Below are 70,720 nucleotides of genomic sequence, written 5' to 3'. Positions count from 1 at the left end.
CAGCTGCCCTTTCAACTCAGCTGCAAGAGTTGCCAGCTCAGCACTTAATCTTTGAAATATCCTTCCAACCTGGGTGAGATGAGTCATTACAGCTGACACCAGGTGTCACTTCTCATACAAGCACTGGTGGATGCTCCTGAGAGAGCACAGCAGGCTCCTTCATGCTGGGGATGAAAGGTGGCCTGAACCAGAGCAGCCAGACTGGTTGGCTTTCAGTGCTCCCATGTTTCCAGTGCCGCTGTATTATAGCTTTAAAGCAGGCTGTCCTTGGTGTATCTACCTCCTCGGAACTGCATCCACAGGAATGGGCTCAGAGGGAAGCAATGCCAGGTAAAATGGGAAATATCAGGAATTTTAATTGCTGGTTTAAGAAGTTCCTCTCCTGGCCGTGTTACCTACCTGATTGGAGCAGGGAACTGGAGCGTGGGTGATTCTCGGAAACACACTGACTTAAAAAATATCTCGGGGTGTCCGTGGCAGTGTGAGGGGTGTTCCCCACCACAGTGGTGTTTGGGCAAGGGAAAAGTAGAGTTTGGACCTAATGCCCTACCTTTACAGACCTGTTGCTCCTCCATTTCTGATATAGTCTCCAGAACAAATCTGCATGTTCCCAGTAACATGGGTAAGGGCTGTGGTGTTACTTCCTCGCTTGGGATGAGGCTTATTGAGGCAGGAGGGTGGTCCATGCGCTGGGGCTGGACCCAGTGCTCTTTCTGGGGTCGTTCCTCATGTTTTCTTCACTTGCTTCTGCAGCAAGCCCCCAAGAGTGAGGGGTGAGTGATAGGCACAAAATGGAGCTGGGGGGGTCCCCGAGGAGTCCCAGGGGAGGCTGATCCCTGCTCGATGGGTTTTGGGGCTCTCCCTGCTCTCTGTTTGTGAGCTGGGGGGTCCCTGGTAGCCCCCAGCCCTAGGGCTCGCCCTGTCCTCGCTGTCTCTGCGCTGCTCTTCGGTGAAGCAGGATGGCCATCAAGTGGCTGATGCTGGCACTGGCACAGGAGACTTTTCTACACCCAATTTTCTGTCTCTCTCCCCAGAGAGGATGTGAAATCCCAGTCCTGCTCTGCAAGGAGAGGCTGTCAGGCCAGCTAAGGACTGTTTCTGTTCCAATCGCTGGGTCAAACTCAATAGCTGAGTGTTGGTCTGGTTTTTAATCTCCTGTGCTTGCCCAGGAAAGCTGCTCCATCTGGGTGTAAAGCAAAGGGAGCACAACCCCTGATCAGGCTGGTCTGGTAGGTCAGTTTTGTTGAGCTCGTGTAGACTTCCATCAGCTCAAATAATTGATTAATATCTGCATATATATATATAAGTAGTTTTGGTTTTGTATTCTACTTGACTCCCCTTGGCTCCTTTGAATGCCCTGTCTTGTGTCCCATGCTAGGACCTATGGCTTGGTGTCCTGTTTGGGGCCAGCCCCAGCAAGCAGAGATGTGTCCAAGGCCTAGTGACAACTAGAAGGAGGCTGGGAGACCTTTTGTACTTTTTCTTTTAAGCCTTGTTTTCCTCCTCCAGCTCTTTTTGGGCCACAGACTGCTGGGATGGAAGGCACAAAATTGCTGAGCAAGAAGTATTCAAGGCCAGGCTGGACGAGGCTTTGAGCACCCTGCTGTAGTGGGAGGTGTCCCTGCACATGGCAGGGGGGTTGGAACTAGATGATCTTTATGGTCCCTTCCAACCAAGACCATTCTATGATTCTATAAGTTGCTGGCTGGAGTTTGAATTGCATGAACCCAGGGGTGCTGCATCCAGCTCAGTGCAGGAGGAGGATGTAACCCTCTGGGTTTCATGAAATCAGTCAGCAAACACTTCACAGGAATGCAAGGCTGGGGGTGGGAGATACTGCAGACCAACACTTGGAGGAAGGAAATCCACTTGTACCACAAACTGGGGAACACATTATTGCTCCCTTGCTAAGGGGCAAGAGTCCCAAGTTGAGCAATGTTGCTGCTGAGTGCACGGCACAGCCTTTGTCAGATGCTGAGAGCGCTAAAAGCAGGGCCACACGCATCGCAGGGACAGCGGTGGGGCTGTCAGGTAGAAGATGAACCAAGGGAAGAGCATTCAGGTGGTTTTGTGGCAGATACTTCACTGAAGAGAAGCTTGATGTTGGTCTGGCTGTATTAGAATTGGTTCCTCATTTGAGGTTCAGAGGATGTTGCTCCTTCCTGCCGCTTCCGTTTTATTTTAAATAAGTTGTTGTGATTTCACGTCTATTGTTTCTGTACTTGCACAGTTCTGAAGATAATGTGATCCTATGCCCATAGTGGGACCGCTGCTGTGACACAGAGACTAGGTAGGAGCTTTCTCCCAGGTGTGTGTGTGCCAGCATTATTTCATCAAGAATCCTTTTTTTCACATTTCTGACCTTTTTGGGGAAAAAAAAAGGATAAAGAAATTAATCCCTGAAAAGCACATGTGGAAAAAGAATAAAAAGCATCTCACATTCTAGGTGGCTTCATCTATAAATGCTCTTACATTTTACACGGGGCTGCTTCAAAGCCTTTCTACAGTAGAAACTGCAAAATAAGTCAGTAGCTACAAGAGTGCCTGGGCTGGTGTCAATGAAAAGATAAGAAGAGTGAGAGTGACTGCCCCTATCTAGGAGCGGGAGGTGGAAAGAGCTCATGGAGAGCCAAGGAATGAGGTAAGGGCAGCTCCACCTGGAAATAAGCTTTTAAGTTGCTGGTTTGGATGTGGCATGTTGACGTGGCTGCCATGTATGTTTTTCAGTGCAGTGTGTACCTTAATTATTCAACCGTGAAAGTATAAGTCCATTATCTAGATGTTGGAGAACCAACCTGGCACAACCCCTTGAGTTTTTCAGCAAGATGATCTCAAGTTGTCTGGCAGCAATACCAGTGCTGCTGGAATAACTGGTTTGTGGGTTGGGAGATACTGCCTGCCTTTGGGAAGGAGCTGGATGGGGTTGGCAGGGGCTGGAGGGGCACTGATGCCTTGGATGTGTGGAAAAATGGAGCGGGAGGGTTTGGAAGGGGGTTGCTGCCAATGGTTGAAGTCCAAAGCCACAGCTTTGCTCCTGCTCTGCCTGAATTAGGTGTTGGGACCTGGTACAGGTACGTGCCATGGTTCTTACCAGAAATAGCCTGGGCTGCCTCTACAATAAGACTAGAAAACAGTGTCTGGAGGGGCTTGATCAGCAGCTCTGATGTCTGAAAAGGGGGAGAGGTTTGATCTCCCCTTTCATCAGTCCTTCAGCTAACTGGTTTAATGGCTCTTGAAGCGTTGCTACTTCTATTTAGTTAAAAAACCCAACCTTCTGTCATAAGAGCATCGTGAAGGGCGTTTGCTCACTGGGACAGAAAGCACAAGCTTCGCAGTTCCTTTTTCCTAATCCATTTACAGGCTCTTCCTGTGAAGGTCAGGCACTGGGCAGACGCCCTGGGCTCTTGTGGAAAGTTTATGTTGTTTTTTTATGAATTGTATTATCTTACTCTGTAGGAAACGGGCATCCGCAATTCTGTGATTGACCTATGTAAGTTTGCTCTAGCTAAAAAAAAAAAAGTCATCCAAGGAAACAGTAACAGGTAAATGCCATCCCTGCCTGTTTCTCTGCTAGGAGGTGTTATCTGCCCTGCCTTTCCTTTTCCTTCGTTCCCCTGATCTGATAGGATCATCAGGGCAAGTGTGACTTGTGTCTCGCTCCTGTGGTCTGGCTGGGGATGAGGGTACCCGAATGCTGCATTTGGCCACAGGCATCTGGAAAGTCTGCTAGACCCCCTGAGAGGAACGACTGCTCCACCTTAGTGTTAATTGCTTATCAGAAAAGGCATTGTTTCCCGGCAGGCTGAGAAACACTGAGCTGTAGGCTGCAATGTTTGAGCTCTGAAGGTAGGAAGTTCTACTTGAGAGAAATTTTGTAATATGTAACTTACTTTCTTGCCAGTCCCTGGGGCTCTACATGCCCTGTACATGCAAAAGAGTGCATGATCAGTGTAAGATGGGAGTGTACCCAGGTGTGGGTTTGCAGGGCAGAGGGGTGCCCTGCAGCTCTGCCATCCACCCCTCTGCCACTCTGGTGCAGCTCGTGTTCCCTCCGTGCCCGCTGTGACCATAGGGCCGTGCCACTCACCAGTTGATGTGTGCCTGGCAGTGGCTGTGCAGAGCTGTGTGCTGAGTTTGCTCTACTTTTTTTATTATTTTTTTTTTTAAGAAAAGAGACCAGATTTTAATCTTAAAAAAGCAAAATCAACCAAACCACCAAAACAAAACAAATGGAGTCTGATCACTTTGACATCTAAGTTTTGCCAGGCTCACAGGAAAAGAGCTTCTAGTGAACAATATTTAAATAAAAAAATCCTACAAATAGGAAGACAGGTGTTCTCAAATGAGTACCCATGTACTGGAGTACAGTGTATCCACAAATGAGTACCCATGTGCTAGACTTTTCTGGGTCCTTCCTTCTATGGCCCATGTTTCATCTGTTGCCCATATTTGCAACTTTTCAAGTTGTATTTTATCTTTTTGGAGCATAAGCTAATATGCACACAGATGTGGATGCACTGTGGGTTTTATTATTTTGTTTTGTATTTTCTTCCTAAACATTCCTGATGTTCTGTTTTACTTTATAACTGCTGGTAGCACTGGGCTATACTTCTGGCATATGTACTATAATCCTGATTATGTCTCTGTCTTAAAGGGCTGATAGTTAATTGGGAGCTCACTGCTGTGATGGTCAGATACCGCATCATTCTCTTCCTGGATTCTTCATCTTCCTTCTATTCTCTTTGGATATCAGAAAGACATCCCACAGCAAGCAGTGTTTTAGTGTTCCTTGCTGGGAAAATGGGAGTGGTAGGATTGGTACGTCAGGGTGCACCAGCTACAAGGCTTTGTCTGTAGCTACCCCTCAGGTGAGGGATGGGATCATTGACCTGGTAGTTACTCTGGGGTAGGATGAAGCTCATGTTCCTGTAAAATAGATGTCTTCCTGCAGGTTTTACACTTCAGCTCAGCCTGAAGTAGTCTGTGCTCTCGAGTGTCTGATGCTCAGGCAGATTATGTCAACAGAAATCTTGTTCAAATATTTCCTCTGAATGCTTAGAAAAACTCATCAATCCTTTTGTCTGAATTTGATCATCTTTCCAAATGAAACACATCCTTTATGCGACTCCTGCATGTGATGCTTCAACCAGATTCAAAATACAATCAAACACGTCATGGGGAATGAAGTCTCATTTTACTGAATTGAATACATTCAGTTTTAACTGCAGAGAGAATAGTTTTATCCATATTGTATACAAAATCAAATTCCTCTGACATTTAATCGTTTCCTTCTAGCATGGGGAAAATTAGAGGTGATTTCCTTTCATGGCAGATGTGTTTTGACTGGCACTTGTATGCACCAGTGTTTGGGAGCCAAAATCAGAATACCTTTTGTAGGATTCCTTCCCGTGCAGTTAATGAATGGAAAATGCTGTTTATTGAGAAGGAAATGTTACGTAGGGAATTTACTGCCTCTGAGTCAAGACTCTCTTACCAATTGGCATAAATCAGCTGACAAGGAAATGTGGTCTGTACGTTGCTTGCTCCCTTATAAACAGTGTCTCTATCTTTTCAGCAATAAAAAGTAAACCAGAGTAGTTTTACTTCCATCTGTGCAATAATGTTGCTCAAATGTAAACATAGATCTTCAGTGTAAGAACCATAAACAAATATGACTGTCACATGACAAAGCTGATGATGTGAAACTTCTTTACCCCATTGTCTTGAAACAAGATGGGAGAAGCAGAATCCATAAATCTTACAAATTTCTATTTAGATGATGGGTTCTTACATCCCTTCATCTAAGTCAGTCATGGCCTTGCTGCACTTGTGGGGCTTGCTGGCCGGGGGATGGTGGCTGAGCATTGGCTGTCTGTTAACACTTCATAGAAATAATATCTCAAGACCAGTTGTTTGGGGAACTATCTTGCAATTCAGATAACTAGCACGGTTGTTTCTATAGATGAGCAATGATACTGCCCCAGACTGAAGGTTATCTCGAAAGGAGGAAACTCATGAAGTCAATAAATCTTAATTAGAGAAAACAGAAGAATGTGTCCCCTCCATTCCTGGTGTGGCCTACAGTGGCCAGAAGCTGTGTTGAAATAATAGCTCTTTTTGAAAGGGTATTTCTTGTTGGGGAACTTGTGGTTCATGAACTACATCATCAACCATGTTGGGCCTCTTCTCTTCATTGCAACTCTCCACGGGAAGATCTCCTTGCAGCGCAACCTTGGTAGAGAAAGGGGAGTGTGATTCTTCTCTGAGGAGTTAAAAAAATGTGGAGGAAATCAAGACTTGGAGAGCTGATAGGCAGTTAAGTTGGAAAACAGCTCTAAAGAGAGCTCTTTGCTTGGGATCTATCTGTAGGAGAGGTTCTCCTGTTGGCATAACTGTCTGGCTGTTGAAGCAAGGGCAATCTTTTGTTGAGATTCCCATCTCTCATCCTGATGGCACTGAGGTCTGGTCTGATCCTCAGAAGCAGTGCTGCTGTCTGCACAACCATTGCAAGATCCTTTTGCACCATGAGCTGAAGTGGCTCCCTAGCTGGATGGGAGACCCCAAAGCCATCTTGGCCCAGAGCAGAGAAGGAAACACTGTGCTGTAAAGGGAATTTCTTCTTAGTTATTCTGCCTTGCCTGAAGTAGTGGACCAACGAGCCTTGCTGCAGACAGTGTCTGTGGGGGAACTGTATTGGAGAGGACATATAAGTCCCTTGCAGTGTCAGGGCTGTTCCCCACCTGATTCCCTACCTGCAACAGCCATCAAGGGGCATGGGCTGCAGTGGGATTGACAGCTTCTGTCTCCTCAGTGTGCAGTAAATATAATAAAGTCACAGGCTTGTAATTAAGCATCCGTTTTAGAGAGAAGGAAATAGGGTTAAAAATCCCCAGATTCCAGGAACTGATGCAATCTGTGTAGTAGTGGAGCAGAAAACAGGCCTGATGGTGTCAAAAGGTCAGATGTCTACCATTAAATCTATGTATATTTATCCTGTGTTTAGGAGTCATTTAGATGTGGTGTTGGGGGATATGGTGTAGGGGAGAACTTTGTAGAGTAGAGTTGATGGCTGGACTCGATGATCCCAAGGGTCTTTTCCAACCTGAGTGATTCTATGATATACATGAAAAGGGAAGCATTAGCTGGTTCTCCGTTTCTTGCTGGAAGCAGTAATGGAATATCAGGGAAGCGTGGGAGTTCCTTGGGTCACTGAAGTCCAGTGTGAGATGGGAGATAAAGGAACTGCAAAATCTCATCTTTTGTGCCAAAGCTGAAGTAATTTCCTCTGAGAGTGACATCCGCATCCCAAATAAACTCTAAAATAAACAGCCATTTAAGAGCAGTGATGTCAGATGCAAAGTGAACCATATAAGGAAGCCTTCCAGAGGATGTAGCATGTACCGAGATGGCTTTTGCTAGTGGTGTTTGAGAAAGATGTCTTCTGTTCAGAGACCTCTGGAGAGATATCTTGGGGCAGATCAAGACATCAGGAAGCAACATCCCCTGTCAAACCCAGTTCCTTCCCTCCCCTTCAAGTGGCAGTTCTGCAATGGGCAAGTCTTAATTCCTCATCAGAGTTGGTGGATCCAGAATTCATGGCTTGCTTATGGGAGGGTCTTTTGTCTTAGCTACCTCCTGTGTTTTGCCATACACTCTTCACTGTTATTAGTTTAATTTCTTTTCCCTCTGTACTGCCCTATTTGTATGTACATTTCTCTGGTTTTGTCTAGAAGAGTAGATAGTAGCATGCATACAGTCTGTTCCAGCTTTATGAGATCTTGCAGGCTTCTCCTTTGCTGTTGATTATTTGCCTTCTACTGTCCCTGCTTGATTTTGAAGACTTTAATTCCCACTGGCACATTTGGTTGTTGCTGCTGAGCAACACGCTCGGCTTTTTGCTAGCACACACTACCTACAGACTACTTACAAGAAGGCAGCTGCCTAAAAACTCTCAGATTCTTATGTTGAATTGTGTTATGAGAAATCATTTAACCTCTTATTTTCATACTGAGCTTCTGGGGTTGCGGCTTTGGCTTGTGAGCTTTTGCCCAAGCTGGCCTGAGACATCAGTAGTGCTGGGACTGGGTCAAACTCAGGGACAACAGGCATTAAACTTCTGTATGTGGTCTTGGGATGGTTTCTGTGGCTTTGCTCTTTGAGGAGCAAATCTGCTCCCCAGTGTAGCTTGTACCAGGTGTCCCCCCGGATAGGGACAGATTTTGCCTGCAACGTTTGTCAGCTTTTGGATTTTATTATTCTCTGCACAGTGTCTAGACTTAAACTCCTCAGAAGGCACATGAGCGTCTCCAAGATGCCAAGGAATGTGTCAGTTAGGTCATTGCCTTTTAAGTATTCAGTTGTGCTCCTTGCTTTAGAGACAATGCAGCTGTTGGTGTAAGTAGACTTGTTTTGCAATTCCATCATTTTGGCTTTGAGACAAAAATGTTCAAAGCTGCAGAACTTGCTTTCTATAGCTGCAGACATAAACGTGAACAAGTTGCTCGGTTTCTAGAACAGAGGTGGCTGAGCAGGCTCTGAAGTACTTGCTAAGCATGCAGACCTAGAAGCAAGTTGTGGCACTCAATAGCTAGCTGGGGGGCAACTTTCTCAAGTTGCCCTCTGAAGCCCAGAGGTGCCTGTGCTTTTACAGAGAGTAAGCCAGAATACAGGAAGGGTAGGTTGCTCCAGATCATACTGTGTGACCATCCAGGAGCTGGAGTGTGCTGTTAGCTGGTCTTGGCTTTCAGCCTTTAGGCTTGTCACGTAGTGTATATTTGCTTATAGAAGTATGTTTGTATTTTGAGCTTATAAATTTCCCAGGCCATCGACTCGCTACTGTCCAATAAATGTTCCCAAAGGGATTTATAGTGGGTTATTTCCACCCTCTGTTTTGGCCAAAGAGAACAAAACCAAAACCCAAGGCTGGGACTGGTGTTGCAAAGCCAGGAGTGGAGCAGAGTTGCTGCTGCAGATCACCCTCTCAGACGTGCTCTTCATCTGCCGGAAAACGGATGGGGAAAGCCAAACAGCAGGATAAAGACGATTTTCTTCTACTTAAGCTTTTCCTCTTGTGAAAGGGAAATTCCATCCAGCTGTTCTGTACAGCACTGTATTTGTTTGGCCTTTGGCAGGGCAGGCTGAGGTCTAGACAAGCAGTGATTTTTAGCTGGCAGAAGGTGAATGAATCTTCCGGTACTGGGGTTGAAAGGTTTGCACCAGTACTGTCTCAGACTTGTAAATCTGTTGGTGAGATCCAGTGCCTTGTGGATATCAGATGATGTGGTTTAAAATGATGTGGTTGGACAAGATGATCTTTAAGGTCCCTTCCAACCTAGAAGATTCTGTGATTCTGTGAAAACAAGATAAAAATCTGAATTCGGAGTATCGGTCATCAGGAGCTGCTTTCTCCTGTGGTCCTCACGCTACATAAGCTTGTATTCCGGGAACCGAAATAATTTGCTCCTTCCTTAATGAGAGTCCTTATCTCCCCACAGAGTGCTTGTGACTTGTACTGGAAGTGCTTTCAGTTATGGTCCAAAGATTCATGAGTCCAACTTTCCCAGAGAATGAAAAATGATGTCTCAGCTGCCTTAGGAACTGCTGACATGGTGATAGTATACTATGAGCTGGTGTATCTCGTGGCAGCGATACGCTTGTGTTTAGATGCCTGCTTGTATTAGTTAGCTGGCATTCAACTGTATTTTGGCTGCACGTTGTGGGGCAGTTGTAAAGCAAAGAGAACAACATGTATACTAAATTAAACCTTGTCTATATAGTTCAGAATACAATAAATAGATCAGAGAATCATAGAATAGTTTACGTTGGAAGGGACCTTAAAGACCACTCAGTTCCACCCCCTGACACCTCCCACTAGACCAGGTTGCTCAAAGCCCCATCCATCTTGGTCTTGAACCCGTCCTGGGATGAGGCATCCACAGCTTCCCTTCCCTCTCTCTATTGAGATGAAGGAGGACGGGATTCCTGGCAAATATTCTTCATGGTGACTTCTTTCAAAATAAGTGCTCAAATAAGGTTTTTGAGTCGTCATAGGCTACAAGAAAAAAGCAGAGATTAAATTTTCCTCTTGCCAGGTGAAGAAAGAGCAGGCTGGTGGAAGTCATGCATTTCTGAGCAGGAACAAAACTGGGCATGGAGTTGAGTGGGCAGGGATGCAGCCTCCAGGTTTGCAAGGAGCCAAGTCTGGATGGCCAAGATGTTCACAGCTTCTCTGGCGATACCCGATGGTGGTCTTGAGCATGAGGGACATCTCACCTTCCCTGCACCCAGATGCTGTGGCAACAGTCCTGCCTGTAACTCTCCGCTGCATCCATCACCTTGAAAACAAACCTGAGCGTTAGCTAAGTGCTTGAGTTGCAACAGAAAGCCACATTGAGAAGAAAAATGACCTGGGCAGGGAGGGAGAATTCAGCGGGTTCTTCTGGAGTGCTTCTGGTGGCAGCAAGTTGGAGCTCGGGCACAATGGTTGGAGTGGCACAAGGGTGAGCTGTAGCCCTGCTGCAGCACGTGGTGCTCTCTTATCAGTAGTCTGATGTCATCCCTGGCGCCATGGCCACAAGAAAGACGCGCTGTCGCTTCCACCTCTGGCCTTGAACCATGGGTTTTTGTGATTTCCATCGCTAGGGCAAAGCGCTGGCCCATGTCCCTGCGGTCACTGCTCTCTCTCTGAGGGTCCAGCTGAATGCACTGTAAAGAAACAGGATGGCTTTTTTGGGCCCTGGTGTATAAATCCTGGCAGACTTGCTGGCTAGGAGAGAAATCTGCAAGCAGGTGGTGCTTATCTTAAAGGACATTAATCACCCTCTAAGTAAACTTACGTTTCAGGTCAAGATGGTCAGGGAAATAGCCAATTTTCTTAAAATTATTTTGAAAGAAGTTGTGTGTCTCCAAGTACAGGCTGCTTGGAGGATATAGTATTAAAAGTCTTAAGATGATTAGCTAATGCAAGACAAGGTGTTTCATTTTGTTGTTAATAATGCAGTCAGAGGGCTGGCAGTCAAAGCATTTATTAGAAAAATCAATATTTCAGCTGAGGAGGTGTTTTACAGCCCAGTGTGTCTCTCAATATGGCACTAGGGTTTTTAAGATGTTAAACCAAGGCTTTCCTGGCAGGGGGAAGCAAGTTCTAAAATTCAAAACTTGTGTCAGCAGTAAGGTACATACGTGAGGATCATACATCCAAATCTTACCTTAAAGGAAACCTTAGGCAAGGGTTAGACATTTGTATACCAGTCAGAAACTGGTGCTGCATCTGCCATGCAGTGGGAATCCCTGGCTGGAGGGAGCTGGGGGAGGCTGTGTGCTTTTGTGCGTCGATTTGATGCTGCTGGCTGCCCTAAAATATATGCAATTTTTCAACCCCCAATTGCAGAAGGTGCAGGTTCCTCTGCCTGCCTTCTGGATCATACTTCATTTATTCTGGGTGTCTCAAAAAAGCAATCTTTTGGCCTGAAGCAAAGGGGGAAATTAAAGCAGAAGAGGCTGAACCAGAGCGTGTAGGAATTTTGGAAAAGCTGGGGCAGCCTGGACTAAAGCTATGAGTAAGCCGGGGGCGGGGAAGCGGAGTGTGTTTAAGAATGTACTGAAGAGAGATGTTAATTAAACTTCAAGTGTGTGGTTATTACATGGGGTCTTGAGCAGGGCCAAGCAGCGCCTGCCAGAAAAATACAGAGGAGTTGGTTGGTTGGTTGTTGTTTGGTGTTTTGTTTTTTTTTTAAAGGGAACGGCTCTAATATAATGCCCTGAGCCTGGAAGGTGAGAGGGTGATGGCAGACAAATAACCCAGCATTGGAGTATTTTTCTAATACAGAATTTGCAGTCCCAGGCTCTGTAAGAGCAAACCCAATCATCCACAGAGTCACCTGAGAGACAGCAGCGGTTTTGCAGCGCTGTGACTAAACCGCAGGCCGCTCTTTTCTGCATGATGTCTGCTCAACAGAAGCCTGAGACTGTGTGGCTTGGCTCATTGTCCACTTCTTCAGCAACGAGGGCTCAGCGTGTGGTGCTCTGGGGAGGCCAAGCACATAAATCCTTCCATGCTTTATTTAGAGTGCAGTCTGTGCAATCAACATGTAAACACAGTCAACTTGCCTGGACTTTTGAGTCTGTTCAGTCATGGGATGAAAATAGGGACAAGGTACAAACAAAAACCAGCTCGAGTGAGAGAGTGGACCGTGGATGAGGAGGAGCCTTTGCTCTTCTGGGATGCTTGTAGCAGCGTGGATCTGGGGCTGCTGCTTGTGACGGGCTGTGGGTCCCTCTGTGTAAGGTAGGTGCGAGCTGCACGGTGATGGTGAGGGCCCAGAAAAGGTCTTGGCATGGCCAGGTCAACGAAAAGAGCTTATGGCTCTGTGGAGGTATCTAGGCTTATAGGGAAGAGGGAAAAGAGTGGGGTCTGCTTTCCTGATGTAACCTTGTGTTGCACTTGCTGCAAGCTAAAAAAAAAAACTCAAAAAACTTTAATAGTTTGATTTGCCTCCTTGCCACACCAAAAAAAGAAAAACCAAACCAGAGTGAAAGCGAGCAGCAGATTTTATAATCATCTGTGTTCCCTGTGCCTACAGGCCCTGAAGTTTTCCTTCCCTGTTTACCACAGAATTGCTCATTTTACTGACTTGCCAAGCTGCAACTTGACACCATTATGCAAGAAAAGACACAGATCGTAAAATCCAAACAAACAATACTTCTAACCATAAAACCAAAAAAACCTCCACAAAGCCAACCCTCCCCATTCAGCTGAACCTGCTGGTGAAACTGGAGCCTGTTCCCATCTGAGAATGGGCAGATCTCACAATTGTTCTCAGCAATGGCCTTTCCCCAGCTCCCAGGGAAGGGGAAAGGCTGGTAAGGAGAGCAATGACCAGCAGCAATGAGATGCAGTAAATGAGGAGGAAAGGAGCTGTGTTGGAGTATTGAGGGTGCTTTGGCACGTGTTCTAGTCCTCAGAACTTGCTCTGCCCAGGGATGGACCCAAGCAGGAGCATTGCTGGGCTGGCTCAGCAGGAAGATACATGGTTGTTACGTCCTGGTCTGATTGGTCTTTAAAATATGGGAAGTGGTGCCTTCTTAAGCTGGTAAAAAATGGAGCAGTGCAGTTGTTTCCCTTTCATCTGCTTCCTGGCAGTTGGAGGAGCTCCATGAAAGCCAACAGAACAGTGCTTTTGAGGAAAAAAAAAAATGTGGGAAGGTGGAAGTTGCATTTACTCATTTCCTAAATGCCTGGAGTCACTAAGGAAAGCCTAGGAGGCAGGACATGACTGTAGATATGTAAGCTCCCCCATTTATGCCCACGTTGGTGGAGCCAGGCACCTTTCCTGGTTTTGTGTGAGGCTTTGCCAAACACACGTGTCTCAGAGCCGCGGGGGCTGCCTGAGGGGAAACTGAGATGTGTTGGTGCCAGGACTCAACAGTAGATGTGGAAAGTGGGCTGATTTGGCACACAGAAACCATGAACAGCTTGACGTAACTGCTAACGAGAAGGTCATATTTGCCACACAGCAGGAACATAAACCTCAGAGATCACTCCGTAGTTAAAGGAAGGGGGACACAAGGAGGAAGCCCATCTGTGAACACTCTTTTGTCTCAGAGGGAATCAACTGATTTGTTCAGAATCTAAAAGCAAACTGATAAATGGAGCACGGATGATCACGGGATGGTAGCTTATTTATTAACTTATTAACTGTTTCTCTCTTTGCAGGGTGGGGACCCAGGTGTGCCCACACAGCTCAGTGCTGCCTTCAGAAACGTAGAAATCTCCTTTCAGAAAGTAACAGCCGTTGGTTGTAACCGCCACAGGGACCTTTGCCCCATGGGAAGGGCTTGTTGTTGGAACTTTATCAGCAAGGCTTAATATTACAAGATCTCTTTTTATTTTTTAAGTGTTGCCTCTATTGATATTTCCAGTTCTGCTTTCATGATAATCACAGATCTGTGCTCCAAAAGGGCAAGCCTGAACTTAAGTAATCACCAAATACTATCTTTAGTCTTATAACCTGGCAGATAAGACTGGAGAAGTGTGTCAACTCCTGCTTCAGGAACAATAATGTTCCTTCCATCTATTTTTTTTCTTCTGTTTAGCCTGTGAAAAGCTGTGCTTTCTGGTGTATCTAAAAATCTGTACTGAAGGCAAAGTAACTTGTGTGCTTTGCCTGACAGTCTCAGACGTGTGACTTTTCAGGAGAAAATGTCCTGTTTAGCAGTGAAGCAGAAAGAATCGTTAGGTTCCCACAGCTAGGGAGAAATCAAAATAAAGAAGAAAAAAGATAAGAAACCACAGACCAAATCCTGGATTTTAATTGTAGTTTCTCTTTTATATTCCTTGGCCCCTATTATGAAAGGAAAAATTGTAATAGCTAGTTTTGGTATTAAACAATAATAATTCTGTAAAGTTCTTTCAGTTTCCTGTCACAGAAAACTTTGGATCCTGTTGTAGTTCTTTTCTTTGCTGCGACCAAACTGCTTTATGTATAGTGATGTTGGGTCTGAGTGTGTCTGCAAAGCTGGAGATGTTTTGGATCTCTGCTCCCTGTTATTCTGATCTCTGAGATGCTGTTGAGTATCGACTGGGCTGTAGTTGTGTCCCCAATCAAAACCGGAGCCCTGGGATGCTCAGGGGGCCTGGATGCTCGGAAAAGGATGGTGTTTCTCCTAAAAAGCCGGCAAACCTCTTCGAGGTTAACGACTCCCAGCTGCAGAGAGGGTTCCTGTCTGGCACACTTGGAGAGCTCAGTGCTGTTTGAGGAAATGACCCGCCTTTTAGGGGAAGCTGTATGCAAGTGCTGCAGAGGCTTTGAGGCATTGCCACAAACACTGGCATCACTGACGTTTATTTCCTGCCAGAGAAAAGCTTGTTTGCACCCCACCCAGGAATTTTCCAAGCGTTGGTATTGATCAGTACAAACACGACTTGGCTATGGCAGAGCTGCTTTATTCTGACCTGCTGCCTCCGCAGACGTGGCAAGATCACAGAATCTTAGTGGTTGGAAGGGACCTCTGAGATCATCGAGTCCAACCACAAAAAAAAAAACCAAAAAAAACCCACACCACACCAAACTCCCACCAAAAACACCGCACCCACCAACTAAACCCCACACTCAACACCTTGCCATAAACCAATAACCTTGGGCACTAGAGCATGCCCTGAAGAGCCATGACTATAAGTTTCTTAAATACCTCTAGGGATGGTGACTCCACCACCTCCCTGGGCAGGCTGTTCCAGTGCCTGACCACTCTCTCAGTAAAGTAATTCTTTCTAATATCTAATCTAAATCTCCCTTGCCGCAAGGTCAGACCATTTCCTCTGGTCTTGTCGTTCGGCCTTTGGGAGAAGAGGCCAACCCCTGCCTCTCTACAACCTCCTTTCAGGTAGTTGTAGAGGGCAATGAGGTCTCCCCTCAGCCTCCTCTTCTCCAAACTAAACATGCCCAGTTCCCTCAGCCTCTCCTCGTAGGACTTGTTCTCCAGACCCCTCACCAGCTTGGGGGCTCTCCTCTGGACATGCTCCAGCACTTCAATGTCTTTCCTGCAGTGCGGGGCCCAAAACTGAACACAGTACTCGAGGTGAGGCCTCACCAGTGCCGAGTCCCTCCTCCTGCTGGCCACGCTATTCTGGATACGAGCCAGGATGCCATTGGCCCTCTTGGCCACCTGGGCACACTGCTGGCTCATGTCAAGCCTGCGGTCTACCAACACCCCCAGGTCCTTTTCTTCCGGGCAGCTTTCCAGCCACTCTTGCCCACGTCTGCAGCGTTGCCTGGGGTTGTTGTGACCAAAATGCAGGACCTGGCACTGCTTCCACCCAGTTCAGCCAATGCCTGCAGCTTGAAACAGGTTGGCAGAGAAACAAAGCAGAGGCACGAGCTTGCACAGTGGGAGAGCAGCTTTTACGCAGACTTCAAAATAACTCCTCCATCACTTTTCTGAACATAAACACAAAAATCATAACACAAACCGCCTGTTACTAGGAAAGACCAAAAGGTGCTTGTGCCATTCTGCAGTGAATTTGAATGCTAGAAACAGCAGCTGCTGGTAAGTAATATTGTTGAAGGAAGTTTGATAGTATGAAGATGAAGACCTGCTGACTTATCTAGCGCCCTGCAGTCTTCTGGAGCAGGAGACATCACGCCATTCCATTCATGGCACCTTGCATCAAAAGCCATAAAGCTGGTGAAAGGTTTGTGTCCTGGCAGCTGGGCTGGTATGCAGCTTCCCCGTGTGGCCCACCAACCCTGGCACTAAGGAGGCTGATGATTTCTATGGCATCCAGAGCCGTAACTGGCATGGGGGGGATCCCTGTGCTACCCCATGCAGCAGGGAAGAGTAGCTCCTTGAGTGGAGGAGGTTCACCCCTCTGGTTGCAGCATGTGTCTCTGTTACTGACCATGGCCTCAAAGTCAAACAAATGAAGGATCAAAATTATGGCTACAGTCCATCTATCTGTGGGGTTAAGAAGATAATCTGTCCTTCTCCTTGCCCCTGGTCTGTCTTCTGTTTCAAGGGCAACATCCTTGAGGTAGGGGCTGTCTCTAAGGTGTCTGCAGGAGGCTGAGCAGAAGGGGGTGCCCAGGTACGGATGCTGAGGAAGCGCCAAACAGTGTGGCATCTCTGGGATATGGAATTGTGTTGTCCCTTAACTGGGTTCAAGCTCAGCACACAGCAGTCAGTTACCACACACAGGGCTGAGATTCCATGTTTGGAACTTTATTCAGCTCTGTGCAGAAGAGGGTGCAAAGTTTGCAAAGCTAGCAAGGCCATGCAAGGAACAATCAAATTTTATACATTTATACATCAGGAAAAAAAGTCCATTGATAAATTAGCTATTGTTCAAGACATTGGGTAACTACAAACTACAGCGCATGTGCTAATTAATTCCAGCTCATTCTACAAAGGTGATCTAACATTAGTACATAAGATCTCCCAGGGGTATGATTTTTACCATGGTAATTAGGCTTAGGTTGCTGGAGACAGGTAAAGTTGGCACTCCCTCCCTCCTAATCTATCTTCTGTTGTTCCGTCTACTATCTATTTTTTGTAGTTAAACTCTCTGTTTTCTGTCATAGTTAATTGTTCTTTGACCCCACCTCCATCCATCCTCCCATGTACTTGTTTATCCATGGACACAGTCATCCATCCATGCACTTACTCACCCATGTGACCACAACTGGAGGCGTGGAAATTGCTAATACAGTGATATGGAAACCTCAAGGAATTGTACCCAGTGAATCTTTGCTCAGTTGTCTACTTGGTGAAAAGTCAAGCACTTGGATGGGGCTTTGAGCAACCTGGTCTAGTGGGAGGTGTCCCTGCCCATGGCAGGGGGTTGGAACTAGATGGTCTTTAAGGTCCCTTCTAACCCAAACCATTCTATGATTCTATATTCCTTTACAAAGCAGTGGACTCGCATCAAGGATGAATTCTGCCCTTATAATAAAGGTTTTAAAGACTCAATATCTTAACTAAAATGAATAGCTGTCTGAAGTTCACAATGGAGGTCTTAGACTAACCTGCAAAAGCTCTTTCTTCTAGCAATATTTTGGATAGTTTCATTGGTTTCTCTTGCATTGTCACCAGTGCCAAGACATAAGAGACTGTTGGTTTTCATAGTAACATCCCTTACTGTTCTTCTGAACAAAGCTTATTGTGTATATTCAATTTTGTAAGACAGCTTTGCTGGAACAAATTTTACCTTTCCTTGGGCTCACAGTTGTTTATGATGCCCAACTGGTGAATTACATGGCAATAAAGATCACTTTTATGACACTACAATGATTCTCATAAACAATTAAGGTTCTTATTTTTATATTTCAGCCATAAATTACTTCATGTGTTATTTTCTTAACGTACCAGATTAGCAGGGAATTCCCTTGTAAACATAAAAGTGGGGGGTTTATGGGCTTTGGAAACCAAAACCAGTTGCAAAACAAACTGAGACCAATGACATAATGGAAAAATAACTGTTAATGCTGGCACCTAGGATAGATCCCTGGGCTGTATTATTACTTTCTCAAATTCCTGGAACAGGCAATAAGATATACAAGAAAACCCCAGGAAATAGTTCTCTGGAGCAAAAAGGAGTAGAAATCCAAAACAGTGCTTGTAGTCATGTATATACCTTAGACAAACTCTAGGTTTTTCTGTGTTCATAGTATTTGATTTTCATCTCATGTTTTCTGGTTCATTTCTCTTGTTGAGTGTCTGGGTAAACCTCTGACTAAAGTTGACGTTAATATTCTGGATTAAATAAAAGGGTTTTTATGGTGTCAGGGTGGATCAAAGTAGAAGATTCCTTGGCTGTAGGAGAAAGATCATGTTGGGTGTTATCTGTCTTGGAAGCCAAAATGAAGTCTCCTTCAGGAGTAGAGTTTCTGGGATTATTGCAGATAAATATGGTTGAATAAGGGCCTCAATGGTAGTGACATCAGTAAAACGGAACACAACTGTCTCTCTTTCCTCCATCAAGTTAGGTGTCCCTAAGTTAGTTGGGCTTTGAGGCCAAAAATGTGTAAGGAACTTGAAAATTTTGCATTAAACAGAAATTGGTGCATATGCAGGAGTAGGCTGATGGTCAGATGTTAGAGGTACTCAAGAGGTTTTACAAGTGCTTTAGCACATCTTCTTTCAAGAGGTCTTTTGTCTTGCATTACGTGACAAGAATGTTCTGCAGCCCACAAAAAAAATGAATTCCTAAAGCATATTTCTGAACAAGAGGAGAAATTCCTCACTGAAGACGTAATAGTATTTTCTCCCAGATGCATTGCGAGCTCTATCTATATAAACTAGAATAAACTTCTCAAAACAGTTCTTGGATATTGAAGTTCTTTACCTGTTCATGGAAATTTTAGTGTAGGCAGTATATGTTTCCCCCATATTTCTGTTCCATGCCTGAACACAGCTGCTGTTTAGACTGGCTGGATTTGAGTTTAGTTAGTAATTCCTCAAACCATTTAATCCTCCAGAGCTCCAAAAACCCCCAACGTGCATCTTTGCTCTGTTCCTTGGCTGCAGCTTGTTCCCTTGTGCCATTTGTGTCACATGTTAAAACAGTGCCGGCCAACTATTTTTCAGTGACTCGCCAAAGATATGGTGTTTGGAAATAAAAATCATAAAAAAAATAATCCTTAAACGTGGAGCCAAAGGATTGAGAAAGCTCTGAAGTGCTCTCCAGGCAGCACTGGTGCGTGCACTGGTCTCCCAGTTTCTGTAAGGCCTTATCTGAGATGGGCAGTAGAGTGTGATAGAGCCAGGGCTGCAGACTCGTTCTTGAAGCTCAGAAGTAGGGAGCTGCGATGCATTTCTCTTTCTCTTATTTCTGGCTGTTCTTTGAGACTATTTGCAACCTGGAAACGGGATCAACAACTGATCTAGGAGAGAAAAAGGGGAGGTATGGATTGATGGAGGGGTAAAAGGGCTGTTGCCTCCTGGTGAAAGTGCTGTGTGCTGCGGTATGTGGGATTGACGTGTGTGGCAACAGCAGCATCTCAAATGTACAGGTCACCCTGTCCTCAAATAGAGGTGTTGACTCAGCAAGCTATTAAGAGGTATTTTCTCCCTTATCTGCACGTGGGAGCATATTTGATATGGGAAAACGTCACACACCGGGCTTCTTTTGGTTTCTTTATTAACTGATGTACTTGAAGGCTGCACTATCAGACCTGTTTTTCTGCTGTAATGGCAAGTTATAGAATCATAGAATTTTCTGGGTTGGAAGGGACCTTTCAGATCATCTAGTCCAACCATCAATCTAACTCTGATAAAAGCCATCACTAAACCATGTCACTAAGAACTGTGTCAACCCGGCTTTTAAATGCTACCAGGGATGGTGCCTCAACCACTTCCCTGGGCAGCCCATTCCAAGGCTTAAGAACCCTTTCAGTGTAAAATTTTTTCCTAATATTCATCCTGAACCTTCCCTGGTGCAACTTGAGGCCATTTTCTCTTGTCCCATCGCCTGTGACTTGGGAGAAGAGACCGACCCCCTCTGGCTACACCCTCCTTTCAGGGAGTTGTAGAGAGCCAGAAGGTCTCTCCTCAGCCTCCTTTTCTCCAGGCTGAACACCCCCAGCTCCCTCAGCCTCTCCTCATGAGACTTGTGCTCCAGACCCCTCACCAGCTTCCTTGTCCTTCTCTGGAACCGCTCCAGCACCTCAATGTCTTTTTTTTGTGGTCAAGGGCCTGAAACTGGACACAGCCCTCGAGGTGGGGCCTCACCAGTGCCCAGTCCAGGGGGACAATCACCTCCTGAGTCCTACTCACCCTGCTGTTCCTCGCCTTATTTTTCAATGAGGAATTCCAGGCAGTTTCAAGTGGCAGGGAAAGGTATGAGGTGTGATGGGTCAGCTCGGGGTGGGCTGCCAGCAGCAGGCATTGAGTTTTAGAGATGTCTGCTGTCAGGGATCCTGAGAGAGCTCTCACTATGCCCCATAACACATGCACATGTAATCCAACCCATGGCAAATTCTGGAGCCCTTTGCATATAGATGTGTTCTGACCGTGGATTGAGCAGAGAAGATGCTTGGTTCTGGTTTGGAGGGGCTCACGCCGTTTCTGCTGGCCGTGCCAGGAGCACCAGGGTGCAGAGCAGCCCCTGCCATCATCTTGCCAGCGTGCCTTGCTCCAGCCCCTTGCCAACCACAGGTCTCATGTGCTCAGAAATAGTTTTGACAGGAAGCATTTCTCATAAAGTTCAGAAATGAAAGCCCTTTTCTGCTTTCCAGGCTTTGAAAGAAAGGAAGCAATGGTTTGATTGGTAATTGTGAAAACTGACTTAAAAACCATTTCTTCTTTTTGTCCTGGTTTGTTTATGTGGGCACTGGGAACCCAGAGACAAGAATGATTCTCTCTGCAGCTACTTCTTCATAGCAGGTTGCAGAGTGGGATTTTGGTCTGTGTCCTGAGAATTCCCTGGTTTTGGGATGAGGCTCCCCACTTTTTTAATCTACTGAGAGGTGCTGCTTTGCCCTTCAGTGTGGTGCTGCCTTCTGGTCTCAGCCACCTACGCTGACCCAGCAGTCGGTGTTGGCTGTCAATTCCCAAACCAGCTCTAAGAGATTCTCCTCCTGCGCTGTCAATTCTGCCCCGTACCCTGAGTGTCACTGCTCTTCTTTGACTTTCTCTGCAGTTTGGAGCCAAAAAATGTTTTGCCACAGGCAAAATCACAGCTTCCAGGACGAGCTACGTGACAGCGGGTGGGTATTCTTTGTGCACTAAGAGCTCTTTGGTGTACTGGCTGTGTGTCCTGAGGTATGTCATCTCATCAGTTCAGCACTTTTATAGCCCTGCAGATCTCTGCCCCCCACCTTCATTTCTAGTAGCCCCACCTAGCAGTGCCACGCAGGGCAGGGGGGATGGCAGCCCTCCCAAAGGCTGTCACAGCAGCTTATTTTGAGCTGCCTATGGATGAGTAGCACTGCTACGTGGGAGCTATAGCTGCCTATGGATGAGTAGCACTGCTACGTGGGAGCCATAGGCTCAGACTGGTGGGGTGGGTGAAACAGAACATGGAAAGGAGACCTTGCAGCTGCCATAATGCTGCTGTGCTTTGAGGATGCTCTTGTGTAGCATCTGTGCTGAGCCCCAGTCAGCTTTCTTTTGCTTTTTCCTGAGCCTGATTTCTGGAGGGTGTGCTCCCAGCTGCAGCCTCCAGGCAGACTGTGGGGTTACAGAATGTTCCCTTTCCTTACCCTCCTCTTCACTGGAAACAGGGTATTCCCTACGGAGCATACAGATGGCTTCCAGCGTTACAACACCCCTGTCGTCTCCGTCTCTGTTTCCCCCCCCCCTCCCCCCAACCCCACAAACAGAAAGAAAGGCAACAAATGGCTGTGGCTAGCTTCATAGTGGCTCTTTTTAATCCTGTTTTGTTTTAGTATTTGTGAATTTGGCAGTCTAAAGTATCGTGAATGGCACAAACATTTGTTTTTAATGTCAGCTTGCTGTGAAGTTACTGCTAAACAGGCTACGCAGGGAGCCAGCGTGGCAAACTGTAATGACAAAATTGCAGTCTTGGGACCTACTGAGAGAGTGGCTGCACCACCTTGTGTGTCACTCCTGGAAATGGGCACCTCTTGACTTGCTGGTGGCATATTTAACGTTGTCTCCAGTCATCTAGAAGCCTTGTACACATTGGGCCAGCATGGGCCCTACAAGAAGGAAGGGGGCAAGAGAAGTGAAATAAGGAAGGCACTGTTGAAAGAAGCCTCGCACCAGCCCTATCAGTCCCTGCAAAGAAGATAAGCTGGAGCAGCAAGTGTAAAATTCTGCAGAACAGGTCTTTGAAGCCTTCATTAAGTGGTCAGAGCTCTATTAAAGAGTAAATGTAAAAGTGACCCAACAAATACGTGCAGCATTAATCGCCAAGTGCTTTGCCAAGGACAATGAGCATTATTTTACCTGAGTCGCAAAGAGTCCGGGAATCAGAGAGGTTTCTTTGATTTACTGGGGGCTGTGCCAATGCTCTGCCCAGTCCTCTGGTTCCAGCTGCTCTGCCTGGTTACGTGACAGGCACAAATCCAGGTAAAGAGCAGGAGTGCTGCTGAAATATGCATGTTTTGGCAGGGTGTATCCTGGGCAGGGAATAAATTGACCTCAGCTCTGTGCTGCAGGCTCTCCTTGCACGGCAAGAAGACCCAGGAGAAGATCTCAAATCCAGCCCGTTCATATCACTGCTGCAGTATGTAGAGAGACAGATTTGCTACCCAGGACCCCATAAGCAGGTTCCTGGGAGGTTTTCGGGGGGGTGTGTGGTTTTTTCCCCCTGTGGTTTCCAGCTGCAGAGTCCCATGCAGCAGCGTGGACTTACCTTGCCTGCGCTGCTGAGAGACACCACTGCCCTGTGCTCCAGTCGGTGCTGCCCTGTGCTCCACAGCAAACAAAAGTGAAAATGAAAATCCATTTGCCTTTTAAAGAAGTGAGACGCTGGCGATGAGCCTTTTGCTCTGGGATCCAAGTCCCTTCTGCATCTCCTGTGTAAGGCTGTGGAAGAGAAGCTGAATGACCCGGGAGCTGGAAGGCTGCTCGGGTACATGGAGAAGGGAAGAAGAGAGGCATGAAGGCTTCCTCAGGTGCAAACAACTTTTGAGGTACTCACCCCGTTTTCTTCTTTAAGGGGCCCTGGCTTACAGCCAGCCTTGTCTTTTACAAATTATTGCTCTTTTTTCCTCTTTTTAAGTAGATATTCAGAAACAGGCACTAAAACAGCCTGTGACAAAATAGGGAAATGATTCATGTCTTTCAAATTTTCTTGGAGAGGAAGAATGTGTATTACTTGTCTTCATGACCTTGCTATATAAGTAAAACTGCTTTTCCCAGCCCTGACTGGCAACTTTCATGAAGTTCTGCACTGCTTCCACGTTACTTGTGTGAATGCGAAAACCCAGCAGCTTCATTGTGGTGCCCTTTCACGTAAGTGTGAGTGACCACAGAATACCATAGAATACCTTTGTTAAGAGCATTTTCATCTTTTCCCACATCTGCTTAACTTTTTTTTCTTTTTTTTTTTTTTTTTCTCCTAGCTCCTTAGCATGTTTTGATTATATTCCCTTTTCCAAAATTGCCATCCTGTCATATTTGCAAATGAAGGATAATTTGCCAGGAGGGTTGCAGTAGAAATCTTTGCAATTCTCTTCCTTTCCAGTGAGAAGCTGTCACCCAAGCTGGAGCTGATTGTGACTTGTTTTTCCTGTGGCTACTGCTCTGCTCCCAAAAGGGACTCGTGGGGATTCTGGTGGCTCTGGGCTCAGAGCAAAATGAAGGAGAGAACCAAACTAAAAAGCGTCAGTCTGCATGGATATTGCTTTTAAAGGAAAAGAAATTATAGCAGCAAACCAGTTCATGTTGCTTGCCTTGGTAGGCTGCAAGCAGCAAATAAAACCTTAGTAGTGTTTTCTAATGGTTATAGTGGAAATTTTTTTTAAGAGCAGTTGCTTGGAAGCCATGTGCTTTACTACCAGAATTTTTGCAGTGATTTTTTGGTTCAAGCAGAGTGTCCTGCTGTTTGCTTATCTTGATTGTGTTCTTTCCGTGATCTTGTTTTATGTTTGGGAGTGTTTTTTGTTGTTTTTTTTATTGCAAGAGCTTGTTGAGAGTGGTGGTCAGCAGATCAACAAAGGTGGAACAGGTAGTGAAAGTAAAACCCAAATTAGCTCTTCCGTAAATTCTACTCCTTTTTCAGGAAGGAACTTAGAGTGGAAAATAAAACCTGTAGGATCTTCTGCAGTTCTTTGGGGTTTGATTCGCTGCTTCCTTACTTCTTATAGTATTATTTTCTTCAAGTTGTTTGAAATGTAAGATGTGGGTGGGATATATAAATATCCGTGGGATATTTAGGTTACCAAATAAATTTTTTCTGAAAATCCTTCCACCAAGACACTTGTGCCTGACTGTATAAACCATATACTAAAATGTGCATAAAGCTGTAGACCCCTGGGGTGTGTGGCTGTAGGAGAGAGCAGGGTCAGGGAAATGCAGTATGTGCAGTTGGAAAATAGCACTGGATCTCTCGGCTCTGTCACTGCATTGGCCACCTCCTGCAGCTGGGATTTTGGGTGATCCCTGCCCTGTGCTGTCACCATGGGGGTCCCCACTGAAGTGGCAGCCTCAGGTGAGCTGTGCGGGTGGCAGAGGTGGGCAAGCCTGGGGATGCACGCTGGAAAGGCGGTGAGCTGGTTTAGGTGGTGCTGGAGTGGGAAAATGCAGGTGTCTAGCCAGGATATTCCAGGTCTTTAGCTTGTAACTTTGAGAGATGACCTTTCCTCTGGTAGAAATGATGTTATTGTGTTAACGACCAACTGACTTTCTTGTCTTGGTCAACATTGGAGTTGTTTATTGTGTTGTGTTTGCTATGAAGTTACTGGAGACGGAAAAGCAGGAGAGTTTTGGGGAGTGATTTCTATGCAAATAGATCTTTTCAAAAACAAAACCAAAGACCTTGTTAAGGCTCTACAAGTTTCTGTTTCTGGCTAAATCCACTTCTTCCTGCCAGTGAGCTCAGGTTGGCTTGTTCAGGGGGTCAGGTCTGAACTGGAGAAATGCTTATCAGCTGGGTGTGAATGATGAAGGAGCTCCAGCTCATCATCGTTGTGCCATTACTAATCTACTGCTTGCAGCTGATCCACTTTTAGGGTCTGGCATTGCTTCGTTCCAGCTGTGTAGACAACTTCAGTGGCTCTGAAAAGTGAAAGTTTGTATTGCCTTGAAAAGAAAGGCAAGCAGGCAAAAAACACGATGAAAAATACTTTCTGTCCCAAAGGTGTGTCTCATTTTTTCATTTGAGTGTTTTATTGTTAAAGTAAGTTTAAAACTGTTGGCAGGAGGTGGCCAACACAGCTGAAGGCTTTCAGAAACTTGCCAGAAAAGAGGATTTTAAGACTTTTGAAAATGAAGAGAAGAGTGAGTGTGGGAAGGAATGTCAGAGAGAAGAGGAAGGGAGATGTGCTTTGCGCACAGTGAGAGGAGGGACAAGGGTGGGGCAAGAAGACCACAAAAAAGAAGACAGAAGGAACGAGGCCAGAAGATGCAGACCTCAGTCTGAAAACTACTGGGGAAGAAATCGCTTGTTGTCCTTCACTTTTGGGCAGATCACTCACCAGATGTGCTGCAGCTGGTCTGCGAGGACTGCATGAGGCTGGTGAATGCGCTCCGAGGAGGACGAGGAGATATAATATGCTGGAGGTATTTAAAAGATGTGTAGACGTGGTGCTTAGGGACATGGTTTAGTGGTGGACTTGGCAGTGCCGAGTTAATGGTTGGACTCGATGTTCTTTAGGGTCTTTTCCAACCTAAATGATTCTATGTTTCAATGGTTGATGACAGTCCCTTGACGCTCTGCTGGCCTGCAGGGGCCATTGTTAATTGGTGCTTTGCAAAGCAGGAAACAGGATTTCACTGAATTTCACTGAATTTTTAGAGTTGGAAGGGACCGTAGAGATCATCTAGTCCAACTCCCCTGCTAAAGCAGGACCACCCAGAGCTTGTCAGAGCATGTTACTCAGGACTGCCTATAGGTGGGTCTTGAAAATCGCCAAAGAAGGGGCCTCCACACCCTCCCTGGGCAGCCTGTTCCAGGGCTCCGTCACCCTCACCGTGAAAAAGTTCTTCCTCATATTCAAGTGGAACCCTTTATGTTCCAACTTGTGCCCATTGCCCCTTGTCCTCTCACTGGCAACTACTGAAAAGAGTCTGGTTCCCTCCTCCCTCAGCCCGCCCTTGAGATACTTGTCAGCATTAATAAGGTCTCCCCTCAGCCTTCTCTTCTCCAGACTAAAGAGTCCCAGCTCTTTCAGCCTCTCCTCATAAGGGAGATGTTCCAGGATCAGTCAGTAACGTGAAATGGTACGGAGTCATCTGTTTTTGGAAAAAACCCAACCAAACCACTCAAAATCAAACAGACAGGAACTACTTTTAGAGGTATGGAAAGAAGATGCGAAAAGATGCTGTGCTTATTTGGTTCTCTGTACCACTCAAAATCAAACAGACAGGAACTACTATTAGATGTATGGAAAGAAGATGAGAAAAGATGCTGTGATTCTCTGAGTATTGCTAATACTTGGTGGGGCAGGAAGAAATTCTTGCCAGATGGTGTAGGTGAGCAGGAGCCCTGAGCGTAAAATGGAAGAGTTGGTCCCTCGTGTGGTGTGAAGTGGAAGTGGACGGATTGCACGGCTGTGGGTGTGCGTGGCGTGGAGCAGCGTGGGGACCTTGGCTTGGTCCGGCATCTCCCAGGCTTGGGCCCTACCTGGGGGTATCGAGAGCTTTTGGGGCCCTGCGGAGGGGCCCTGGATTTTATTGCACAGGAAATTTCTGCAGATGGTTTCACGGATTTCCTCCTGCGCTGTCAAACACTGGAAAGGGCTCGTTTTGTAGGTTTTGTTTTCCTCCTGTCTCATCCATTTCTGGGAATTGGGGTGGGACTTTCTGCAGCTCTTGACTAGTACATGTCACGAGAGATAAGTCAATTATTAACTTCTGCTTAAAAGAAAAGATTTAATGCATGATTAGGAATGAATGCATAATTAATTTGGAAACGTCCTCAAGTTAATTCTCAGGTAGCTGTTTTAACAAAGGTTTCCAATCAAAACCTCCTAGAAGCAAAACAGTTTGTGTTTTCCAGAGCAAGTCTAGTGAGAAAAGTGAATTTTCCAGATTGTTTTTCTTTCTTCTTTGGAAAGTGAAACTTGTGTTTTAATTAAGCATATTTCATAAGTTCATGACCGTTTCATTGAAATGATTGAGGAGGGATTTGTGACTGAATCCAATACATTTATTGAAAAGAAGTACTAAGTTTTTGTTTGTTTGTTGATTTAATTTGAACAAGTATTTCCTATCCTGTCTTCCAAATTAAAAATAAAATTCAATTTGACAGTAAATATTTCATCTTAGGTCAAGCAAAACACTCATTCAGCACAAAACATAGTCCATATCTAATTTTTGATGTGTTTTAGAAGTGGTATCAAGTCAAGATGTTATTTGTTGCATGTACGAGTGAAATGTGTGCAGGACCACTGCCTAGAGGAGCCTGGAGGACCTTGACATGGAGCCTCCTGCCCAGCAGGCTCAGGAGGGATTTCCCTTTCCCTGCAGACAGACCATGTGTCTCCTACTGCTGTGATTGACCCAGGGATGGGAAGGGATATGAGTTTGGCATTTGCAAAAGCCATACTGCAGTAGCAGCTGAGCAGATGAGTGTTTCTTTGCCTGTATTGCAGCTGTCTTGTTTAGACGAAGCTTTACAGCACTTGTCCTGGAAGTTGTTTTTTTGGATATAGTTTTTTTGTTGGTTGGTTTGTTTTTTTTTGTCTAGAGAATGATTATAAGAATGAGATCATGGCTGTTAAACACCTAATTTAATATTCAAACAGGGAGGTGACTGAGGGACGAGGCTGGTGAGCCTGCCCTAGGACCGTGGAGGATCTAAGAGACCATCCAACGCTGTTAGAGCTCAACACACAGGGCAGCCTGATGGACTCTCCCCACCTCTGGCGGTTGTGTTTCCTGCTTCTGACCATCGCAGCTCCCCGTGCAAGTGAGTCTCCTTGTTTGATCTCATTGCTTTTCACTGCACGTTAGTAGCTAAAAACTTTTAAACTGTTATTAGAAAGCTCAATTGTGGCCAGTTAAAACTAAGACCACAAAACAACTAAGGTGAGAAAAGGAATTAAGAAGGTGAAGGTTGATTTGTTTGACCTGTTGCAATCACTTAACTTGGGAAGGGCAACTTTTTTGGTCTGTCTGAAATCAGGAGAGGTGAGTCCTCTCTCAAAGGACTAGCTCTTTACCAGGACAGTCTGAATGAGTAAAACCCTGTTGTCAGGCCTCAGCACCCAGCCCCAGCGTACTCCAGTGCTTCAGCCAGGCTGCTGGTGAGTTTTGGCTTGGCTGTAAAACTGTTGCCTGGTGGAATATTGAACTGAATCAGTGGGACATAGGATCCAGCTGTATGTAGTCTGGCAACTCAGAGCTGGCCTTCGTTTGTCCAGGGATCTGGGTGCCTGCTGGAGATCTGCCTGATAGGATTATGCCAAGGAGTTTTGGAAGGGAAAAAAAGAACAACGGGTGATTTATCTGAGCCTGTCTGGGCAGAGAACCTCTTAGGTCAACAAGAGAAATGTCTTTCAACTCACTTCCCAAGCTGCCAGCTTCCTAGTTAAAACCCCAGTGGCAGCAAGGGGGGAATTATGTCGTATTTCTATCCCAAAACTTTATTTTGGGGGCTGGGCCCAGTACCATGTTTGCAGACAGTATCTCCTAAGCAATGGCTGGGTTTGTCCACCAGAACTCATCTAATTCTTTAACACTAAAAGTCTTGGGAGAAAACTGGTAGAAAATAATTTTTCTTTGTTTTCTCATGTAGCTATTGCCGTGCCCAGGGGCAGCCCTACTGGGATGACACAAGACTCTTCCTCTGGCAAAATGCATGTGATAGTCTACTACTGTAAAGACTGTGAGGTCAGCATATGCGAAGAAAACGATTACGGAGGCTTCGACAAAATTGTTGATACGGAAAATGAGACAATTTCAGATAAAAAAATTAAGTTGGAAATCAATGAAAAAAACATCAGTATGTGCTTTCAGCAAGAAAATACTTCTTATAAAGGAATTTATGGCATCTGGTGGCAGAAAAAAATGGGAATGGGAGACGCATGTGGCATTGTGGATTACGGAGGTATGGCCTACTAGGAGCCTGGCTATGAACATATGAGAAACATATTTCTGGTTATAAAACTGACCTGTTGTATATTTAGGCATACAGTGAGGCTAATGAGTAAACTAATTTGTCAAGAAGTCATTCACAAAAATAAATTAAATTCTCTCAGGTCAAACACTGCTTAGAACTACACTAGTAGAGATTCAGATAAATTCATGTTACTAGCTTGGAATGTGTGAATCCCATCTACTTCAGGCAGTGCACACAGAAATCTGGGTCTAGCCTAAAGAGCCATTCTGTGTTGCTCTTCTGTACAACTCAGTAAATAACCAGGAGGTAGCTTTCCAGCTTTCTCATGAAACTGTCAAATTCAGTGATAAAAATGCCTGTTAGTACATGTAGCAAGTGGCTCCAAGAAGGCAAAACTTCATGGTGAGCCAGGTTGCACAGGTGTAATTTAGTTGAACTCCATCCAAGTCAATGACATTTCACCAGTCTACCTGCGACTGAATGTATATTTGGCTTTGTCCTCCTGGCTGTAGATGATTCTTTGAAAAAAGGCTTTCATTACCTCTCTTGCTTGAGTTAGACCATCCTTTCTAATCTTATTGCTGACAGAAGAAAACAAGAAAAGAATCATAGAATGATTTGAGTTGGAAGGGACCTTAAAGATCATGTAGTTCTACCCCCCTGTCCTGGGCAGGGACACCTCCCACCAGACCAGGTTGCTCCAAGCCCCATTCAAGTGCTTGGCCTTGAACGCCTCCAGGGATGGGGCATCCACAGCTTCTTTGGACAACCTGGGCCAGGATCTCACCACCCTCACAGGAAAGAATTTCTTCCTATCTAATCTAAATGTCCCCTCTTTCAGTTTAAAACCGTTTCCCCTCATCCTGTCACTCCACTCCCTGATCAAGAGTCCCTCCCCATCTCTCCTGTAGCCCCCTTCAGATCCTGGAAGGGGCTCTGAGATCTCCTCGGAGCCTTCTCTTCTCCAGGATGAACACCCCCAACTCTCTCAACCTGTCCTCACAGCAGAGGGGCTTCAGCCATCTGATTATCTTTGTGGCCTCCTCTGGACCGTCTCCAACAGGTCGATGTCCTTCTTATGCTGGGGGCCCATTTTTCCACCTTACATATTCTCTTGTTCAGCCTAACAATTCCTTGTGTATTTAATTTCTGATCAGTGTAAACGGTTTCTCTCCTGGATTTATGCTTACCATTGCAAAATACCTACATGTTGTTACCACTATGTGAAGCTTGGATGCCACTAAAACATGCATAGTGACAATTGGAAATTGCTGTAGATGTACAAGCCTATATCCCTTGGAAGGGTGACCTGTGGGTGTGCTGAGTGTGGGATCTGTAGGTAGGAAAGAGTTTTCAATATAATGGCCTTTATATTTCTGACCTGTTAGAAGAGCAATAAGTTAGATAATGGCACAGTGGCATCAGGCTGGGTGGTAGATGCACTCTGGGGTCTCTGAGATTTTAACCCTGGATTGAAGATCTTATAAATAATCTATATTGTATTAAAATTTCTCTTACCTTTCAGCTTCCTCAGAAAATGGGAGTGGTAACATCATTAAAATTTGCTGTGCAGTAGACACAAACCATGAAAATACCAAACATTCCATGGAGTGCTACACGTCAGATGAGGAACCACCAACCAGAAAATCAGGAGTCAGCATCAGTGATGAGGAAGACCCAGGTTAGTCTCTTCTCGTGTTTGTTTGCCCTTTGCTTTGCAAGCGTTTTGCTCAGGCAGCTTGATATGACCAAAGCCTGATGTGGAAGGGGGCAGATGTACTGTACATTCACACTTTGGACCTGCATATGCTGTAGCCAACTCAGAGACTTTCCCCTAGCCCGTGAAGGTTCCCATTACTGAAAATACATACTTGTAGGTATAGGTTTCTGTAAGCATAGCTGTATAGCCCTAGAGGCAGGGATGCTGAGGGAAAGCGGTACGTGATGGGTATGCAACAATTCCACTTACCAGTAAATAATAAACAAGACTTTACCTCCAGACTGAGAGGACAATTGTCACACAGAGTTAGTTCTCTATCCAAATTTCTTTCACTGTAGAAACCCCTGACATCTTCCTTAGCTTATGGACAAATGAGGTGTCTTTACTTGAAACAAGTAAACTCTATCTTTTTCTGGTGGCAGTCGTTGGTAGAGGTATGGCTTTTTGCATTTCCTGTGTTGTTTGAGGGGTTTTTTTTGGTTTGGGATTTTTCTTTGGTAAATGTTGAATGTCGTTGGTAGAGGTATGGCTTTTTGCATTTTCCTGTGTTGTTTGAGGGTTTTTTTTTGGTTTGGGGTTTTTCTTTGGTAAATGTTGAACGTGTGCTGGATGATTCTATTATTTCTCTTCCAAATTAGACAAGTATTAAGATAACCTTTCTAGATATTTAAAGATGGTCAAGGCAGATTTCCTTAGTGGCCTTTGAACCCGTCATTAAGGATGGATTTTGCACCTCTTGTTTTTGCTTATTTCAAATGAGAGAGACTTTCAAAGGTATCTGTTGTGATGGAGAGTCAATATTAGCTTTCAATGTTGATAGAGTCATTCTTCTCTTACAGGTGTCTTCCTTAAGAGGCTATTTGTTCTCTCATTCACTGGTTTCTTCTCTCATTGTCAGCTTCTGTGGGCTCCATTGCAGAAGCATCAGGCCCAATTTTTCCTAACTGCTGCTCGTGAGGCAAGCTCATTTCTTGGCACAAATGTTTGATTCACTTGAACTGTATCTTCTTCTACCCTCCAGGTGTTGCTCAACCTCTAATGGGTGTAGATGACAGCACTGGCGTCATTGCCGCAATACTGATTCCTGGGGTTTGTGCAGCAGCACTGATAACGTTTTGTGTTCGACGGAACCGAAATGGTCAAGGTACAGTCTGACAAAATGTTATGTTTCCTTTTGGTAACAAGCCTTGCGAGCCGTGCTGGTGGTAGATAAAGCATGCAGGGTTTTCTTTCTGGATCTTATTTCCATAACGTTGTTTATGAAGTTGCTGACTGATATTTGCTGTGAAGGCGAGGCTGGGCTAACAGCTGGTAGGAACTCCACCTCTGCCTTAGGTGCCATGGTGCAGTCCCCAGTTGGCTGATTGATTATGAAAAATAAGCCCAGAAGACGTTTCCTCACTGCTACAGTAATATACAGCAAGTGACCACACTGCTCAGCCCTGTCTCAGTGGGATCCAGTGCCTTGGAGCAGTCTTGGACTGCGGCATTGCTGGGCAGCTTCCCCTGCAGAGACGTGTCCCAGCCCAGGGGATGGCTGAACGTCCAGATGTGGGCTGAGGGGTCCTTTGGGTGAGTGGTTCCTACTCACACCTCTGCCCACTAAAGAGCCGATTTTAATTTAAGACAGAGTATTTTCCTAGGTATGCCCAAGGGAGGAGTGTGTTTGTAAATGAATGTGCATGGAAAGGGCTGGGATAGGCTCTATGGAGTAAACAGCAAGTCATGTCAATAAGGTCTTCTGGAAATACCTGCCTTTCTTGGTATCACTCCCTGCTCTTCCGTCCTCCTCAACACAAAACCAGCAGCATTCTTAAAGCAAGATAATATTAAAGCACCTCATACTTTGGAAATAGTTGGGCTACAACAGAGTATAGAACTTGGGGTGCAACTGTGCTGTCCTATGGCAAAGTGTCACACCTGCTGTACGTGGTGGGGATTTGTGGGCAAAACACAAGGACTGTGGATGCCTTTGAGATGGATACCAAGGAGTTGCTCAGGAATTTCAGATAAATATAAATTGAGAAAAAACAACTGCAAGTCTGTTAGTTTTAATTCTTCCAAGTAAATCCTTGCTAATGCTGCTACTTTTTTTCTGTGCTGTTGTCTTCCTAGGGCCTGTCATGCTGATCCAGCAGTTTTTTGATGGTAAGATTTGACTTTTTGGGGTTTAATTCTGGTAAACGATAAAATTGCATTGCTACAATGCCAGGGGGCTGTTCAGTGGAGGCCTAGATGTGGTTACTGTGTTCAGTGGATGCCCATTTCCTCCCTGCATCAAGTAGATTTTAGTCACTGTATGACTTTGCAGTGGTTCCAGTGCTTGTGTGTGGACCATTTACACATTTCTACAGACACCCCTTGACTGTGACATACGGATTCCTCCTACATCTTGTAGCCAACTTGGCTCCAGGATTTATGGGACCCTGTGTAAGGGCAGGAATTGAGTCATCTCCTCTCAGTTACTGAACTAGTTCATCCTTTGAAAACCAATGTTGGTTGTTTCTTTCTAAAAGTCTAAGAATTAGATTCCTTCATCTGAATTTGGTTAAAGTTAACTTGTTGGTTAGAAGTTAGTTTAAGATTTTTATTTTGTATTCTCTTTCTAGTGAATGGAGAGAAATAGCTGTCTCAACGATGTTTCATCTCACCTTAATATGGTTTTAAGATGAAACAGGTGAATTACCTTGTGAAGGTGCCCGTTTCTATCTGGTGGTTTTAAGATGAAACAGGTGAATTACCTTGTGAAGGTGCCTGTTTCTATCTGGTAACTCTAAAGGAAGCCAATGGGAACAAGTTGAGATGTTTGCACATCTCCAGTTAGACAAAACACAAGGCTATCTGTGACAAGTGAAAGTAGTGCAAGTACTTGCAAAACCCAGTAAAGATAACACAACTCTGATTTCACTGGAGTTGTTATATTAAGAAATATTGATATATTGCTGTGATAGGTAAAAAACTGACTGCTAGTGGGTCTCCTGAGGTCCTGCCCTGTGGTGTAACTCTCAGTGATGTTTCAGGCCTGGCCTAGAGCCCTTCTAAAGCAGAGGCTGATGGGCCGCAGCAACCAGGGCAGGGTTTCAGCAGAGATGCCATGAACTCGCTGGGCAATGAAGCTGCAATTCTTTCACCTTTCAGAACAAGAGGTAGAACATTGGTAGCAACTGAAACAAGGCAGGTGCTCTGAGGTCTTCACACTCCAGATTTCCAAACTTAAATACAGGCAATTGGGTTATAATTCTCACTGAAATCAACTTGTGTCTTTGGTGGCCTCACAGATATTTTTCCTTCAATTCTACAGCTGCTGGAGGTAAAAACCTGGTCCCTGACATAGAAGACTTAGCATCTTTTGGCCAAAAAAGCTCCAAATGAGAAAACCAGGCCTCTGTGCCAGCAACATACTCCTCAGTACGGACATACAGTGTTCAGCTGAGTTTCTTTAGCTCATTTTATACGAGACCTTCTGGTAGTTTTCACAAATGTACCTTCATCAAATCTATGCATTCACTGAGGACTGGGACACTGAAGCCTTAGCTCATTTTATACGAGACCTTCTGGTAGTGAAATGTACCTTCACCAAATCTATACATTCACTGAGGACTGGGACACTGAAGCCTTCATGAGCAACGTGAGAAGCTCCCTGGATCTCCCATCCTCTCCTGGTGCTTTGCTAAGGATAGCAGTGATTGCAAGATGTGTGGCTGACTCAGCAGCACGGGTTTAAGCCAGCAGAATTCTCTCAATGTTTTTCATGATTGAAACTATCAGTTCGTCTGAAATTCTTCAAGAATCAGAAGAGATCAGATCTGTGATCAGGAAGGATGTGTTGAACCCTGAGGCAGATGCTCTCTGCATGTCTTAAATTTTGTAATGCAGTAGCACACCTATTGGTCTTTATTCTTTTTAACTCCCAGGTCTCTATAGCCAAAAAAGCATTTTGTACAGGTGACTGGTTTGTTGAGTAAGAGGGCTTTGGCCTTTTGAACAGACGTTATGTTTTGCAGCCACCTGCAGGGTGAGGACATCTCCTCTGAGTGCTCCTTCCTGTGCAAGGGTAGACAGGAGGGCTCTATCCAGCTCCCTCAGAAGTGGCATTGGGTCATAGGGGCTGTAGCTCCCTCCCAGCCTGAACAGAAGTACGATATCAAACTCCCTGACAAATTAGGTCATAATACTGCCAATTTAGTGTAGGATGCTATCAACAGTAACTCCAGGGGACAGGAAAACATACTGACGTACCTGCTCTCTTTACCTGCCAGAGAAGACTGCAATATTTCTGCATCTAGAGACAGGTTTGGGTGTCTGGGATGCACACAGTGTGTGATGAAATACTGCACTTCAGGGATCCCCTTTTGGTAGTTCACAGGCAGTATGTAATCTACAAATGATTTATCATTCATGGTTAATTAGAATAAACCCTCAAATTTTGCATTAGACCTAATCTAGTATCAGGCTTTTGAGCAAAAATCATCAGCAGCACAACTGAAAAAGCAGATCCCTGGAACAGTGTGAATACTTGGTGAATCATTTTTATATGGTTTAATTGCCCATAAACCTGTGGCTGAAACTTCCAGCAGGAAATCGCAAAGGGTGTCATGTGAACCTGACGTTTGCTACAATCACATCTGAAGGGAAACTTCCTAATGGAAGACGTTAAAGAAAAGAGTTACTAATTAACTGTAGAAATACAGAAAAGCCTCTGTGCTTAAACTGTGGTGGTGTTTGGCACAGAAGCCTAGTGCTGTCACACGTTGGGTTTTTTCCCCCTCCCCAGTGGGGACTTCAAACTCATGCTGACCTAACATACCTTTTTAACTCCATGCTCAGCTTATTTGTTAGATTTTGTCTTTTCAATTTTACGGGGGTGGAATGCAGTCAAAACTTCAATAAGAGATGGCAATCCCCAGCTATTCAAAGGCTTTTAGATATTTACGGAGTATGTTATTTTGATATCCAGTTGGGAACTCTTTTTATCTCATGATGAATGTTATAATATGTTTATTCGATAAGCTAAAGCTAAGGCTACCTGTAAAGAGTCCAGACTGTGCAAGGATTTAGAGATAGAAGGAAAAAAGACTTTTCCTCTTTATACAGCACCTTCACACAATTGCAGTTCCCGTTTTTTTTCCCCAGAACAGGACTGCTATAAGCTTTCAACAGAGTATGCCTGTGTCTAAAAGGAGCAAGGAGAAAAGTTTGGGAGAAAAGCAATCTTTTTTTGGAGGAAATAATTTATCTGATTATATATATATATATCTTTGAGTGGCCTAGGGAAAGAGCCACTCAAATTGGGTGTGGGGCCTTTCACTTTTTGACCCCACTGGAGCTAGTTTCCCTCTGCTGTATTACTCACATTATATTAACTTCAGGGATTCAGGTTTAACAATGTGCAGATTTAATTTCTACTCTTTGACACCAGTTGGGGCCAGAGAGCTGGACATGTTTTGACAAGAAAGGTTATATGGACGTCTTCGGCCAGTGACAGGGGGTGAGTGAAATTACTCACGAGTAGCAAGTCACAGACCGATCTTTATTGCTCACTCAAGCACACTTTGCTTTACATTTCATCTTTCTATTGATGATTATGCAGATTGTGATACTCAGTGGCATCACTACCAACTGTTTCACTTTGCCCTTCCTGAGTTGTGTTGTGCACATTGGTAGACACCCATCCTCCCATATCTCAGGGAAAACTGTCATAAATAGCTTTAAAGATCTACAATGCTTGTTCTAATCAAATGCCTCGTGTTGTTTTGCAGTATAAAAATATAGGCAAATACTTGTTTATGAAAGAAAAAAGTGACCGGCCAAATGGCATAATTTGATAATTGTAATTTCATTTTAATGATTTTTTTTTTGTATTACTCTACTCATCATAATAAAACATCAGCTTAAAAACAGGCTGTTCATTGTTAACCCTGTGTTGATCATATTGTTATTTGATATGTTAATCTCCTTTAAAAAGCATCACCATCACATGATTCCAAAGCTCATAATCCAGTATTATTGTCAGTTCACTTAAATATTGCAAAAGCAAAGACAGGAAGTAAGAGAGATCTCCTGGCATCTGCTTTGATATCCAGTGGTGCACCTCTGTAGGGCTACCTGAAAACTTATTTAACAGCCTTCCCGAACCCTGTTTGCTTTCCAATAATTGATGAAATTTCTGATCTTAAAAGCATTCAAGAAACTCTTTGGGAACAGAGTTTCCTACATATTCACGCAGAGAGCAGGCAGCCTGCAAAGCCTGTGGGAGCACTGAGAGACGGAATTGATTCTACCAAGCGCCTGCATTTCCAGTAAGGCCACAACAGGGAGATAATTGCCTGACTTTGGGACTGTGAAGAGCAACTTTGAGCCTAGCTTTTCTCAGGTGCCTGTAGAGAGTCTTTCTAATTCTGCCCTCAGGGTTGGGGGTTGTTCAGTGGTAGGAAACTGGGGGCGTTATAAGTGTGAAGTCAAAACCACAATACACCTCTTGAGAGAAATCTCTCTCCCTCCTCTCTGTCACGTTCTTTGTGATACTAAGGCAAAAGCGGCAAGTTACATTCTTTTATTAGACAACTGATGTAGCTGGAAGAAAACAGACCCTCTTGTAGCGTACAAGCCTTTCTTCACGTCTTTAACGCACGGAGAACAACTAAAAAGACCTTTGAAAATGCCGTGGATATCACATCTCCCAACTGCATCCCTCTTTCTTCTGCTTCTCCTGTGCTTCCCTGGTCAAAATGGTACGTACAATACAGACGCTTTCACATTTCACAGGTTTCAATATTTTCTCTTTCCTGTTTCCCCCCCTTAGATTATTGTCCCAAATGGGTTCCTGGCAAATTCACCATTAGCAGAGCCAGGTGGAACTTTGAAAAATATTCTCTGAAATTATAGAATGAGTTTTTAGAAAAGAATAATGAAAATTTATTGTGATTAGAACTTTTCTACATAGAAATTAATCTCTGTAGAAAGAGTGGAAGTTGTTTTACCAGTAGTTCAACATGAACTTTGTCTGCATCGTTATGGCTGACGGGGAGCCCACTACTGGATAGAAATGAAAATTGGTATTTACTAGAGACATAATTATTGAAGGTGTAATAAAACCTTACCAGGAATGTCCATTGCTGAATATTGTTGTAGCTGTTGAGAGAACAAGGTGGAGGAACACTTGGGGAAAACAGTGTGAATCTCTGAGGAAAACTGGCTGAGGAAAAAGATTTCTCCAAGCAATCAAGTTTTTCCTCCCATGACCATTGACAATAACTGGAAAGGCTGGTGACTTGAGAAAAAAATATTATTCATAAATCAGTATGTCTAAAAGGAAGATGCAGTGAATCTGTTAAGAATATTTATTTTGAGTAGTTTTGCCATTCTTTGCTAACGGTTGTTGAGGAGAGGAAGATGCAGTGAATCTGTTAAGAATATTTGAGTAGTTTTGCCTTTCTTTGTTAATGGTTGTTGAGGAGCCAATACTGATTTCCGCAAGTATAATTTAATTCTTGAACTTTTACGGTGGTCTTTTAGAGAAAACAATTGATGGGCTGTGGCTGCTTCTCGTTAGCTGCTTGGGTTCTTAGATCACATAAGTGTGGGTCAGCTCAGAAGTACTGATTTTAGGCTGATGGAACTGAATTTCCTGGGCTTTCCTTCCCTGCTCGTTAAGGCTGAGTGCTCTGAGCTTCTCCAGCCTTCTCCATCAGCCCATTTCTCTGCTGCTTTGGAATGACATTGCTGACAGCTCCTGGTTGCCTTAATTCCCTCTCTAACTGCTGTAGGAGCAATTTCCTTGTGTCTGGTCAGGTTGGACTGACCTACTCTATCTAAATTCCCATGATTTTCTTGTTCTATGTTTGTTCCCTTATTAAAATAAATTGGGTTTAGTATGTAGGGATCCTTAATTTTCTTGTCAACACTTACTAATTCTACCCTTTCTACACTGTGTTTGTCCTACATATGCAATACTCTGTATTTAATATTTATTTCCCTGCTTGTAATGTTGTAATGTAATTTCTTTTGGATGTTTCCCATTTGATCTCTCTGGTCCTCAATATTCATGGCATAAGTACTTACTGTTCAGTTTCTTTTGATATTAAGGTCGTTAGAGAACTCAAAGTGTCTCATTATATATTTTGATACCTTTGTTTCTTAGTATAGGCTTCAGGCTGGAGTTATTCCTTCTGCAGTTCTCTTCTAAGAGGCCACGCTATCCAGTTTTCTGATGTTGCTAGAGCAACTTTCAACTAAAAAAAGAAAAATAAAAAAAGTATAATTCTCTTATTTTCTGTGCCATTTACTAGTAGGATCATACTGGGAATCTATAGAGCAGACTCAATTTTTTGTAAGAATGACAGTAAGCTCTGGGGAGATGTTGAGTTGCACAGGTCAGTGGGCATGAAAGGCACTATAGGTTTCAGGACATCCAAGAGATGATACATACAGGACAGCAAGACTAAGGTTCTATTTTACAGAGCGGTTCTGTTGATCAAAAACTACTTTGATATTAATAGATCAAGAAGAACTCTGATATTATAATTTCAATTGCATGTCTTATTTTCAGGTGGAGAAGATGAACAATCAACAGAAATTGTCAGTGTTTGGGAAGGAGAGTCCATCAGCATAACTTGCTCACGTTCAGAAAATCAAGTGGGAATGTACTTGACGACTATCATACAGCCAACCAATGTGCTTTATGTTTCCGAGGAAAATAGTGATTTTATACATAGTGATTTCAAGAGTCGCCTCACCTATTCAAGAGAAGGAAGTAATCTCAAGATAACTCTGCACCGTTTACGGGAATCTGATTCCAGTATCTACCAATGCTCTAAGTATATTCTTAGCAAAGGGCATCACAAAAGGCTGAATGGGAAGGTGACCATACTAATGGTGAAAGGTATTGCAATTCCACCTTTTTATGTCATGAATGAATAAATGCAGATATATGTTTAAAATCAAAGATTGGAAAAAAGCATAATGGCAGGGAGACTCTGACAGAACTTTACCCGTGTCTGCTCAAGCAATGTACTGATTTAAAGGAAAGTGTGGGTCTGTTCCTTGAAAAGATGAAGAAAACACATTAGATAGAACAGCACCAGGAAAACCCCTAGAGCTTCAATTAATGACTAATTTAATCCTAACTACAGATTTTCCCACGAGTCGTAGGTTGCTGCAGCAGTTTGGAAACAGTGAGGGCCCACAGCACTTTCCAAAACAATCCGTCTAATCTGCCTGAATAACTTGCAAAGCAATGAGCCTTTTTCTTAGTAGCATTTTTTGCAAATCTCTTTTGTTTTCACTGTTTTTTTTTTCCTTTTCTTTTTTTTCCTCTTTTCATTACAAGATGGTTGAGTTCACAGTATTCTTTGGCAGCTTATTCCTCTATGTACCTACCCTTCTGATGAGACCATCTAACCTGAAACATCTTTAACAGAGATTGCAAGGTTTTCTTTCTTTCCCATCCCCAGGACATGCAAAACCTAATTGATTGCTGGATCAGTAATGGTCAGGATATCTATAAAGATTTATCACATCCTTCCGTAGGTTTCTCATTTCAAGCTAGTTCACCGTTTTCTCAAATGAGTTCCATCTTGTTGATTATGTACTGTTTGTCCAAGTTGTTTTATTAAATTACCTTATACCTCTTGTTGATTCTGATCAACTTCTCTAAAACGCTTGCAGCCTTCCCAGAATTATCTTTTGGACAAATGTTATAAGTGATGTCTTTATTCCCTCACCCCTGTTAATGATAAAGTCAAAAGGAACAGGTCATGTTCTCAGAGAAACTCAGTAAAATGTCTTCCTGACTGGACAGCAAGCCGTTAATAACTGCTTTTTGAAATCTATTTTCAACATTGATGGCACCCACATTGTATGGTTCCATCCAGACCGATAGTCCCCATATCTTTCTATGGCTTAATCTCACTTGACAAAGCAGCCAATGATCTGTTTCTCAAGGGCAAGCTGTCCCCATATCTTTCTATGGCTTAATCTCACTTGAGAAAGCAGCCAACGATCTGTTTCTCAAGGGCAGGCGATGGAGCTGTATTCCCTTGGAAGAGTTCAGTATATGTATTTTTTAGGTAGGTAGAGACACTTTACAACCAAGTAAACCTGCTCAGTCAGTCCTGCTTTCATATCCTGGGGCAGCAAAACATGGTAGGATGTAAAGTAAACCTGCTCAGTCAGTCCTGCTTTCAGATCCTGGGGCAGGAAAACATGCCAGGATATCTGATGTATATCTTGTTCTTAAGGCACGTAAAAAAGTAGCCTTTTAAAAAAATAATTTTGTCTAAATTTCTATGGCCTGTTCTTTCTGCCTTTGACCTCCGTATTTGCTCCCTAGTGAAGATGCACTGTGTTAAGTTTGTGGTAGCCATTAATGTCTCTTGTTTTTAGGAAATGCCAGGGGAGTTGTTGAGCAGTCACCGCTCTATGTCAGTCCTCGGGAAGGCCAGTCTGTCAACATTACCTGTGCACTGAGAAGCTCAGATGCAGAGAAAGGGATCTATTTGCTCAAGACTCACATGCAGCCTGAAATAGTGCTATCTGTTTCAAGTCAGAATGTTTTCACTATTTCTCCTACTTTTGCTAATCGCTTGGAGTATTCAAAGGAAGAGAAGAAAATAGTAGTAACTCTACAGAACCTATGGACAAATGACAGTGATATGTATGTATGCGTTGGAGTGTTTCACAATTCCTATTCCCTCTCAGTGAGTAGAAGGGGCACCATGGTGCTGGTTAAAGGTACGATCCTTTTGCTTGTTTAATCATAACTAACTACAGGCATGTTGTAACTAAAAGTTTGCAGAGCTTTATTCAGGATGATAAAGCACTAATCCATGGCTACAGCTCTTTCCATACATGGGAAAGTCTGGAGCGTGCGCTCAGGCTCCTCTGTGCCCCGTTGTACTAGGGCATGGGAAAAGGCACTATGTTTCTACCTGCCTTGTACAACCAGAGGGGAATTAGAAAAGAGAAAACTTGCTATAATCCCACATCTTAAAGAGAAAAAAGGTCAAAATCAGGCAACAACCACTTCAGTGTGTCTGTGAATACTCTGTCCACACTAGGAAATGAATCAGTATTCTTAACATTAGTTCTTTGACCTTAATGTGACATCGATGTCTTATGAAACCATTCCCTATAGCACTTCTTTGTGTTTAAAAATAGATCACACCAGGGAGTGCAGAACAAGTCCTCGGGCATTTACTTAAAGTACCACAGATAATAGCAGAGATGATCTCACACCCCATTATTACACACTGAGCACACTGTGACCACTCGTTCCAAAGACAGGGTTTTTTCTTCTTCTGCGGGATGGGGTTGTAACCATTTCTTAAGATGCAGACCAAACCAGCAACACAGTGCTTGCTTTTGATCTTACAGGTGCAATTTAACCCAGTGCATTGGGCTTTGATGAGATCTTTCGGCAATTAAAATAGGGTTTACAAAAGCCCTAAGAGTTGCGAAGGATCTGTTTGCAGTCTGCAAAAAAGGCTGTGGTGTCGTTCTGTGCCTCTGGCTGTAAGTGGTGCAACACCTCAGTAACTGTTAGTTGGGGAAAACAACAGCTGCACATCAAAGCAGCAGGGTGGTTACCAGATATGGTGTTATTCAGATACGGATTAATCGAGGTAACCCTTTCCTCTAGCACTAGCACTGTTCTGCTTAGCCTGTATACTCCAGATCACAATAGCCCTCCTACGTCTGCCTGTACTGCTTGCAGACCTGCCTGTTAGATACTCCTGGCTGAGCCCTCAGTATTGATGTAATACTGCAGTAGATATTTTCTGTTCCTGGTAGGAGCATGCGTGTGGTCCTACTTCTGATCAGTGGCATGGAAGCCGTAGGCTTTGTAGAGTGCTCCTCACTGACCCATCACATGCCACCCACAGTCATCACCAGCCTCTAGAAGAGCACAGGGAATGCCAGGGAGAATACCAATGGGGTGACAAATGTGGCTGTGTAGCAGACTGTTGATACCTGGTTTCTTACTGACCAGTAAACTTTTTTCATAGTAAAAATAGAATTCTACCTCTTCATATTTATAATAATAATATAATTTCAGATGCAGAAATGGAGCGGACAGACTGCGGCAACAGTTTGTGGGCCATCTATGGTCTTGCCATCGTGGTAGTGCTACTGTTTTCTGCACTGGTATGGTGTACCTTGTACCGTGTCGATGTAAGTACACTGTTACCACACCACAGCAAACCTGAATAGCTGCCTGAATACTCGGGTGCATAGCTGCCTTTGGTATTTTTTGTAAATAGTGACTGGATCAAACAAGCATTTGATCAAACTCAGGAATTATGGCTTTCTGTTGTCTCCTCTTCGCACTTGTTTAACATCTGCTGGCTGTAAGCTCTTAGCAGTAAAGACTTATGTCTTGTGTCTTATGTTTCTGTAACTCTTAGTAAATGAGGCATTGCTTGCCTTTTGATAACAAACCTCTAGTAAACCGCACAGTCAACAACCCAGCCACCCAGTGTATGTAATTCCCTGAACAGAGTACCTCACTATTCTGTTTTGCTTCTTTCTTTTTGGTCAATCAGGAATGGGGCCTTATTTACCAATCTTGTAATAGATGTAGGAGAATGTTTGGGGGGGACACAAGGGCAGCAAAAAGTCATAAAATAGCCTCATGTCTGAATATAGCTGTAAGAAAACAATTTTGCCCTGTCCCTGAAAAAGAGGTGACCGAGAAATTTTTCCTTTACAGGGATTATTTACATCCATATTCTGCAGAACGTGCCCAGTAATTATTCTTCTTTGGTAGATCCTTCTGCTCCATAAAGATTACTCAAAATTAACAGAGTATGATTCACAGGCCAGGATCCTATCTCATCCCTCCACATATGGCTTCAGTACTGCTAAAAACCAGCAGTATAACATCATTCTGGCAAAGCCAAGCAGCCCTGTGCGAACTGGTCTCCTGCGTTATCAGTAACCAATTAAGGATAAGCATTATTTATGTTGCAGCCACAGTTGCATCCAGCTCCTGAAGGAACTTTTAGTGAAACTACATCAGACTAACAATAGAAAGTTAAATAAATAGGTTGACAAATTATACCTAATCTCATAACCTCATTGGGTTATGAGAGGAATTTTAAAAATATATTTCCACTTCAAAGAGATGGATCCTTAGATGTAAATTGACTCCCTCCTTGGGAGGGATCCTTAGATGTAAATTGACTCCCTCCTTGATCGAGGTCTTTTCAAGCTCTGTTCTGAAAGACTGTTTGCTTTGTTTCGCAGCTGAAGAAATATTTCCAGAAAAAAAAGCAAAATGCAGTATATGAAGATATGTCCTACAGTTCTAGACGCAGCACCTTGGTCAGAACCAACACATACTCCATGGACAAGTCTCTGCCAGCTGGGACCGAGCATGGATCAACCATTCCTTTACAGGTCTCTCTGAGAGGTGCCTTAGCAACCCAATGCAGTAGTTGAACTAAAAATGCTGTCACCCACCTTCTTCAGTGGAAAGAAAAACCTGACTCCTTTCCAAAGCTCTTTCTGCTTTTTTGATCACTCATAAAGTTATTTTTTTAAAAATGTACAGAATATGTAGTGAAATGCAGGTCCCTTGCACGTGTGTGTGCAGTGTACTATGGAAAGCAGCAGACTATACATTTGGCTAGATTGCAATACATGGGCTTGTTTTTTTGCTTGATAAATCATCCTTTCAGAGAAGGTGGGGTAGATGGAGAGGTTTGGTTCTGAGCTTTGGTAAGTGCTCGGGAAGACCATAACAGCCTGTTTAATAATATGCAACAGATCCACAAATGCATGGATTACAGTTCTCTTATGAACCCTTGTGGGTCTGCCCAAGAGCTCAGGTAGCTAAAACTATGCAAGAGTTACAGCAAAAAATTCTCTTCTGAAGAGAATTCAGAACATTACAAGTAAAGTTCTTGATATGTGTGGGCTTACTTACCCAAAGATCATAATGGTGCCACAAAAATACAGTCAAGTCTAGATTCTAAATTACTGCCTCTATCAGTGGTACTGGCATGACTGGTGTGGGTTTTGATGTGGTTGACATGCAAAATGACTAGACTTGGGGCATGATGGCTTTTTGGGACAGCAGAAATATTTGTGACTGCTGGTGTTGACTCAAACTTCAGCTGTCTTAGACCTACACAGTGGAATGCATTTCTCCAGGTCAGGGACTCTACACTGTACAACACAAGGTGAAATAATCCGGATAAAACCAATGTCTGCATTCCAGTCTGGGCATGGGTGCATCTGGTCCAAAATCACTCTTAGCAAGGGAATTTACCAAAACCTCACATTAGTCAAGTAGAAATTAAGTTTGGTCTGGTAATGGCTTAGAACAGGGCGCTATGATGAGCTTAGCTCTTCTCTAGCTAAGGGGCGGGGGGGTTCAGCTTCTGTCAGAATATCAAATTGCCCTGTTATGAGGCAGGATTGGTGGGGTTGGCTTGTGGTTTCAGGAGACAGGCTGACACTAGAATTTTTCTTTGTTGATGCATTTGTTTAGTTGTTGAGGGATTAGGGCCAGTTAAGCACTGATGAGAGTACGTAGCTGAAGCGGAGCTGGGCACAGGGCATCCTCCCTCTCTGGAGGTGACATCTCAGCTTGCCAAGCCAAGCCTGCCACTCGGGAGAGGGCATTTCTCTTCAACTCTCACTCGTGAAATGCTGTGCACCAGACCCCAGGGGGAAACCTGCTCCTTGGGTGGCCGGCGGAGGCTGGTTTACCTTCTGAGCAGAGAGGTGTCTGCTGGTTGCGGACCCTGCAACCTCCACACAGCTCTACCTGAATGAAACTGTTTGTGGCCCGAGCTTTGTACAGTTGCTCCATATTTTTAATACATGTATTAAAGACTATTTCATATATCTTGCAAATACATGCTGGTTATTGAATGGGCTGTTTCTTTTAGTGGTTTGTGGGGATTTTTGTGTGATTCAAGCGCTTCTTGCAAATGCGGTGTAACTTGCTCCCAATGGCACCTCAATAGGCAACAGAGTAACTATTTTACACTTTACTTACATAATCTACATGTGGGTGGGTTTTTTTTTGTTTTAAAGCTAGTTGCTGAAGAAGACTTCAGACAATGTATATCAAGATACCAAAGAACACTTTATATATTCACGCAATCCTTTCGTAGCAGCTAAGATAAAATTCCTAAAGAATCAAAAATGTCAAGCGGGGATGGGTGAGGAGCAAAAGGCACTGGGCAAGCTCAGCCCGTCCCAGTTGCACCCGGTGGTGAGGACTGAGGGCCACGGGGTCCACTAAATATGGGGCAGGAGATGGTGCCTCACCACTCTTGACCCTGTTTAACGTCTCCATGAGCACGGCCCCAGCGGGGTCCCATGTCCCCTCACAGGGGTCCCATGTCCCCTCTCAGCATGCCCGGGGCAAGCCTGGCCCATGTCCCCTCGCCGCCGGCAGCAGGCCCCATTGCTGTGGTAACGGGTGGCCCTGAGGCGCCCATGGCCTGGGCAGGCCGCAGGCTGGGCACTGGGGCAGCACCGCCAGCCCCTCTGCCCCCCATGCTGCGCGGGGCTTGTCCCCAGGATGTCCCCAGAGCAGGGACGATGCCGTCTGCATTGGAGTCAAGTGGGTGGCTGTGACTCCATGACTGGAGCAGAGCAGACCCTGAGGGGCTGTGAAGGCTTCGCAGCAGGGTCCTCCCAGGGCCACTTTTGGGGCAGAACGTCTTTCCTCACAGGATGAAAAAGGGAGGCCCTCCCACCAGAGCCTGTATGGTGCTTGAAGACCTGTGGATGTGCTGACCCACTGCCGGAGGGGCCAAACAAGGGCAGCCTGCTGCCACCTTGTCACCACAATGTCCCCTCCTGCTGGGGCCGGCCCTGGCATGAAGCTACGACCATGCATGGCCATGCTCGGGCAAGGCAGTGCTGTCCCTTGGCCAAGCCAGGTACACCATTGAGACGAAGTAGATTGTGTCTGAGTGTCCCCTGCAGCATTTTGACCATTTCTGTCTTTGTCCCTGGACAAGCCCAGCCCAGGGGCGGATGTAGAGGTGGGGGAGATGATCTAACAAATTTGATGCCCATCTAGGAGCTAAAGTGCTCATAATCAATTACTTTTTGTCATATTTTCATCTTTGGAAAAAAAAGGTGTGGGTTTAATAGATAAGGGCAATAGTCCCAGAGAAACGATGTATGGAGGCTTGAGATGAGCAAGCTGCCATTTGCCATCAGCTCTCTGTAGAAATACTACTGTGAAAACATGACCACAAATATGAAAAAAAAAACAAACTGTGAAAGGAAACGGTAGTGGAGGTGGTTTTTTCAGCTTGGTGTAAATAAAATTTAAAAAAAAAAGTAAAGCCTAGCTGAGGAGAATGACATATAGTGAGACATTTTATGAGTTGTACCTGGGTGGAGGGGCAGAGAATCAACCCCATGAGTAACCCAAGCAGTGGTGAATGAACTGCTTGAAGAGAAATGCTGGGGAAATGAGCTCGAGCACATTGGAAGAAAGGGTGGACATTTGGCAGTTCAACAGGGTGGAAGAGGTCCTAAGATGCAGCGTGGCCTCAGAGCTTCCCTGGAAGGCAGGCAAATGGAATTGCTCACCTCCAGAGTTGAAGACAGAATTGTCCTGGGCTTATCCTGTTGCCTTTGCTGTTTTTCTGGCTCTTGTCCCTGCTCTGCAGAGAAACAGGATTTTAAAGGAGAGGTGCGAAGCCCAGTATAAGGCTGTGAGACTGCACCAGGACCGAAAACAGAGGAAATGGCATCAGGGCATTAATGAGATCCCCTGCCACATTTCAAGAGCTAAATGACAGAAGCTGCAGCTGGGACCAAAGCAGCCTCAGGTGGGGGAGCAGAACTGCAGCTCTAATATCAGCATTTATTGAACACAGATGGAGAAAGCTGAGGCAGCTGAGCAAGGACAGTATGTCAGAAGCAGAAAAAAACACTACAGGCAAGGTACAAGCCATGTCAGAAGTGACTCCGGGTGCTAGGTCTATATGGAGTAGCCTGGGCTGAGCTCTTGGGAAGGGGAAGAGGGTGCTCATCAGAAATAATTTTTGGTTTTTTGCAAAACTGGAGAGACCAGCCAGAACACGTAAATTACTGCTGGTGGACGTACATTGTAGGACATTGAATTGTTCCCAGTGACTGTCCTGCAAGCAAATGTTTAAAACAGCTTCTAGCAGTTTTAAATGCTGCATGACATATTTTAAATCCTAAATTGGTAGAGTTGCCTGGAGTTAGTTTCTTCCACCCATTTGCCACTGGTTGCTGCTTGTGATCATTTCCATCCAATAGCTCATGTATGAGACTTTCTATTATTATTTGGAGGATGTGACCAAAATGTGTCCAGCACTACTTGTTCTGGTGAAGACAAGCCACAGACTGGTGATTTCTCAAGGACCCCGTGGTAGTCAAAAAAATATTTCCATTCACAGCAGACAATCTTTTGTAAGCACTTGTTTTTCAAGGCATTTAGTTTCTTTTTGAATGTTTTGTAACACTCAACTTGCAATCATGTATTAGCAGTCAGTTTACAGTCAAGTTGAGAACACGCAGTTTTTTCTACTGGTTCACAGATTTGGTTTTCACAGTTCAGTGCTGAAAATATCGTCTTGGTGCGAATTTTTAATCTGGCATCTTTGGTTAATATGCTGCTTCTCTAGTTAATGAGTTCTGCCACTGCATCTACTTCTAAGAGTATTTCTGTTGTCATACATGGGTTTTAACCGTATTTTAAATGCCTCAGTAATGACCGGATACTGACTATGGGCAGCATGCAAGAAATCTTCCAAATTCCACTTGAAATCTCAACAAGTTTTAACTTATTTTTTGGTAAATCCCCAATAGTACATTACTGATCTTAACTCTCTCATATAGCCAGGCCATCCTACCTTGTCTACAATATCCTCATATGCAGAGGAGTGGCTTAATATTGAGATCACCTTTTTCATTCAAGAAAGTGAAATAAAGCAACTTGCCTAAATATTGATCAGAATGAATAAAACACTTTTTCCTAACATTAACATTTTACTGCATTTTCATCATCTTGTACAAGTAGATTATCTGTCCATCTTGAGGATGAGAGGGGACTCCACTATGTAGAAATAAGCTGCTAATGGGGCTGAATGAACTCTCTGCTTATTCCTTCCTGTGCAACTACTTCACAAGAACAATTATTTTGCTCTCAGGTGGTATGTGACTGCAGCAACTGGCTGGCATATTTCTGAAACTCTCCCCAGAGAACATGTCCATGTCTCCAGAGAAGATATCCACCTGAGGTATTAGAAATTACCTGCTATGCTCTCCTGCTTCTGACCATAATGAGAATAATATAGTATCAGAGAATTATCTAGGTTGGAAGGGACCTTTAAGTTCGTCTGGTCCAACCATCAACCTAACTCTGACAAAACCAAAAAACCCCATCACTAAACCATGTCACTAAGCACTATGTCAACCCATCTTTTGAAGATCATCAGGGATGGTCCCTCAACCACTTACCTGAGCAGCCCATTCTAATGCTTAATAACCCTTTCAGTCTAAAAAATTTTCCTGATATCCAATCTGAACCGCCTCTGGCATATCTTGAGGCCATTTCCCCTTGTCCTATTGCCTGTGACTTGGAGAAGATCTAAGTATATCTAAGAATATCTAAGTATTGCAGATGCCAAGTGAAAGATGCTCTTTCGTTGTTACTGTGAATTGGTAACAGGAATTAGTAACTGTCTGTTCATTTCTCTTAACAGTTCATACTGCCTTGAGACATTTGGTCCATCTCCTCTTAGCGCAGTGGAAAACTACATGTTTGTTTCTTCACGGAACCTGGCTGAGCTCTTGGGTTCAGGAGCCAGTATTGCATCCACAAATGCATTAAGATATAGAGGGCTAAATTTTGCAGCCCTTTCTCATATGAATGGTAAAAGTTGTAAAAGCTTACTCTGGGGCTATTTGTATGAGTAATGCTTTATCAACAGGAGTAATCATTTCATCCTCAGAAGTCAGTGTTTGTTACTCTGCTCCGATATGACAGGGGAAAAAAACAGAGCTTTGTGTTTTGGGGTCCTCTTTCTCTACACATATTACCTTGTAGATAAGCCTTCTGAGAAACCACAAAGGCCAGTTTGCTGCTGATGGTTTGCACCTACTTTATAATATCTTTGAGCAGAGACATAATTGACAGCAAGCTTGTGGCTGAATGACATTTAAGGTATATAGCTATGTCCCCATCTGGTTTTTAAGGGCTGATGGTAAGATGACACTTTGCTCAAATGTCTGTGACTTCTGAGAAAGAAACTTACTTAAGAAATACTTCGTAACATCCCTGTGGATTTCTCTGCTGCTTTCTTTCTCATGCACTATAATAATGTAGTGCAAGATTTTGTAGGGAGTCTCCTAAAAGTGGTGGCAGACAGTGACTAAACTCAGCTTGTGGACTCAAAACTCCTTCTTTCGAGAAAGAAGACCCCTTCTCAAGGTTTCAAAAATGCATTAATGAGAAACTGTGCATGTATGTGTGTACACACTGCAGGTGAAGAAACTACAGTTCCTAAATGACTGTCAAGGCTAAAATTAAAAATGGGCCTTGCTCAGAGAGCCATGTGCTCCTCCCTTGCAGGAGCTGTTTTCAAAATAAAATTGTTGCATACAGAAATAGATAATTTTATTTCTGTCTTAGCCAAAACAGGAAATAGAGGAGAGTTTCTACCAGATTTTTAGCTTACAGAGAAACTCAAATGAACAGTCTGAATGGAGGCTTGGTGAACCAGGAGGAATCCATCCTCAAAAGAACGTCTGTTGTCCTCCTAGTTCTTTTGTTGATAAATCTCACTGTTATGATTATGGCAAGTTAGCAAATAATCTCAGTGCAGAGGCAGAGATGGGCTGTTCTTTCAATGCTAGTTATTCAATGGCAAGCTCTAACACTTAGAATTGAGGGCAGCACTTTGGTTGAACAAAAAGAGAGGCAGAGATAATAATTATACAAATAATTACATTCATTAATAATATGCTTTCTTCAGCTAGCTTCTCTTAGGCTGCTGTCATGCCTGTGGTCTTTGTGGTTAAGGTACAGAAGTCTGGCTGCTGCAGGGGTGCTTGAGGTGTTATTTCTATCTACTGCTCCTCGCCGCCACAGGGGAGGCTGCTCTGCAATCTGGCTTATTACCAGCCTGAGAGATGGGCTCATGATAATGGTCCAGCAGAAGACCATGGTTTCTGTGTTCTAGGAAGGGCTGTCGCGGCGCTTCTGCAGAGCAGAAAAGCTCAGGTGCAGAAGCTCACTGACCACAGTGTTCTAGTCCTTCTCCGAACTGTCATCCGAAGGTGACCTGCCCTGTGGTCCCTCGCTGTCACTCCCCCACATTATACTCTGCATTAGAGCTGGCTGTGGCCATTAGGCTGGTCAGTGGAAACAGTTTCTTGCTGGCCAAAGGCCAGCCTGCGTCAACGGTGGTCTCCTTGTGGTTTACTGACAAGCATATGTCAAGCACAGGGTTCAGGTTATAATAAAGAACTGTGTGAACACGTGAATGTGCCTTGCAAGCTCACCATGTTCAGCTCTGATAGCTCCTGCAGTCTGGGCAGAGCTGCAGTCCTACTGGTGATAGCCAGTATTGGAATAGAGCTTGATCTGGTCAGAGCATTATGCATTCACTAATTAACTCAGTCTTCTGCTTTCTCCATTTCAAAGAGGGGAGCTGATGGAACTGGAACAAGGCTATGCAGCAAGTCAGAGGCTGAGTCAGGCAGGGAAGCAGTTTTCATTCTCAAAACCCACCAACGTAAACACGTCCTTCTTATTTCTGCTCTGTTATTATATGGAATGAGGTAGAGGAGGGTAAGGTGACAAATCTGTTCACCTGTGAGCTGGCATCACTTTCATTGCTTCAAATGTAAAGGTTTTGATTTTTAATCTTTGATCTCATCTACTCTCTAGCACAAAGACCTAAGAGAAAGCACCTCCTGTTTTTACAGCAGGCCTGCCTTTTCTTTTTTGCAGCAGAACTTTTGGCATTTGCCAGTGGTACGTGGCTGATCTCTGTGGCTGATGACTGTAACATCTCTGCCACCAAAACATATACCTCTGTGGCTGATGACTGTAACACCTCTGTCACCAAAACATATTATCAGGCGGTGTCACTGCTCTGTCAGTGTCATGATGATATGATTTGAGATTTTTCTCTTTTGGTGTGGTTTATTTATCTCGGATAGCGCCTCTGACGTTAGAGTGGAGATTTGGCATGTGATGTTTATGACCGCTTACATATCCTGCCGAAAGGAAGAGCCTTTCAGCTGACACACTGCATCATTTTATTTGGGCACTTCTACATTATTCCCGTACATCTCTCCTCTGTGTGTTTCTAGTGCAAATATTAGCAGCAGTCTGGCTCTTGCAGCCCTAACTTCCTTCTGGGCTCAGATACTGCCCACAGTTACACCACTGCCAACACACCTCTGTGCTTAAGGCTTGCCTGGGTATCCCTGCGTGGAGCTCACTTGGGCACATCAGTTTGCAGTGCTCAACTTCTGATGCAGAAGCGCTGCCTTTCACAAGCCTTGGCTTTTGTGCAGATCCTGAATGAATCCACTGGGATCTGGGATGCCCTGAGCTCCAGCATGGCCCAGTTATGCTGTTATCGGTGCCTGGGCTTGCTGGGTTAAAGCCACGTGTCTCAATGCTGTGTAGATGCACCCTGTAGAACCACCACAGTCCGGAGTATTAATAAAGAAGCTGCTTAAAAAGCAGAGACTAAACAATAATTTTCATAGTGGTTTTTTTTTTGTGTGTGTGTTTTTTAAATTTAGTTTAAGAAGAGCTATTTCAGTAATTGAAAACCGATTGCTAGATGGGAAAAATCATGCTCTTATATATATTGCTACTGCTTGCTAGAATCAGGGATGTTCATGCTAGATGGGAAAAATCATGCTCTTATATACATTGCTATCTGGTTGCTAGAATCAGGGATGTTCGACCGTTATGTTTGGGTTACAGGGAAAGTTGGGATATTCATTGCAGTACTGGGTACTTTCAGGTACAAGCCCAAGACTAATAGATCAATAATCTGAGGTGGAAAATGTTATCCAATACTCAGTTTGTTTAAAAGCTGTGCAATTGCTTTTCTGCAGCTACACTGGTGCATTGATCTGCTGTGCTTTCTGCCTGCCAGCCCTGGACTTCTCTTGGCCACAGGCTGTACCAGTGGAGCTGTGGTGTGGCTGTCACGGTCTGCTGTTGAATTCTCTCAGCCATTAGGTGGCCCAGCTGGTTCACCATCCCAAGGTTCATGCTAACATGACCTAACATGTGGTTCTTGGAATCATCTGCAGGGCAAGTCATATATGAACCAACTTGCAGATTATATTTATATCTGCTTGGACAGATCCTTTGCTGGTTGAAATAACTTTTTCATAGTAAATTTTAAGTGTGGTCAGCTATGTGTATATTCCCCTTTAAGTGACTCTAATGTACTAACATTACACAGCTGGGTATAGGGGCCCTTTCAGATCAGCAGCAGGCAGGAGACTAACTATCCAATTAAGATCCTAGCAGTTTAAATGGACAGGTAATGAGGTGCAGCTGAGGCTTCCATAGGTGCACAGGGTTTCACAATATAAAACAGAGGAGCAGAAGGAGAGAAGGTTTGTTTGTTGGAACTATCAATCAGCCAGGTTTTGCAGGTAAGTGCTGCATTAGTCTGGTTAGTTCTAAAGGTGTGTTGTAAAAAGTGTAGAAAAATGTTCACTAGTCCTGTAGTATATTTCCTTCTTTGATTTTTTATGATTCTCTAGTAATCATGGGTTCCATAACTTGAGGTTAGAAATGCTGATAGACAATAGGTGACATGTTTTCTTGAGGTAGGCTGGGGTGGTTATGGGGAAGAACCTGATTGGAAGGGTGTATTTAAGCAGAAACCTGGTCCCAGAAAAGCATCCCAGCTCTGTGTGCTAGCCTGCTGTGCTAAATGTGTGAAACATGAGCTCGTGTGGGCAGGTATAATATTAATTTTTGAAGCTGAATTAATTGTGATAATTGTCAGTGCAAAGGCATCCTGGAAAGAGTGAGAGAAGTTTGTAGCTGCAGTCCCTGATGTTTTTGGAAAAGTCAGGGAATGAAGGTGCCATTCTGCTCTGAGAAGCTGTACCAGAGTAGTGTTGGTTGGAAGAAGGTGCTGCACTTCCCAGTTGTCTCGAGCAAACTCAGCAGCCAGTGGGGCTCTGAGCGTTGTGGTTACGCTGGAAGCGATCTCACCCAAGCTAGCAAGTGTATGAGGAGACTTTATGAACTTTTTCAGCTCTGCTATGTCTTAGTTCCTGCCTTAGGTGCAGCAACTTGCACCCTGTGTATCAGCTGTCATCCCCTCCCTGATACAACACCGTCTCTGTGTCTGTCCTCTGTCTAATAGGTGTCCAAATTAGCCCCCCAGGTAACTTTACGCTTTTCAAATATGCTGCAAGCCTGTGATGAAAATGGTAGGCACATGCAATGCCTGAGCAAAGATACAGTGTGAATTTTTCAATAATGTTTGTGTTGACAATGTACTTAGTCTGCTGAGAGCAGCAAGTTTAGCTTGTAGGAGTTGGAAGCTGCATTTTTTTATTTTTTTGTTGGTCTTTCCCTCTCTACTTTTGTGTGTTACTCGTTTCCTTTGCAACAAAACAGGACATGTCTTCAAGAACCACAAGAACAACAAGTATTAGCTTTGAGGTGCTTCAATTTACTACATCAAATTGCAGTTAAAGATATTTTCAACACTGCTAAAAAACCTGGTCAGTTGAGGAGAAAGGAGGTGAGCGGTTGCTACTATGAGATTTTTTTATAGCTGGAGGAAAAGTAAATACCAGGTGCTATTAGAAAGAAATCTGTACTTAATACTCTGTGGTCTCAAATGATTTTACTTTTTTTTATATGTCTGTGAAAGTGTGTTTAAAAGATTTTAAATAGTGGTTATTATAGTAGGAGTTGGCATCAAGACTTAACAGGAAACCCCTAGATCACGTATTGGTGTTTATGGTGTGATAGTATAAAGGCTTTTATTAATACCTGTTCCTATGCTTGGCTTGAGACACCACTTGCCACCCCTCCAGGCATCCCCATTAATGAGGGAGAGAACCTTCTGGCTTGTTACAAATACGTCCTTTTAAGAGAATGGACAAAGATAGGATGTCTCTAAAGCATGGGAAGAGGCAGCTTGAAGGATGCTCAAGCAGAAATAATGGGTTAGGGCCAGCAGAGAAGATCAGAGCTGATGGAAGGGTAGGGCTAGAAAGGAGTCTGAGAGGTTATCTGGTCAACACCTCTACCATAAACTATAATTAGCTGTATCTAGGTCTAGACCATCCCAGGAGTTAAGTTCCTGTTCCTGAAGACTCCTGCTGGTGACATAATTCATAAAGCCTGCGCTAGAGGTTTAATTTCCTTGTAACTTGTCTGACCTGATACTGAGCTGTGCTCAAAATACAGCATGTACCTGGGAGGGTCAGGTAAAAGAAACTGTTCTGTTATTTGAGTAACATCAGTGGAAGGGTTTTGGCCAGAACAGGGGACCTTGAAGGTTCTGCTGCCTGAGAAGAGAGACTCATACCAAATCTTGTGTAGAGCTGGTAGCAACACAAAAGAGTTGTTATGAGACAGGTACTATTGATGTGCAATTTGCACTTAATAAGAAAACATAATTCCTAGAGCAGCTTAAGACAGAGCAGGTAGATGCATCATGTGGAGGGACTTGATAAGCAAACAGGCTCAAGGGACAGAGTCACCTACTGGGGAAGATTAGTGAGAAGGAGGAGGTGCTCTTTGGCTCGGCAATGAAAACAGAAGCTGACAGTTGTGCTCGGCAGTGGCAGTCTCTAAATCCCTAGAGCTTCCTGCATGTACACATGGGGGTGTGAAGGCGTGCTCTCCACCTTCCATCCTGAGCCTGTCCCTATCAAATATTCATCAGAGGAAGATTTTCATTTGTACATTTTGCATTATTCAGGCTTAGAAGTATTTCAGTGACTTTCATGTTGCCTACAGGATTTAGATACCAGGGATAAAACAGAAGCCTCTTTAATTTTCTACATTTAGGAATTCTGCTTCATTAAAATTCTTTTGAAGATTAGTCTTAATGATAGATCTTTAATTTCAAGTCTTTCTCCCAGGAAAAATAAGCTTGCAACTGAAAACAAATGAACCCACTCCAGAGAAATCTCTGCAATTTGACCATCAGCCATGGATGGATAATGTAGGTAGCTGTATTCCTTTTCAACATTTGCCTTACGTCAAAGGGCCTGCATTTAACTGCAGTGTGTAATAGATTGCTGCTGCTTCCACATGGTCTTCCAGGATAAAAATATGAGAGTATTCTCCTTGGAGTAATTCTTTCTGAGACACTGTAACAAGACAGGCAATATTGAGCCAGTTTGAACTGAGTTTTTAAGCTGTGAGTATTCAGCACTTGTTTTCACGTCAATATTTGGGTTTGAGATGTTACAGTGCCTGATTTTTCAGAGGTTGCAAAGCGCCTGACTTGCTGCTTAAACAGACCAAGTATGTTTCCTATCCTCTGAAAAGCTACCATGCAACTTGGATTTAGGGGCAGACAATAGATGGCCGCAAACTTACTGGGAGCATGATTGATGCTATTGCTTATAAAGGAGCATACACTTGGATTTAGGGGCAGACAATAGATGGCCCCAAACTTACTGAGAGCATGATTGATGCCATTGCTTATAAAGGAGCATACAGAGTTCCTGAAGAGGTTAACTCACCTGTCATCCTTGATTACTCATTAGCAAACAAACCAGGATGTTTGATGTGAAGAGAAGCAGTTACAGCATCCATATAAACAAGCAGCTCAGACCGACTGTTACCTCTCCTGTGCTCTCCTTTGTGGCACAAAGAACAAGAGGCACCAATGTGGTCGGAACAGTATCTCTGGGTGAGGGATGTACAGGCTTGTGCACAGCTGCCCCTGTACTGAATCTGGCAGAGTAAGACCATGTTATATTAGGGCTGCCAGTGCCTTGTTACCTAAAATACCAAAGGAGAGAAGCAGCCTCTGCTCTGAATGCAGCCTGGGCAGGTGGGTTCCACAGGACGTAGGCTTTGGCTGGGACTGGTGCTTGACATCCTCCTTTTCAGATGTTTTTTGCAAACATTCACCATTTCTGGCTTCTAAAGGGGTGGGGGGAATGAAGCACGTGATTCTCTAATAGGAAACAGATGGATAATTAAATTATGTTATTTTGAAAGATCACTTGCTATGAGGAATCCCACCTGGGAAAGGCAGGCAGACTGGCTTGGCAAACTGGCTTTGCAGACTGGTCTGAGGAACTCCTGGGTTGTTTCCTTAGTTTTTAGCAAAAATTTTTTCCAACTTCATCTGCTTATGTTGGAGTCTGCTGTGATTGTATCCCGCTGGTTTTGCATTAGCAAATCTTACTTCAGTTTAGCAAATGAATTAAAAAGGTACAAGCTAGTCAAGTGCCTTTAACATTGGGTAGTTAGAGCAAGGTGAATGTTTTGACCTGAAGAAAATGAAAACTATTAGAGCAATGTTTATTTTAAACCACAAGTAAAAGACAGCAGCTTAGTAGACTAAACTACAAATCTTCAAATCTTGCAGACAAGCATCAAAGAACTGCTGAGCTTCAGCAGCTGTCATAAAGTCTCTCCTTATGATGTGCCTACCCTATGTGTGTATTTGTTTGGGAGCTGGCGTTGTGGATGTATGTATATATGTAGGAAGAGTATGTCCAGATTCTTTTGTTTCCATTTTCTGTAAGTGTTTATGTGGTAGCTTTTCTGGTACAAAGATCTTAGCAAGGAAGAGGAGTTAAATTCTCATAGCTGGAGGAAAACAAACAAATCTTGGGCACACTGTGGAGGTCTCATTTTTGAGCAACATTTCATGTTGCTGAAACTAACCTCAAGACACCTGATGTGGTCGTGTTCAAAAGTTGCTAATGCTTCTGCATGCGAAGGGGCTCCTGCAACGGAAAAGTTACAAAAGCCCTTTGGTTTTGTCTCTCTTGCTTTATGCTGACTGGAGGTGGGGAACAGCACAGAGCTGCTTCTTACACCACGGGCCAGTTAGGAACCAGAAATAGTTTGGCCTAGAGTGTTTTGCCAACCTCTCAAGAAATGGCTTAGAAGCTCTAGACTTCAAAAACCGTGGTTAACAACCGGTACAAAAATACTTCAGGCAGGCCTCATCTTGCTGACCTTCAGTTGCATACGATAGAGATGTGTACACCCGAGGCTGCTTTTAGAGTCTGCAGAAGCAGCGGGATGCCTGCAGCAAAAGATGCTGAGGAGCTGGATGTGTTCTACAGGAGAAAAAAGCACACCCTGCCACAGTCTGTTCCTCTCCATGGGCTGTAACGGACACACAATCAGTTGGAATGTAGATGCCCAAAGTGCAGATAACAGCATTTGGGACCTTGCCCTTGCAGTGGAACTGGGAGCATCCCAGTAACACTGGCTTGTGGGGGAGAGGTGTGAAGACAATGAAGCAGCCTTCTGTGGTTTCATTTCTATTAGGGCTTTCATGAAAGGACTTCAGTATGCTTTACACTGAGATCGGGAGAGGCTGTTGTTAATTAAATAATTAGCTGTTTAAAATGTATTTATTAGGGCTTAGCAGCCAGGCCACAGATATGCATCCATTACAGAGCCACAATATCTGCAATAAATGTTTTTCACCCCATAATCAAATATGGCTTAATTAGGCAATGCTGTGAGAACAGTCATAATAAATAGAGTGGGTAGGACTTGCCTTTATAATTGAGATTTAATCAGCGAACTCTTGTATGTTCATTGAATAATTGATTATTCTACACATTTATCAAGGATTAAAAACTCAGTGGTAGATATGCAAATCCCCTTGTATTAAATACATCTGAAATTCTCAAATGCCATTTAATGCATATTAACATTCTGATTAAATCTAAATGACATACCCATTGTAGGTCTCACTTCTGCACTGAGCTATTTTATTGCTATTTATCACTTTTTTTTTTTTTCCCCCAAGCTAAACTGCTCGTGTGCTTGTTGCTTTGTGAGTGGTTGTAAGAGATGGACAGAAATAGACCAAGGGGACTTGAAATGGAGGTGGCGTCTTCTGCATTCCTGGAATGAGCAAATTATCCTGGATGGGACAGCAGGAAATATTTTTACACTGGCTGCTAGCGAGCAGACTAAACCAAATGAAACAGCCAAGAAGATGCAGTAACTCTCCCTGAAGGGAGAGTTGGTGCTATATGTGATAGAACAAACACGTAGAAATGTCCATGGACAACAGGAAAATAAAAAACCCCAAACCAACCAATGAAACCCATGGGCCTTAATGATGGTGTGAGATGTGGATGAACGGCGTGTCCCACTGGCTGGTAGGGGTTGTTGCTGGAGACATACCACCCTCCTGCAAAGCCCATGAGAAGCAGCCCTGGGCCTGTGGAGGGGCAAGACTTTCTCAATGGCAAACAGGTTTACCTTGAACAAGTCATGCTTGCAGCCAGCCTTCTGCTAAGGATGGAGTAAGAACTGGAAGGAACATGAAGTTGTGGTGAGGGATGACAGCTCATGTCTGAAGTGAGAGCTGAGTGGCAGGTTCACATGCCAATTAAAAGTGAAAGGACAATTTAAACCAAGGGTAGGTCACAGGACTGCACCTTTGGCAAACCCCCTCTGCATTTATGGCTTGTGCAGCTCGTACCTTATCACATGCGGTGCTGCTGACACAGAAAGTGCCTTCGGTTTCTGGAAGGAAAGCACAGAAATGTTGCGTGTGGGAGACAGACATAGTTAATAAATTTTAGTAACAAGTTAACCGTTAGTAGCAGAGCACTGGGAACAACAGAGCTATTAGTATTTAATTCCTCTGCAATGATCTTTTCCTGCATTAGTGATTTGCCTGGCTGGTCTTATGGCAGGAGCGAATGTTAACGCTCAAGACCCCTGCTAGTATACAAGGTTAATTACTTTCCATGTTATTTGACTTACTTACATTTTTGTGGAATTGGTGATTTTCACCTTTTATAACTTGTAGACTCCTAAACATTTTCAAGTGAGGCTGAGGCTCTCAATTAGTGATTTTTATACCAGGTAACAGTACTGTACATTCCTTCACCAGCTTTTGCAGCTGCTCTGGAGGGCAGGTCCTCTACCCCTCCCCTCTAAACACCTTGTCCATAGCCTGAAGGTAACTTCTCTCAATTCAAACGTGAGGAACCAAGCAGCCACTCTGCAGCTTTTGCTATGCCTTGCTTTATTTTGCACTTTTAGAAGCTTTTCTTGCTAGCTTCAGTTTGGACACAAGAGGGTGATATTTCCTCAGGAATTTGTCTACCAGTGTGTTGTAGGGTGATCGGGCTTAGAGGGGAATGTGCTCTAGAGGGAAAATAACCATGTTTTATTTTTTTTTTAACCTGGTAGGATTTAGCCTTGCTCCCGCTTTGACCCTGGTTTGATGCTAGAGGTCCCTCTGGAGCAGGATGGACACTAGGACACGCTGCCTCTGAGCTACTGCTCATCTCTGAGCAGACCTCCTGCCTGGGAAACTGCAGAACCGTTTAATCTGACTAACAGCAATTATTCTAGAGTTTCCTCACATGACCAAAACCCTTGTGAGGGCCCCTTCCCTTATGTATTTTCAGAGGTGAAAGCTGTTTCCATGTCTCTGTTGGGTCCTAGTCATTTCCACAGCATATATATCTGTCATCTGCCCTGCACAAATGCCTGAATTCCCGTTCCTGACTGCATCACTTTTAAACACTTGTCAAGCACAGAGCAAGAGAAACTGTTTCTGCCCCGGGCAGGGATTATGGTTCCTGATAGCGTATGGAGCAGTGTTGAGAGAAGAGCTATCTTCAGGATAAGCACATCCTGTTCCTGTACATCAGATCGTGCTTTCCCCAAGCCAGTCTCACTTCCAGAGTGCTGATTCAGGGGTGTAAATCTTTAGAGGTCATGGGGCAGTGGTGGCTCTGCTGCTGAATGCCAGCACATTTGTATCTTCAACTCAGAGAGAGGACATGGGTCAGTTTAAACACCTACTGAATCACCACTGCTTGGGAAGTGATTTACTCTCAGCTTTGGAGGTGTTTGTTAAATCCTTTGTGCTGCCATGAAGTATGCAGGAAGTGAATGCCAAACACTGCTGCTCCACCACCACCCTGGTCTGCCATCCTGTCACCTCCCCTCGCCTGCTTTCAAGCTTTGTTGCCCATCTACTCTGTGCTGGGTCACTGGTGGTGATTCTTCAAGACTGATCTGCTTTGGTCTAACAAGTTTAGCTCCATGCTTAGGTTGCCCAGGAGCAGAATAAAAGTCTTTTGAAAATAATTGCTAGATGTTCAGTAACAAAATTTGGCTCCTTTATAGGTGAACAAATGAACAGGGTTGGGTTCCTTTAGGAGAAGATGCCTGATATCAGTGACAGCAATTTGCCTCCAACCATTTTCTGTCCAATGATGTATCATAACCAAATTTTTCTTCATAAGCTAAAGGCAGTGAAGAAGTCTGAGTTGGAAAAGTATTTTTGCTGGGTGTGGGTTTGATTTTGTTTTCTTTTTCCATTTTAAGAACTACATGGTGACTCTACCATGTCTCAGACCCCATGCCATAAAGTGACTGTACCTTGTTCAGGGCATTCATTTTGGAGGACAGAAAATAGGATTGCCAAGGGACCTTGGTGTGCCCGCAGCTGTCTCCTTTGTGTACAATGTTAATGCTCACCCTACTCTGAATCGTCTGTCCATACAGGCAGACATGGATTTGGGATTGTCTCCTTAAGTTGTGATGGGGTTCCTCTGACTCACAAGTGGTGCCCTGGACCAGGCAGTCTCTCAACCTCTGGCAGCAGCAGCATGATGAGTCAAATCTCTGAAACTCTGGGCTTTTACAGAGAGTGTTGGATGCCTCACAGGGTATGTAATGCCTGAGCCTGGAACCCGCACGAGACAATGCAAAGCAAATTACTGCAGACTAAATATATGGTCAGGATGTGTTGGAAGTTGGCAGTGTAGCTGCCTGGGGTAGCCAGCGAGGGAGGAGAGAAATGGTCAGCTTTCTCTCTTCATACTGAACTGGATAATGCTTGGGGTCCTTTAAGAGACTTTAACACGGTCTTGAAAGGGAAGAGCTGGAGGAGATTCAGCTACAGAAAGCTGGATGAAGGCTGAGAGATCCAGTGTTCCTGGGAATTGTGAGAAGGGATAAGCAGTGGCTTTGAGAGAGAATGAATTTGGGAGCAGATAGTCTTTCACAGCAGCTCAGAACAGGGCTTAGGCACCTCCCTGTGAGTCGGGAGAGATGGACTTCTGCTGTGATCTGTTCCGTGATCCACAGCTCCCTTTTGATCCTTTGTATGAGTTATGCTACCTATTGGCAGCAATTTCTCTGAGGCACCATCTTTATCCTTCTTAAAAGTACACAACCAAAATAAAGATCAGTTGTCTTGCCTGTTTCACTGTAACTAATTGCTAATGTTGTTGCAGTGGAAAGAATGCTATAAAATTGAATTAGAGCTTTGTGCTTTAATTGACTTATTTTTGTATTTCACCTGGTTTGCTCAGTGAAATTAGAATGGACTTTGCTTGTTTTTTCTGTTCAGAGTAATTTTCTGGCCCTTTGCCCAGACCAGAAGAGCCCCAAGCTCTCCAGTACTGAATGCTGATTAGAAGTGGGGCCAAGCTCTGCTATAAAGCACTCTGCTTTGAATAAGGAGACAGCTGTAATGATGACTGACCTCTACTTTTATTCTCACACAAACTGGAAAATTTGACCTGATGGTGCTTGAAAAATCTTAATCTTTTGTCACTGGGTAGCGCTTGTTATTTTGGGTTGTGATAAAAAGGGAAATTAAGAATTCTTATGAGTATTGTGAAGGCAAACACCCACCTGAACATCTTGGTTCTGCAACTTTTGAGAAGCAGAGCATGATGTGTCTGATGGAGTCTAAAGGTTGAAATGGTCTCTTCAGCTGAGCATCCTGCTGGTGGGCAGCACACCACCGAAACAGCTGCTCCATGAGTCACACTGGTTGTACCTGTCTTTTTTTCTGTTAAGTGAAGAAAAGAGTGTTTCAGCTCAGAGCTTGTGCATGAAAGAAACCTGTGTTTGATCACCTTTGTCCTCACCCTGCAGACAGAGAGTTATGTCAATAGATCTTATTTTAGGCCTTCAAAGGTAACGTACAGCTTTTGGAGTGTTGCTTAGGCTGCCTAATAAATTTTCTGTAATTTTGCCTGCTAGGCATTCATCCATTCTGGGAAAAGGCATATGGGTCTTTCCACCCCTGGATGGTCAAATTCAGACCATCCATAGGCACGGCAGCTCCTCTGAGAAGCACTTTGTAGAAGGAGGGGGTCGGCAGAACAATCACCCTCTACCTAGTGCAGCAAGGACATGAAAACAGCCATGTATGCTCAACAGAAAAACCTCAGTGATAGACTTAAAATACCATGGGTCAGCTGGTATAAATCACCTATTCTAGAGCTGTGCAGGTTTCTATCACCTGAGGCTTGAGTTCTGTATTTATTTGCAAAGCTCCCCAAGGTGACCCTGCTTTGGCTCTGCTGCCAACTGGCTGAGATTTGTTTCTCAGGAGACTATGGTCTGTCAATCACAGGGAAATATGCTTCCTTCTGCTGGAGTTTGAGGGCACTGTCACCTTCTGTGGCATCAGCTCTTTTGCAGCCTTCTCTGCACCTTTGTGGAGGGAACCTGGGGTGTAGAGGGACTTGTGTGCTGATTAGGTGCTAATGAAACAGGTTTTGTGCTGTGCTGGGAGGCACGTGGCTCAGCAAATGGGCAACCTGGAGTAGGCTGGGTCAAGTCTGCTGTAGGTGAGGTGGTGATCACACAGAGATTGCAATGTTCCTTGTGTTAGAGCTTTCACTAGGCTATCAGTTGGTTTATCTGTAGCTCTGTGTATCTGCTTGCTGGAACATATTGAGTAACTAGTTATAAATGATAGTCTTTGCTGCTGTTGGCATTTCTGGTGTTGAAACGCTACGCTAGTGCTATTATTTTGCACATGTTGATGCATGTTTGCATATATATATTTTGGTCTCCCTCATACACATAAGTTAAATTTCTGAAGGAGGGACAACTCCTGTGTGTAAATATACAGTGTGCTTAAAATGAATGCGTTTTTACGAGGTTATTTCCTTTTCATAAGTGAACAGGACTGTACTTGCCGACAAATAATTTTACACCTTACTTTCTTGTTTGCAATCTCCCCATGTAAGGTAGAAATATTAAATTTCAGGTGTTATCTCCCTAAATGCTGAGGGGTCAAAAAGGCAGCTTCAAAACCATTAAAAAAATATAATGATCTGTTCCTATGACTTACAAAATTTAATTCTGCCTGATAACAAAGGGCACAGCCATGGAACTGAGTACACAGAGGACAATTCAGAGCTGGAAAAAGCCTGAGAGTTCTCCCAGCATTAAACACACAATGTGAAATCTGCAGCTTCCAACAACCCTTAACTGGCCATATAAAGCTGCTAAATAATAAGTCCCTCCTTGCCCTTGGTGTTTCTAGGTATTGTACCATCATAAAGCAATTCCAGCTTCAGCCAACAGTTTGGGATATATAATAGATAGATAGTTTACTAATTTCTTTGCTGTTTCAGCTGGCAGTGATGGATCAAATCAGGGAAACCAGGAGGAAGGGGATTAAGATCTTAGTCTCACCAGTGCCCCTTGGGTTTTCTTCCCTTGGGCAAGCACTGATGAGCATTCCCCATTTTGTTTCTTTACTGATTAAACTAAGAAACCAAACCAAAGGACACAGGAGAAAAGGGTTAAAGGATTAGGAGATGGTCTTTGAACTGCCATGTGGCAAGGTAATGAGGCATGAATTATTAAAATGATTTCAATTATAACTGGCAGCCACACGCACCGCTTTTGCATTGGCTTTCTTCCTCTCTGTATAAAGACAGGTTTGCAAGCGCTCGTGGTTCTTGGAAGAGATATGCTCTTCCAGAAATGTTAGTTATATAAACAGCGTAATTTGTCATTGGCCCAGCTGCTTTTGTGGTTAGATAAGTTGAAGTTTCAATGAAAGGGGCATGGCTCAGCAGCAAGTCAAATTTGCTGCTTGAAAACCTATAGGAATAGGTTACTACCATATGGCTGACAGGACATGGGTATTAGTGGTCTCTAATACTTGTATCAGAGGCACTGCTCATATGCTGCTAGCAATAATTATTAAGAAAAAATACTTTGACTTTAATGGAAGGAGCAATATGTTTCTACCATATATTCTTTTGCTTGTATGCAGCTTGAAAGTACTGGCTCATAAGTTACTCAGTTCAGAGATTTGTAGACAGTGAATCACTCATTTGTGTGCAACCTCTGTAAAGACAGGCATCACACTGCTAGCTGACTTTCCTGTATTTCTTTGTGATCTAAATGCCTATAGAAATGGAAATATTATCAGGAATAGCTCCATCTAGTGACTAATAGAAATTTTGTTCAAAAGCCTATATTTCAGGTCAGAATGAACAACCTTAGGTCTGACTCCTTGGGAAAACTGATATGGCCGCAGAGCCCAACCAGCACAAGTAACACTGCTGTAGCAGTGGATGGTGAGGTTTTTTGGTGAGATTACAATCAGATGAATGGTTCAGAAGGAATGATTTGCCTAACACTTAAATTTTCGTTTTTGCTACTCGTGGAGGGGGAAGGTTGGGGAAGGAAGGAAGGAAGGAAATATGAGCCATTTGAGCTCAGATCAGTGAGTAAATATTGAAATGTGAATATCCTCAAGCTGTATCTCTGATCAGTTTAGTTACTGTTCCTTTCCACAACTTTTTTCCACACCAAGAAAGTGCAGATCACCGAAATTCAGGTGTGCTCCATTCAGAAAGATGATGGCTAAAGGCCATTGCCAGGTCAATGCATCTCTAGGTACTTTCTGTACTTTTTATCTTAATAGGGAAAGAAAAATGAAGGCAAAAAAAAGTAACATTTGTAGTTGACATCAATACACACAGAATGACCTCATTGGAAAAGGAGCAATGTGTGATACTGGCTGCAAAGTTGAAATAGATTAAAGCTCTTTAACAGGGTGTTAGCGCATCCATCTGCAGGGGAGCGCCCGATCTACGGGCCAGCCACGAGAGGGCAAGGCAGTAACAAAAACCTGAGTGAAAATTAATCCGTCAGGCAGGGAAACAATTGCATGAAGGCAGCTGCTGTGCCAGACTGCCGGGCCTGGGAGGAGAGCGGGGCCGGGGCCAGGCTGGGCGAGCAATGAATGGGAAACCTCCGCGGGGTCTGGCTGGTGCCATTGTTCGCAGTCACGGCAGGCCGCGCTAGGCCCCGCTCCTCTCGGAAATATGAGTTATTAAAATGTAACAACAGCAGGAAGGCTTTTGCGCTAGGGCTTATACAATATCCCTTTTATAGTTCCTGGTTTTTCCTTCTCCTTGGAGCAGAGCTGTTTTCCTTTGGCCACGGGTGAGATGAGGGTTTGTTCATGGCGCGACCCTGCCAGCAGGTCACCGTTTCTCCAGCTACTCCACAGAGTTTCCCCTCGCAGCCCTGCGTGGAAATGGAGGCCAGATCCCCCCTGGGCTTTCTGGATGACAACTGACTTTTTCCAATGCGTTCAGCGCAGCCCCATCTCGGGAGCAGGCGAGAGGTGCGGGGGGATGAGGAGGGAGAGAGCATTCCTTGCTGCTACATTCACATAGTTCCTGGCACCAGCCAGCTCAGCAAGCTCCTCCTGAAACCGCTCCAGACTCTGAAATCATTTCTATTAGGAAACCATTCATGCTCTAGCTAGAGCCCTAGCTGACTCTTTAAAGCCCCCAAAAACGCTGTCAGCGGTCAGGAGCCTCTGATGCTGCCTGGTTTGTTTTGGCAGGGCTGAGGGTCTGGGCTGCACAGAGACCCAAGTCCTCTGGTCTTCTCGGGCAGTAGTTTCCCAATGCAATTTTGCACTTCCTGCCAGTTTGTACAGAATTGGAATCAAACTCCAGCTCTGTTTTCTTAGTTGCCCCTAATGCTATCCTTGTCCCTTTCTTACACAGCATGACTATGTACTCACTTTATCACCAGTTCTGCCACGTCAGGAACTGCCTGCAAAATGTGAGCGTCAGCGCTAAAAAATTGTCATGGTTTAAGCTCATGAAATTTTCAAGACATGCATAAAGTGAAAATACATATTGAAGCTCTGAGGTGCTTCCCCAGCAGCAGGATTGGGATTGTCCCTTGTGGGGATTTGGAGGATACGGGCAGCATAAGCCTCTTGCTCACCACTGCTGAGACACGCTCCCTCTGCCTGCCCTTCCAAGCCTGTTTTTAAGTCCCTCTCTGAGGTGGGTACGTTAGCCCAATCATGCTGTTACCTGCTGAACTGCAACAGGCTTGTTTCAGTGTTTAAATCACCTCTTTGCTTGTCTCGCTCAAGTGATGATTCATTTTGATTGATCAGCTTTGAGCTGGGCGTGAAGGCAGCCCTGGCTGCTTCATTACTGGCACTGCTGAGCTTTGGATGAAGCTGATTTTTACCTTTTAAAGCCGCTGCCTGTCGCAGCTCTCCTGCCTGTTAGTTTTGCTCCTTTCACTGTCAAGGGGAAAATCCCCTGGGCCTTTCTGGAGCTTTCTGAAGGTATTTATTTCCAACTAATTTGGAAATCTTGGGCTTCTAGGCTTAGGGCTTGTTCATGTAGGAGTTGAATGGAAATGAGTGTATTGGTTTTGGGAGGTTGGTCTGTCCACTGCCTTAAGTCTTGTGCAGGTATTTTAGTTGCTGCTAATTGATGGTAAAATCATCCTTTTAAATTCTGGAGTAAATGGTATAGATGGAAGATAAAGAACAATGAGAAGTGAAGCTATGCCAGTGTAAGAACAGAAAAAATAACAGTGGAATTATGTCCTTAGCAAGCACAGCAGAGCGAAGTGATGGCTAACGCTGTGTGACAGTATATCATGGACAAATCGTATCAGTTTCCAGGAATACTGAGTTATACGTGTAATAACAGTCCAGGGCTATAACTCTAGATCTGGGTTAAACCAGCTGCTTTCTGTAGCCCTTTTGTGTCTCAGTTTCCACACCTGTAAAGTTGGATAATAGTAATTTCCTCCCAGAAGCGCTGCCAGTGCTGGCTTATAAGCTGCACTGTTAGAACATTAAGGAAACGGTGGCTATTATTAATCACTCCTCATATTTTTTCAACATTCTGCATAAATAAATTTTGTTTGTTTTGGTTTTTAAAACTTGGAATGGATGGCTGGACCAAATTATATCTGGAAGCTGAGAGGTATAAGAGAAGACATCCAAAATGCTGCTCAGTTAGCTCTGTATAGGACAGAACTGCTGAGGCTGCATCACTTGCAGCCCTTGAGCCCGGTGCCAGCATACAGAATTCCCTCCTTACAGCTTTTCCATTTCACATGCCAAGTATCCAGCACTTCAGTCTGTTATAAATCTTCCCTAATTCTGTAATTGCTTTGGTAGTGATTATAGGCAGACTCTTGTTGATCCTTCTGTGGTTTTCCTTTATCCACATTTTCTGTGGGCTCTTTTATTGTTGTCGATTCTTTTTTCCAGTTCCTTGCTCCCCTTTTCCAGTTCTAACAGGCCCCATGGCTCCAGTCCAGTGTCTTCTCTCCAAGTGACAGGCAGAGCCCCCTCTGCATCTGGGTCTGCCTTTCCATTAAAAGCTGTCAGGGGGAAGGGGCACCTTGTGCCTCTTACATTCTTGCAAATATGGGAAGCAAACATGTAAGTTCATGCATTTAAGAATATGCTTTGAATCACACTTGCATGACTGGGAGTTGCATTCAGGGATTCAGGCAGGCAGACAGTTAAGCATAGCTTTAAGCATGATTGTACTGTTCCCTGAGTACCCATGGATGTCTCTAAACATAACATTACAACAGCAACAGAACAATCACTCCTGGCAGTTTGCTTGGCACATGCTCAAGTCTGCAGCCAGACTGGTTGCTGCTGCTGAGGAGGGGTCGGAATAGGGGGTGTGCAGTTCCTCTCCTCTGCACCAGTTCAATCCCTCACTTTTTGTGCCTCCCTCCAGTGCAGCAGGACCAGTAAGTCTGTGTTTTCAGAGCTCCAACACTGCCTCTGTTCCTCTTTTTCTCCCTCCCCAAGGATGCATGTTCACTTCTCTAAATTGCACTTGTGAAAATGTACCTGATAATCCAGCTTGACCAAGGGCAGGCTCTGGGGTAAGGTGCTGCTCAGGGTTGTGTGTGATGCTTAGATTTAAAAAAACAAAACAGTGGCATCTGGATCTCACTTGGTGGCAAGTGAGATCCAGATCTCTTCTGTACCAGTTTGGAAGGATATGATTGATGCAAAGCTATGGTTGTTGCTCCATTCCTGTAGTTTCAACTAAAACTCAGACCATAAAAGCCATAAAACAGGATTGTGTGTTTGTGAAAAATGGATTAAGTGAGGGGTTCAAGAGTTTGACTTTGACCTGTTTTTGTTTTTCAAACCTGCAGCTAGTTTCAGAAGTGCTCAGCTGGCATTTCTGAAAGCAGCCCAAGGATTTTACAATATCCTTAAGGAAGGGAGTATTCATGTGGGTCAGCTTATGAAGCACCTTGAAGGGTTTTGTTTTCAGAGGCAGGGGCTATTCAAAATGGAAAACACTTGTGACCTTTCATTCAGACTTCCCTTACATTCAGGGATTTTCCTTCTATTGAATGGACATTGATTATCGCCTTTAATTTTTATTTTATTGTCCGTTAACATGCTCTTTAACTTTAATTTCAGGTTGAAGTAGTCCCTTTCCTAACCATGGGAGAGGCTGTTCCATGAAAATGGCCATCTGATATACCTTGTGGTTGAGCAGATGTTATCTTGTCTGGTAATGAAATTCTGCTTTGAGTAATTGGACATTCTTCCTGGTTCCTCATAATTAAGGCAGAAGAAGAGAACAAAACCTGCTGATTTGATATGAGTAATTGCTTCATTAAGTTATTTGCTTCCTCACCATAACCATCAGCCCAAAGAAGAGAACAGCATGACCATCAGACCATATATACAATACTGTAATTCTGTGGGTCTTTGATACTTCATTGTCAGATGGAATCACAGAGAAAGGAGTTAGGAAACATGCTGCTAAATTATTTACCTCTTCTCCATACGCACTTAAGACCACAGAGAGAGTCTGGCTGTTGCTAGATGTGCTGTGTCCTCACCAAGTGCATCAGTCCCTGGAAAAAGCAGAGGGCTAATACATGAGGCTTTAGATCAACACAGCTGCCTCGCCTCCTGTATCTGAGCATTGTGAATTGATGCTGAGAGGCTGAACATCTGTGTTGGCCTGCTGTGGAGCAGGGGAGGGGAGAGCTGCATTAAATTCTGGCCACTGGCAAGAAGAACGTGGCTCAGGACTGGAGTATGGCAAATCTTAGCTGTTGTGATGGTTTATGTTCTTGCTGTTCTTTGCATTTAGTCTTCCTGGGTTTGGCAAGCAGGTTCACACATGCATTTGGGTACGGAAAGACTCATCAGTGAACACGCTATCCCCGGTGACAGTGGGGACAGGTAAAGGGGCCTTGTTCACTTGTTTGGTTTCATGGACTTAACTGAGACCTCAGCCACAATTTCAAGTAGGAGATTTGCCATCCATGTGGAGCTGAGCTCCCCTTATGCACTTTTGACTGCTCCATCTCTGTGATTCAGTGGGTTTGTTCATGAGTAACAGCTCAACCCAATAGCATTTCATAAACCTACCCCTTATTTCCTCATGGAAAACCTGAGAGCCAGGCTGCTCCGTCAGAGCGGCCGTGGGATTTATACGTGACTACTGCTGAAGTCAGGGCTTGGAGGCTCCTTGGATGTGAATTCTGCTGAATTATCCCCAAGTGCTGGGAG

General features: G+C 44.1%; 2 protein-coding genes across 3 annotated transcripts; both read left to right on the top strand.

The window, feature by feature from the left end:
• Window positions 1-22,610: 22,610 nt before the first annotated feature.
• LOC106892438 lies at window positions 22,611-36,803 on the top strand. Of its 2 annotated transcripts, none has more exons than XM_014949645.1 (8): window positions 22,611-23,093; window positions 27,870-28,033; window positions 28,862-29,173; window positions 30,711-30,866; window positions 31,927-32,049; window positions 33,021-33,053; window positions 34,207-34,371; window positions 34,463-36,803. In XM_014949645.1, the coding sequence occupies exons 2-7, from the start codon at window positions 27,970-27,972 to the stop codon at window positions 34,275-34,277; spliced, it is 759 nt and encodes a 252-aa protein (XP_014805131.1). In that variant the 5' UTR covers window positions 22,611-23,093; window positions 27,870-27,969; the 3' UTR covers window positions 34,278-34,371; window positions 34,463-36,803. The 2 variants fall into 2 exon arrangements, with proteins under 2 accessions (XP_014805131.1, XP_014805141.1); XM_014949655.1 differs by lacking the exon at window positions 22,611-23,093 and adding an exon at window positions 25,523-25,683.
• A 609-nt stretch (window positions 36,804-37,412) lies between these two features.
• LOC106893045 lies at window positions 37,413-45,731 on the top strand. The gene is made up of 5 exons (XM_014950639.1): window positions 37,413-37,636; window positions 39,454-39,786; window positions 41,289-41,636; window positions 42,961-43,076; window positions 44,151-45,731. The coding sequence occupies exons 1-5, from the start codon at window positions 37,564-37,566 to the stop codon at window positions 44,343-44,345; spliced, it is 1,065 nt and encodes a 354-aa protein (XP_014806125.1). The 5' UTR covers window positions 37,413-37,563; the 3' UTR covers window positions 44,346-45,731.
• Window positions 45,732-70,720: the final 24,989 nt, after the last annotated feature.

This window comes from Calidris pugnax, unplaced genomic scaffold (assembly GCF_001431845.1).
Source record: "Calidris pugnax isolate Ruff unplaced genomic scaffold, ASM143184v1 scaffold9, whole genome shotgun sequence".
In the NCBI taxonomy this organism is placed as follows: domain Eukaryota; kingdom Metazoa; phylum Chordata; class Aves; order Charadriiformes; family Scolopacidae; genus Calidris; species Calidris pugnax.
This window is presented reverse-complemented; position numbering and strand designations above follow the sequence as displayed.

Bases quoted from the DNA above. Each gene is read 5' to 3' on its own strand.
- LOC106893045 (XM_014950639.1), top strand. From the start codon at position 37,564: ATGCCGTGGATATCACATCTCCCAACTGCATCCCTCTTTCTTCTGCTT. The intron at 39,787-41,288 runs GTATTGCAATTC...TCTTGTTTTTAG, and splicing joins GACCATACTAATGGTGAAAG to GAAATGCCAGGGGAGTTGTT. The intron at 41,637-42,960 runs GTACGATCCTTT...ATATAATTTCAG, and splicing joins CACCATGGTGCTGGTTAAAG to ATGCAGAAATGGAGCGGACA.
- LOC106892438 (XM_014949645.1), top strand. From the start codon at position 27,970: ATGGACTCTCCCCACCTCTGGCGGTTGTGTTTCCTGCTTCTGACCATC. The intron at 30,867-31,926 runs GTTAGTCTCTTC...TCTACCCTCCAG, and splicing joins CAGTGATGAGGAAGACCCAG to GTGTTGCTCAACCTCTAATG. The intron at 33,054-34,206 runs GTAAGATTTGAC...TCAATTCTACAG, and splicing joins GATCCAGCAGTTTTTTGATG to CTGCTGGAGGTAAAAACCTG.